At 55.7% G+C, this 66,887-nt stretch overlaps 5 protein-coding genes and 1 non-coding gene across 11 annotated transcripts in view; 2 read left to right on the top strand and 4 right to left on the bottom strand.

Annotated features, from left to right (window-relative positions):
• Positions 1–2,996: 2,996 nt before the first annotated feature.
• On the bottom strand, positions 2,997–16,579 carry SLC5A5 (solute carrier family 5 member 5). 3 transcript variants are annotated; one of them, XM_058727487.1, is made up of 15 exons: positions 15,806–16,579; positions 14,945–15,010; positions 14,505–14,556; positions 14,239–14,306; positions 13,555–13,670; positions 12,999–13,139; positions 12,788–12,917; positions 11,815–11,903; positions 11,132–11,244; positions 10,967–11,037; positions 10,448–10,534; positions 10,178–10,371; positions 5,998–6,122; positions 5,195–5,310; positions 2,997–4,075 (listed from the first exon to the last, which is right to left on the bottom strand). In XM_058727487.1, exons 1-15 carry the CDS (start codon positions 16,160–16,162, stop codon positions 3,911–3,913), a joined length of 1,890 nt encoding a protein of 629 aa, XP_058583470.1. In that variant the 5' UTR covers positions 16,163–16,579; the 3' UTR covers positions 2,997–3,910. The 3 variants fall into 3 exon arrangements, with proteins under 3 accessions (XP_058583470.1, XP_058583469.1, XP_058583471.1); XM_058727486.1 differs by having other exon boundaries at positions 13,555–13,709; XM_058727488.1 differs by lacking the exon at positions 14,945–15,010 and having other exon boundaries at positions 13,555–13,709.
• A 5,312-nt stretch (positions 16,580–21,891) lies between these two features.
• Positions 21,892–25,344, bottom strand: RPL18A (ribosomal protein L18a). Its single transcript, XM_058727493.1, has 5 exons — positions 25,212–25,344; positions 23,733–23,912; positions 22,972–23,101; positions 22,275–22,384; positions 21,892–22,049 (listed from the first exon to the last, which is right to left on the bottom strand). The coding sequence occupies exons 1-5, from the start codon at positions 25,227–25,229 to the stop codon at positions 21,957–21,959; spliced, it is 531 nt and encodes a 176-aa protein (XP_058583476.1). The 5' UTR covers positions 25,230–25,344; the 3' UTR covers positions 21,892–21,956.
• Positions 22,488–22,620, bottom strand: LOC131511236 (small nucleolar RNA SNORA68). Its single transcript, XR_009261431.1, has one exon. It is a non-coding gene; the product is annotated as a small nucleolar RNA SNORA68 (small nucleolar RNA).
• A 15,673-nt stretch (positions 25,345–41,017) lies between the features above and the next one.
• On the top strand, positions 41,018–54,575 carry JAK3 (Janus kinase 3). Of its 3 annotated transcripts, none has more exons than XR_009261025.1 (23): positions 41,018–41,256; positions 41,706–41,829; positions 42,572–42,683; positions 42,876–43,021; positions 43,381–43,675; positions 44,252–44,374; positions 44,475–44,632; positions 45,083–45,194; positions 45,447–45,633; positions 46,374–46,501; positions 46,676–46,807; positions 47,781–47,865; positions 48,283–48,410; positions 49,060–49,192; positions 49,268–49,419; positions 49,539–49,689; positions 50,258–50,397; positions 50,479–50,668; positions 50,943–51,067; positions 51,334–51,506; positions 52,141–52,258; positions 52,474–52,696; positions 53,592–53,719. XR_009261025.1 is itself a non-coding variant. In XM_058727478.1 (23 exons), the coding sequence occupies exons 1-23, from the start codon at positions 41,073–41,075 to the stop codon at positions 53,703–53,705; spliced, it is 3,321 nt and encodes a 1,106-aa protein (XP_058583461.1). In that variant the 5' UTR covers positions 41,019–41,072; the 3' UTR covers positions 53,706–54,575. The 3 variants fall into 3 exon arrangements, 1 of the variants encoding a protein (XP_058583461.1); XM_058727478.1 differs by having other exon boundaries at positions 41,019–41,256; positions 52,586–52,696; positions 53,592–54,575; XR_009261026.1 differs by lacking the exons at positions 52,141–52,258; positions 52,474–52,696; positions 53,592–53,719 and having other exon boundaries at positions 50,923–51,067; positions 51,334–51,471.
• A 3,461-nt stretch (positions 54,576–58,036) lies between these two features.
• Positions 58,037–59,321, top strand: INSL3 (insulin like 3). 2 transcript variants are annotated; one of them, XM_058727496.1, is made up of 3 exons: positions 58,037–58,253; positions 58,873–58,959; positions 59,090–59,321. In XM_058727496.1, exons 1-3 carry the CDS (start codon positions 58,061–58,063, stop codon positions 59,290–59,292), a joined length of 483 nt encoding a protein of 160 aa, XP_058583479.1. In that variant the 5' UTR covers positions 58,037–58,060; the 3' UTR covers positions 59,293–59,321. The 2 variants fall into 2 exon arrangements, with proteins under 2 accessions (XP_058583479.1, XP_058583480.1); XM_058727497.1 differs by lacking the exon at positions 58,873–58,959.
• A 4,766-nt stretch (positions 59,322–64,087) lies between these two features.
• B3GNT3 (UDP-GlcNAc:betaGal beta-1,3-N-acetylglucosaminyltransferase 3) overlaps positions 64,088–66,887 on the bottom strand; it is a 3,334-nt gene continuing 534 nt past the window's right edge. The window contains exons 2-3 of the mRNA XM_058723578.1: positions 66,364–66,887; positions 64,088–64,757 (exon numbers count right to left, since the gene is read on the bottom strand). The exon at positions 66,364–66,887 is cut by the window's right edge and continues 240 nt beyond it. Coding sequence (XP_058579561.1) covers positions 64,206–64,757; positions 66,364–66,887 — 1,076 coding nt within the window. The 3' untranslated portion in view covers positions 64,088–64,205. The remainder of the gene's footprint in view (positions 64,758–66,363) is intronic.

Raw genomic sequence — 66,887 nt, forward strand, 5'->3', positions numbered from 1 at the left:
TGAGCGGGGGAGGGGCGGAGAGAGAGGGAGACACAGAATTCGAAGCAGGCTCCGGGCTCTGAGCTGTCAGCAGAGCCCGACGGCGCAAGACTTGAACTCACGAACCGCGAGATTGTGAGCTGAGCCACAGTTGGACGCTTAACCTACTGAGCCACAGAGGCGTCCCTAAAACGTTAATTTTTTACGTTGTCTATATTTTACCACAAAAAAAAAGAAAGAAAGAAAGAAAAGAAAAGAGGGATGCCTGGGTGGCTCAGTCAGGTAAGCGTCCGACTTCAGCTCAGGTCATGATCTCACAGTCTGTGAGTTCAAGCCCCACGTCAGGCTCTGTGCTAACAGCTCAGAGCCTGGAGCCTGCTTGGGATCCTGTGTCTCCCTCTCTCTCTCTGCCCCTCCCCTGCTCGTATTCTGTTTCTCTCTCTCTCTTTCTCTCTCAAAAAAAAATTATAAGCATTAAAGGAATTTTTTTAATGTATAATTTTGATTGGGGTGCCTGGGTGGCTCAGTCGGTTGAGCGTCTGACTTTGGCTCGGGTCACATCTCGCGGTCCGTGAGTTCGAGCCCCACGCTGGGCTCTGTGCTGACAGCTCGGAGCCTGGAGCCTGCTTCCGATTCTGTGTCTCCCTCACTCCCCGCCCGTCCCCCACTCATGCTCTGTCTCTCTGTCAAAAATAAACGTTAAAAAAATGTTAATGTATAACTTTGATAAATCAAAACTACAAATTCTGCTCTGCCAAAGGTCATCTTTAGCGACTGAAGAGGCAAGACACAAGCTGGGAGAAAATGTTGGCAACCCACATGGCTAACAAAGGACTTGCATTCAAAACATAAAAGGAATCCTTACGATAATGAGAGAATAAACAACGCAGTTAAAAAATGGGCAAAAGGTTTGAATAGCCGCTTCGCCAAAAACACATGGATAAGCAACAAGCACATAAAAAGATGCCCAACAGAGGCGCCTGGGTGGCGCAGTCGGTTAAGTGTCCGACTTCAGCCAGGTCACGATCTCGCGGTCCGTGAGTTCGAGCCCCGCGTCAGGCTCTGGGCTGATGGCTCGGAGCCTGGAGCCTGTTTCCGATTCTGTGTCTCCCTCTCTCTCTGCTCCTCCCCGTTCATGCTCTGTCTCTCTCTGTCCCAAAAATAAATAAAAAACGTTGGAAAAAAAAAAAAAGATGCCCAACACCATTAGTCATTAGAGAAATCTAAATCAAGACCGTGGTTGTAGACCACCCGCGAGAATGACCAAAATTAGAAGGATGAACCATACTAAGTGCTGGTGAAGGCGTGGAACAATTGGAACTCTTTCCACGTTGCTGGCAGTTCGGCAGTTTCTTTCACACACGCTCACCGTAGACTCTGGCCATTTCACTCCCGGGTATTTAACCAAGAGCGATGAAAGCAGGGTCCACACGAAGGCATGTATGTGAATGTTCACAGCAACTTTATTTGTCACAGCCCCCAGATGGAAACAACCCAAGTGTTCCTTAACCGCATGTGAAACGGAAAGGGAAACTGCGTTTAAAACAGTTGGGAGGCCAGAAGAGGGCGCTCTGACGCCTTACCAACTCATTGTCAATGGCGGCCCTTCAAGGGGAAGAAGCCACCTTGCATTTTCCAGCAGGAAGGAGCTTACTCTACTACCCCTGCAGGAGGAACCGCCAGTGAGAAACAGACCATCACCACCCTGAACCCTCACTTTTCCCCAACCCCTCCCCACTTCTTTCTTTTTCTCTACAAAGTAATGTTCCGCTCCTTTGTCTTCTAGACTCGTCCACAGTCTTGCCACAGCTTGCGAGTCCCGAATTGCAATTCCTCTGCCGTTCCCAAATAAGCCCATTTTGCTGGTAAAATAACGGACTGCTTCGTTTTCAAGGCTGACACGGTGAATGGATGAACGAGCTGGGGCTTGAGCTTCAGCAAAATGAGAAGGAACGAACTCCTGATACATCCAGCCTGGCTGGATCTCGAAAACCTCAGACCAGCTTGTTCTGCCTTAGCCCCTCCTGCCTCTTTCACCCCCACGTTGGGCTGTGCTCTGAGCAAACACCCCCAACCGGTGGAAAGGCCGCTTCCCGTGCTGCTCAGTCATTGGTTTGAAATTGGTAATGGTCCCTTTTAAGTCCAAATCCAAAGGTCTCCGGAAAACAGCCTGTACAGAGGGCCAGGTCTCTGAGGGGTGGAGAGAGACCAGATCTGGAAGCATGTGTTAATTTCCTGTGGCTGTCATAGCTTAAAATAATAGACATTTATTCTCTCACGGTTCTGGGGGCCAGAAGTCCAAAATCAAGATGTTGGCAGCCTGTGCTCCTTCTGAAGACTCTAGGAGAGAATCCCTCTCTTACCTTTTCCCTGGCTTCCGGTGGTTCCAGCAATCCTTGGTGTCCCTTGCCTGGTAGATGTGTCCATTTCTGTGTCCATCTCTGCCTCGGTGTCCATGTGGCTTTCTCCCTATGTGCCTCTTCTCTTCTTATAAGGACGCAGACATTGGACTGAAGGCCCACCCTAATCCAGTACGACCTTATCTCAATCTAACTAGGTACACTTGCCAAGACTCTATTTTCAAATAAGCTCACGTTCTGAGGTTCTGGGTCTTCAATTTTGGGGACACCCTATGGAAATGAGCCAGGGATGCTCCCTTGGGGACCAAAGGAGCCGCAGCAGTTGTGTGGGCAGAGGTGAGTGCAGCCAGCTTTCAAGAGGCCACAGCAACCCCAAGGCGCAGGTGCAAGGACAGTGTGGAGACTGGCAGGGTCCAGGCACAAAGAGCGGTGAGGAAGGGGTGCTTTAAGAGCAAGTCAGAAGGGGAGAGAAGCTAGGGGTCAGGAAGGGCAGCACAACGCACCCCGATGTGGCAATTATTACCTTGCTCTGTTGCTTTAAATACTCGGGTTTATTCATTCACAGGCTTGGGTCAAGAGACCCTGAGACTCACACTCAGATCTGACGGAGGACAGCGGAGGCAACAGCCAGCATGATTTTTCAGAGAGCACAGAACATCAAGCGTCAAAGTCCGTTTATTTGATGTGCATGGAGTAAGTCTCTAACCAAAGTCAAGAGCATCCCCAGCACGTGGGTTTGCCCAACCTAAGTGACCCTGTTCACCGGTGACAAGTTGGCAATGGAGCGTCAGCTTCACGCAGCTCCCAGGCCTGTCCCTGCCCAGACCCAACTCGCTGTGTGACCTCAGGAAACCCCACTAAGCCTTAGTGTATTCCTCTGGGAAGGGGGCTCATGGTTCTTAGTAGATGCGATGGATAGTGTCCAAGCGCAAAGAAGAAGATTGAAAACGCTATTTCTCTTTTATCCTCACTTCTTGCTCCCAAGGTCAAGGGCCATATGATGTCTGACCCTTCAAAGGGAGGAAAACAGAGAGGTGAAGGAGGAAGAGCTGGTGCCCAACTCTCAATGAATCTCTAGTTTGCTCTGTGACCTTGGTCAAGTTGTCGTCCCTTTCCAGACCTCAGTTTCCCCATCTGTGAAATGGGGTGCAGGGGGTTGTGCCTGAGGACCTTCAAAATCCTTGCTAAGGTTCAGACATGTTCCAGAGGAGCCCCGGAGACTTTCTCAGACCCTCATCTTGGGCCTGGAGTTTTCCCATGTTGTCCAGAGGGGACTCCAACATCTTTCCATTGAACGTGGAGAAAAATCTGGCTTCGTTTTGGGGGAGCAGGCAAGGGTGCAGCACCTAAGACTAGGGACTGGCTGGAAGAAGGGGGCTGGATGAAATGACCTCCTAAAGGCAGGGCTTCACCTCTTTCCGTAGGGCGGGACATTCAGTCCCAAACTCATTTGCATAGGACACAGTCCAGCCAATCGGAGCCCGAGGCTATGCTCCTGTGGCCTGGGAGTGGCCCACCCTGAGGTTCCATCCCAGGAACCTGCGGGGTTCAGTGGTCAGTCGCCTGCTGGCTCAGAGGTGGGTCTCCCGAAGGTCCTGGCCATGGTCATGTCCACTGCTGGGGGTCTGGGAGCCGGCTCCCTCCACCTCCTTCTGCCCCAGGAAGAGCAGATGGTCCTCATCACTGGGCAAGAAGTCAGGAGGCCTCTTGGCTCCAGGGGGCAGCTCCTCAGCACCCTGGAGGGGAGAGAGAAGAAATCCCATTCAGAGACCCCATTCTGCTGGGTCAGCTCATCCCACAGATGGGATCACTGAGAGCCTAGAAGGAGACCTGGGGAGGGTCGCACAATTGTCCCCTTGGTCAGTGCATCAGCCAGTCCTGTCCCTTCTGCCTCCAAAGTCCCCATCCACTTCTCTCCCCCAATGCCCAGGCGACCTATAGTCCAGGCCGTTAAAGCTTGCATGGATCCATACCTCCCTCTCTCTCTGACTTTCTGCCTGCTCTCCTTTCAAGAAAATAAATATTTCCCTTCAGCAGCTGGAAGGAGCTTTCAAAACACTCCAGCCAAATCCCTTCCCTCTCCATACCTCCCCCTTTCAAGCTTCTGGCCTCAGCCTTTGCACCTGCTGTGCTCTCCATCAACAATGCCCTCCCCCCAGATCTTCTGCAGGCTGGCTCCTCCTCCCTGTGGGCTCTAGCTCTTACCTCTTCCAAGAAGCCACCCTCATCACAGGACCCTGTTTTATTGTCCTCGTGACCTGCTGAGATCCTACTCATTTCTCAGTTCAGCTTTCCCCTGCTCCTCCTAGACAGTGGACTCGAACCCCAGCCCAGAATAGGCCTGGGGACACAGCAAGTGTGTAAGAAATGAGAAAATGAAACAGGGATTCCAAAGCAGGGGCGGGTCTGGATCAGGGACAGCATGTTCCAAATTCAGGGCATTCACATAGTAACCACATGGCTTTGGCTGAAGTTGGTCTACTCCCTGTTGTGTTTCTTAGGTAAGATTTTCTCTAAGTTGACTCACTTCTGAATTAAGTAATTTTATTTACAGGAGGGACTTTGCATCAACACCCTAAAGGCAAACCAGTTTCACCTGCCATAGATTGAAACTAATTGTAAAAATGATACAAGGAAATGAACAGTATGAAATTCTGCTCAGTCTTTGCTAAGGGAATAATAAAAAGTGTTGAAGACACATCACCTCTCAGTGGAGGCTTTCCACTGGAGGTAACAAGAGGTTGAGAAAGATAGTGACTCACCATGTCCCTCCCCTGAATTATGGCCATGCCCAGAGCACCCGAAGTCATTTCACTGCCCTTCCCCCTGCTCTGGTAGCCAGCCCTGTGACTGACCTTCCCCAAGCTGTCATCCAAGGTAGCCGCTTCTTCCTTGGGGGCCACCGATGCTGTCTGTCGTGCAAGGTCCCACCACAGCAGCCCAGGACCCAAGGCACTGCGCTTGGTGGGGCCTGAGGGAAATGGGGGTATTTAGTGACAGGGAGGGGGAAGGGAGACACTGATGGGTCCCAATCTCGGGCTCAGTAATGACCCACTGGGTGCCCTGGCAAGCCTCTGCCCTTCTCTGGGCTTCAGTTTTCTCATCTGCACAGTGAGGGGATGTAATACATCAGTGGGTGGCTGGGCTATTTCCCCAGCATCTAGAGTGACGCCTGGCACAGAAAAGGGCTCAGTAAAGCCCAGATGAGTGTCACGTCTGAGACACAGGAAGCAAGAACAGGTACTGTGATCATATTGATTTCTCTGGATCTCTCTCCACTTCTCGGTGGCATTCAGAATTCCAGGAGGGACACGGAGTCGCCAAGGCCCTGACGAGAAGAGATTTCAGCACAATGGACAGCGTCTCAAGCTCCACCCCACGACCTCTAGCAAAGACTTCGTTTTGGAGGCAGAGGAGGGACTAGAGTCAGGCAGAAGGGGGGAGGGGGTGCCTCAGTTTCTGCCTTTGCAACATGGGACAAGCCCTGCGAAGTGCGGGGTTGTCCCGAAGACGACACAGCATAAAGGCTGCAGATGCATCCAGCACGCGGTGGCCATTTGGCTGACAGGAATGTCCTTCCTCTTCTCCCTGCCCGGTGGGTCCTGGAGGCAGACGGATGCGCAAGGTGATCTCGGAGAAGGGCATACACCTTGCTTACCTGTCAAGCAGCTGACGAGGGCTCCAAACAGCACAGTGCTCAGCGTTCCCAGGGCACCATAATAAAGATAGGAAATGGCGTAGAAGCTGTCAGCTAAGGCGGGTCGACCGGGGTCCATTTCAGGGCTGGGGGTGTGAGAGGCAGGCATGAGTCCAAATGCCACTCCCAATCTGTTCTAGCCCAGTCTTCCATTACTGCCCACTCAGATGTGTGCAGTGGTCACTTCTCTTTCCCTCCTGCTAACGCACTGCCTGCCACCCACAGGTGTTCTCTACACACAGCCAGAGGGAGCGTTACTAAAAGGTAACTCAGATCACCTCCCGCCACTGCTCCCCACCCTCTGTGGCTCCCTAGGACCCTCAGAATCTACCCAAATTAAACTCTTAGAAGAAAACATAGGTGTGTGCCTCTTTGTGACCCTGGATCAGGTCATCGTTTCTTAGCTCTGACACCCAAAGCACAAGCAACCCAGGAAAACGTAGATAAACGACTTCATCGAACCCCGAAACTTTTGTCCATCAAGAGGATGGAAAGACAGCCCACAGAGTGGAAGAAAATATTTGCAAATCATACATCTCATAAGGATCTAGTGTCCGGACTACGTACAGATTTAAAGAATATACAAATTACCACTCGACCATAAAAAAGAAATGACCCACTTAAAAAACAGGCAAAGGGTTTGAATAGGCATTTCTCAAAACAAGGTGTAAAAATGGCTAATAAGCGCATGAAAATATGGTCTATCATTAGTCATTAGGGAAATGCAAATCAAAATTACAATGATTAGGGGGTGGAGAGATGAGCGAAACAGGTGGAGGGGAGAGGGAGGTACAGGCTTCCAGTATATTAAAAACCACTGAGATGTACGCTTTTTGTTTTGTTTTGGTTTGGCTTTCGTTTTTGCTTTAGGAGGAGAGAGAGAGACAGAGAAAGCACATGAGTAGGGGAGAGGGGCACAGGGAGAAAGAGCAGAGAGAGAGAGAGAGAAAATCTCAAGCAGGCTCCACATCACGGGGTTCGATCCCATGACCCCGGGACCTGCAGCACCCAGGTGCCCCAAGTTGTACACTTTAAAAGGGTGAATTTTATGGCATTTGAATTATATGTCGATGTTTATACAACCCTATTTTAGTGAGTAATATTAGGAAAATAACTATTATGTTTTAGGTAAAAGAAAGTTTTGATTTATAATCTAAACTTCTATAGTTTATGTTTTTAATTTACTTTTTAGAGATTTTATTTTATTATTTAAAACAACGTTTTTAAAGCGTATTTATTTATTGTTTGAGAGAGAGAGAGAGAGAGAGAGAGAGAGAGAGAGAGAGAGAGACAGCACCAGGTGTGGAGGGGCAGAGAGAGAAGAGAGAAAATCCCAAGCAGGCTCTGTGCAGTCAGCACAGAGCCCAAAGTGGGGCTCAGTCTCATGAACCATGAGATCGTGACCTGAGCTGAGATCAAGAGTCGGACGCTTCGGGGCGCCTGGGTGGCTCGGTCGGTTAAGCGTCCGACTTCGGCTCAGGTCACGATCTCACGGTCTGGGAGTTCGAGCCCCGCGTCGGGCTCTGTGCTGACAGCTCAGAGGCTGGAGCCTGCTTCCGATTCTGTGTCTCCCTCTGACCCTCCCCCATTCATGCTCTGTCTCAAAAATAAATAAACGTTAAAAAAAAAAATTAAAAAAAAAAAAAAGAGTCGGACGCTTAACCAACTGAGCCACCCAGGCACCCCCAGATTTTATTTTTAAGTAATCTCTATGCCCAACATGGGGCTTGAACTCATGATCCCAAGGTCAAGAGTTGCTCACATCACCAATGTGGCGATGGGCGAGCCAGCCAGACACGCCCCTAAACTTCGGCAGTTTAAAAATATTCATTGGGGGGGTGCCTGGCTGGCTCAGCCAGTAAAACATGTGACTCTTGATCTCAAGGTTGTGAGTGCGAGCCCCATGTTGGGTGTAGAGATGACTTACAAATAAAATCTTAAAAAAAAAAAAACCTGTTAAAAAAATAAAAGTCGGGGCGCCTGGGTGGCGCAGTCGGTTAAGCGTCCGACTTCAGCCAGGTCACGATCTCGCGGTCCGTGAGTTCGAGCCCCGCGTCGGGCTCTGGGCTGATGGCTCGGAGCCTGGAGCCTGTTTCCGGTTCTGTGTCTCCCTCTCTCTCTGACCCTCCCCCATTCATGCTCTGTCTCTCTCTGTCCCAAAAAAATAAATTAAAAAAAAAAAATAAAATAAAAGTCATCGTTAAATGATACTGCATATCTGCTCTTCTCTGTTCTTTATGAAAGATGAAATAAAGGTTAAAAGACTGACCAAAAAAACCCTACAATGAGATGTCATTTCACACTCACCAGGATGGCTAGAATTTAATTAATTTATTATCTTTTATTTTATTTTATTCTATTTTTTATTTTAAAAAATTTTTTTAACGTTTTTATTTATTTTTGAAACAGAGAGAGATAGAGCATGAACGGGGGAGAGTCAGAGAGAGAGGGAGACACAGAATCTGAAACAGGCTCCAGGCTCTGAGCTGTCAGCACAGAGCCCGACGCGGGGCTCGAACCCACGAACTGCGAGATCGTGACCTGAGTTGAAGTCTGACGCTTAGCCGACTGAGCCACCCAGGCGCCCCTATTTATTATTTTTTTTTAATGTTTATTTATTTTTGAGTGAAAGAGAGCGTGAGTGGGGGAGGCACGGGGGCGGGGACAGAGGATCCGAGGCTGGCTCTACACTGACAGCGGAGAGCCCGATGCGGGGCTCGAACTCACCAACCGTGAGATCACGCCCCGAGCTGAAGGCGGGTGCCCAACTGACTGAGCCACCCAATCACCCCAGGATTTTAAAGAATGGAAAACAACACGTCTTCTCCAGGATGCAGAGGAATTGGAACCCTCATGCAGCCGCTGTGGGAAACAGTCTGGTGGTTCCTTGAAAAGTCAAACGTAGAATTACTATGTGGGGTTGGGTGAGGGCACCTGGCCGGCTCAGCCAGAAGAGCCTGCAACTCTTGATCTCAGGGTGGTGAGTTCGAGCCCCACCTTGGGCATAGAGATTACTTAAATAAACACTTAAAAAGTAAAACAAAAACAAAAACAAAAGAATTACTATATGATCCAGCAGTTTCACTACTAGGTATAAACCAAGAGAAATGAAAACACATGTCCACACCAAGACTTGCACACAAACGTTCACAGCAGCACTGTTCGCAGTAGCCAAAAAGTGTGAACAACCCAGATGTCCAAGGGATAGGTGGTTAAACAAAATGTGGTCCGTCCGTACAGGGAATATTATTCAGCCCTAAAAAGGAATCAAGCCCTGATATGTGCTACAATGTGGACAAACCTTGAAAACATAAAAACAAACAAAAACAAAAAAACAACACCTTGAAAACACCGTGCTGAGTCAAAGTAGCCGGACGAAACAGGCCCTATGTTGGATAATTCCATGTACGAGAAATATCCAAAAAAGGCAGGTCCGTAGCAAAAAGGAGCAGATTAGGGGTGGCCAGGGGCTGGAGGGAGGGAGAAATGGGGAGTGACTGCTAATGGGTACGGGGCTTCCGTTTGAGGTGATGAAGATGTTCTTGACTTAATAGTGACGGTCGTATAACCTTGTGAATATACTAAAAACCACTTTTAAGTGGTTGATTTTAATTACACCTCAATAATATTTATGATAATAAAGAATCAGACCAAATTCTTCTGGCTGGACCTCATCTCCTAACCTTTCTCCTCCCACTAAATACCCCCCAACCTCACCAAACCTCACCATAGTTGGAAGGCACTACACTGAGGTGGCCTCAGGGCCTTTGCACTTTCCCTCTCTCCACTGGGAATGTCCTTCCCTCACCTCTTCCCAAGAAGATTCCTTCTTTTTTTTTTTTTTTTTATGTTTATTTATTTTTGAGAGAGAGAGAGTGTGAACAGGGGAGGAGCAGAGAGATAGGGAGACACAGAATCCGAAAGCAGGCTCCAGGCTCTGAGCTGTCAGCACAGAGCCCGAAGAGGGGCTGGAACCCACCAACTGTGAGATCATCACCTGAGCCGGAGTCAGACGCTCAAACGCCCCGAGCCACCCAGGCGCCCCAACACATTCCTCCTTCTCATTCGGTAACTCATTAAGAGCCCCGCCCCCAGGCACACCCTCTCAGGCCACGCCCACCCTCCAGACCAACCCGCTCACCTGGGGCTCTTGCTGGAGGTGTTGGTGGCCCGGAGCAGGCCCTGGAGGCCGGAGGTGTTGGCTGAGGGCACCGCACAGCCGGCGGCCGATGACGGCAGGACTCCCAAGGACTGAGCGCCGGGCGGGTACAGAGTGGCGCCCACCGCCACCCACAGCGAGAGCGCCAAGCCGGCGGCCAGCCCGGAGAGGACACCCTTGGGGACAGAGCCTACGTCAGGGGAGAGAAGCCTCTCCCCCTCCCAACCCTGTGCCCCGCCCGCCCCCACTCACCGGAGTGTTGCAGGCAGGGAGAAACATTCCCAGGATGAAGGCTCCAAGGAGGGGGCCGCTGATGACTCCCATTACGGTGAAGGAGCCCTGGGACAGTGGGTGGGGGCGGGGGAGCTGAGGGCAGCGCCACCCCACCTCTCCTGGCGTCAGTCACCCCGCTGGGAAAGCCAGACCTGAGGAATCCCACTGCGGGGCCTCGGGAGACCCCTCCCGGCTTCAGTTTCCCCAAAGGGGAGGGGACTCCCCGTTCCTGCCTCTGTCCCCTGCGTGGGAGGCAAAGACGGCTGATTCTCTGTCCTGACAAATTCCGGTCCCGCCTCCAAGCCACCGGCCGCCCACCTCCCACCTCAAGGTGCCACCAGCCAGGTGGCTGGCGGCAGAATGCATCAGGCCGGTGGCATCAGACAGAACCCAGTTCCGCCACAAAAAAAAGCTAGGGCCCTCTGCGGACTTCAGTTCAATGCGGGTGATGCCCCCCTCCTTGTGGGGATGGGGCTGGGCCCGGGAGGGGGGGCTCACCTGGAGGACGCCTCCCCCCAGCAGTGAGGACAGAGCCGCCACGGTGAGACAGGCCGAGCCGTAGATGAGTGCTGTAGCAGATGGGGATGTCACCCTCAGCAGGGAGATGCCCCCCTGCCCCGCCCCTGAGTCTCCCCCCTGCACACCCCCCACCCCGGAACTCACAGAGCCCCTTGGAGATCATTACGAGTCTCCGGGTTGTGATGCTCGGCAGCCGAGGCTTGATGAGGTCCTCTACGGTGACTGCGGCCATGGCATTGATGCTGGTGGATGCGGTGCTGGGGGCGGGGAGGGTGGCCATCAGGTCCCATCGAGGGACTGGCCACACACCCCCTGGGGGAGGCCCCGGCTGCTCAGGCCATCTGACTTCCCAGGACCCCACCCAGCCCAAGGACAGAGGCCTGGGTGACAGAATACCCCAAGAGCGGGGGAGGTGTCTACGGCCCCACCATCCCTGCCCCCAGACCTGAGACACCCCCAAGGGCGCAAGGATACCCTTGACCAAAGACACGAAGGACACGAGTTATCGTTACAGAGCCATCAATATTGGGGCACAGAGAACGGGTGCGTGGAGCAGGGGTGTGACAGAAGTCATGCAATATTTGAAAACACCAGAGGGCAGGAGCAGGGGACCACTTGGTCACAGCCGTGCCCTGGGATTTAGAACAGCAGTAGCATCAACATGTGTTTGGGGGAAGAAGGAAGGAAAGAAGGAAGGGAGAGGGGAGTCAGGTGGGGCCCTGAGCTGCCCACTGGGGACCAAGCAGGAGCTGTAAATGAAGGACACGCCCAGAACATTCTATCCCACAGGGGCTCAAATGTGGCCGGGGTTGCTCAGGACTGCTCACCTGAGGGTACCACTGTAGGCACAGGCCAGGAAGAGCCCGGGGACTCCTGGCAGGTCCTTGAAGATGTCCAGCACCAGCAGGGGCATGTACTGGGGGGAGGCAGGGGTCGACCTCCAGGACAGCAGCCCCCCAAGGACAGGGGATTCTGTCTGTCTTCACACTGCATGTCCCCGGGGCCTAGTGCAGCCCAGGCTCACAGCGGGCACTTGGTGTGTGTTTGTTGATTGACTGCATACACCCGAGGATAGTCACTGAGCCCCACCGCGCACAGAGCCCTGGGATCCCAGTGAGGCAGAGTCCCGTGTCATCTCCATTTTATTGACAAGGACAGTAAAGCTGACAGGTGCAGTCCTTGCCTGCGGTTGCACAGTCAGGCACAGTCCAGGATCTGACCCCAGGGGAGGACAGCAGGTGGGCTAGCCTTCCACCTTCTGCTAATTCTGAACGGACTCTGAACCAGGCATGGGTCCTGGCCCTGGTGCTGCCCCTGACGTGCCTGTGGACCTCGGGCAGTTGCTGCCCGCCTACTCCAGCCTCAGTTTCCCCATCTATAAAGTGGGGGCCGTGACAGCCTTGGCCTCATCGCATGTTGAAGGATTTTATGGGAGACCAACTGCTTGTGAAGGGAACAGCATGAGGCACAGAGTAGGTGCTTGGGACACGAGAGCTGGCGATCATTATTAATCTCAACACCGTCATTTCGTGCTGGACCACGGTCCTATCCCCTTGACATCCCTCAGGGAGTCTGACTCTAAATCTGAATGTGCCCCTCCCCTACTCACACCCTCCCCCCCGCCCCCTCCCCCCCAAACGCCACACTGCCTCATCTTCCCCACTCCTTCCAGATCCTCTTTCCTGCCCCTGGGCTTCTGTGCAGCCTCTTCTCTCTTCTACCCTCACCCCCCAGAGTGTAGAAATTCAGAGTGGGGGTGGGGAGGGTAGGAGTGGCCTAGGAGCCCGGGCCCCGACTTACCTGGTCTGGGGCAGAGATCCGCCCTGCAAGGAGAGGGTCGCAGTCTATATAGATCGTGAACATGATCACGCCACAGCCAGCAGCACTGAACACGATCAGGATCAGGCCCAGCTGGTTGATGAGCAGGGCCCTGTGGGGAGGGGCAGCCTCAGGCAGAGGAGGTGGGCAGCACGGCGCTGACGCCCCCACTCGGCCCCTCCGAAACACTCACAGCTTGGCCTGCTTCTCTGTGCGACAGGCCACATAGCGCTGCACCTGTGCTTGGTTGACGCCATACATCGAGAGCCACACCAGTGTGCCACCCACCACAAAAGTCCAGAATGTGTAGCGGCTCCGTGGGTCCGGGTTAAAGCTGGAGAAGGGCGGGGCAGGACAGCCATAAGGGAATGCCGTACTGACTTCACCCTCTCAAGGGCCCCAGATCGACACTCCGGACCTTATGGGCCTTAAGGGGATTTGCGGGATGGGTTTTGAAGCGTGAGTAGGAGTTTGCCAGATTGAAAATGTATTCGTTGGTTTATTAAGTCGACCACGTACGCATTCAAAAACCATTCTTCCTGTGCCCAGCTGGGACCTCTGAGAGCCTTGAGTCTCCAGTCTGGGCTGGGGGACGTGGTGGGACAGATGGAGGGATGGGGGCTGGGGGAGTATAGAGAGGGGGAAACAAAGGTTTTGCCTGTGGGGAGTCTGGGGAGGGGAGCAGGAGGCATTGGTTGGCGTCCCCCAGGGCACAGGGACGTCACCTCCACTGCTGACGTTTTACTCACTCCATCAGGTTGATCCGGGAGTGGTTCTGGGCGATGTCAAGCACGTGCCTGGGCCCACCCACCAGCAAGGTGCCGCGGGCCAGGACAACCCAGAAGCCAGCGAGCATCACCACGACCTGAAACACATCGGTCCAGACCACAGCCTTCATGCCGCCCTGCAAGATGTGACCGAGAGGGAGACAGGGGGTCAGACAGGCATCTGCCTGAAGCCAAACCCAGTTTGGCCACCAGCAGGGGCTGGGACCGATGCCCCCTCTCTGCCTGTTTCCTCATCTGTTAAATGGTGGTGTTAGGAGGATTTAATTAGTTAACCTGAGGAAAATATTTGGAATAACACCTGGCGCACACAAGCGTTCCGTGCGTGAACGAGTGATGGCTGCCATTATTATTATGACAACTCCTAGCTGATGCGACCCCAAGAGATGGGAGAGGGACCCAGGGGATCCTGTTGTAGCCCCTGGATCCAGCCCGTCCCGAAGCTGGCCTATCCCTGAACTCTCCGCAATAAGCCTTTCAAATTACTTTTCACTATTAAGATGAGGAAACTGAGGCCCAGCTGGGATGCAGGCTTCCTTGGCAGGAAGGAAAAGGAGGGAGGGGACGATGGCCTCGGGGTGTCCCCCACCCAGCGGGCATGGAGCCCCTACGCGGGGTGGGGATGGCGGCGGGGAGGGGGGCACTCACCACAGTCGTGTAGAAGGTACAGATGGCTCCAGTGGACAGGAGCGATGCCCAGATGTCCAACCCAGTCACTGTGCAAGGAACGCCCCCCCCCCCACATTAGGCCTCCGGGCAGGGGGGCGGACTTGGCCCCAGGGCCTAGGCCCCTCCTCTCTCCAGGATTCTTTCCTTCCGAGTCTCTCCTGGGCTGCTCCTCCCCTCTCCTTTGGTCTAGTCTTGAAGCCCTTGCGCCCTCCCCGTCACCCTCCCCTAACCTCCGAGAATCAAACCTTGATTCAGGATGAGCGCGGGGGCGTAGATCACGATGCCAGTGTACATCATCTGCAAGTAGAGAGCGGGGCCGGGTGAGGCCGGCGGAGAGGAGGGGGAAGGAGCAGGAGAGGAGGAGAGCGGTGCTGGAACCGGCGGCGTCGGGACAGCAGGGGATCAGCAGGTGGGGAGGGGGAGGAGTGCGGGCGGGGGGGCGGGGCCGGGTGGGGGCGGGGCCGGGCGTGAAGGGGCGGGGCCCTTTGCGGGAGTTAGCGGCCGGGCCCGGGCGGGGCCTTCCAGGATCAGGGTGGGACCCGCGCGACCCGGTAGTGATGGATGGGGGGGTGGGGTGGGGGGTGGGGCGGGGGGGCGTGCTGTGGGCGGGGCCGACGAAGACCGGGACCCCCCAGCGGGACCTGAGCGGGACCCCGCGGGCGAGGGCAGGACCGAGGCCACTCACTGTGGCCACCAGGTACTGCAGGGTCCCGCAGAGCCGCACAGCGCGGCTGAAGCGCAGCTCCAGATACTGCAAGGAGGAGCCGAGGCTCGTGGTCACCTGGGCAGGTCCTACCCAGGAGATCGAGGCCTCCGGGGTGCTTCGCCCGCCCTCCCGGCTTCTGCCCTCCCTCCGGAGGCCTTTCTGCTCTCCGCTCGGGCCGCCGCCAAGCGCACACATTCCGACCGGCCTGCAGGCACCTGTGCGCAAGGCGTGTGCCCGGGAAGCCCGATCCGTCCTCAGTGCTCACGTCCCTCCGCCCCCCCACTGGCGGCTCACTGGCCCCCGGGGCGGCGCCGCTCTGAACAAACACGCGAACTGCACAGCGCCTGTGGCCACCTCCCGTCGGTCGCCCACTGTGGACCGGTCACGATGTTAATCCCTTTACCTGCTGCCCGGGAGGGAGGTCCCCTAGTCAGCCCAGTCTGACACTTGGGAAACCCGGGCCGAGGGAGGAGGCAAGTCGGGTTTCGAACCCTGGGCCCGCTGTCCGGCGACGGCTCGGGCGTGCGCACGCCCAGGCATGTGGGGGGCAGGTATGAGCCTTCCCACACTCCGTGCACATCTGGCTCCGCCTTTCGCGGGCTTCCACCGAGGAGAACCGGGACGGCGGCTCCTCTTCCTCCTTCCTGACCCTCCCCCCACTGCCTGGGGCGACTTCCCAGAACCCTCTCGTAGGGCTGCCTGCCCCCTTCCTCTCCCCATTAAAGCACCCGAGAGCCCGCCTGCGGCCCCCTGGGCAGCGCTTCAAAGTCCCAGGGCCTCCCCGCCGCATCCCTGCGTTCTCAGCCGGGCGGGTCCTGCCTCCGGGCCTCCGCCCGGTACCTGGTAGGTGCTGGTGAGGCCCAGGCGGTAGAAGACCGGCAGGAAGAGCACCGCGGTGAGCAGGGAGTTGAGCAACTGGCCCAGGCACATCCAGATGAACTTGAGGCCGTAGCGGTAGGCCTCGGCCGGCACGCCCAGCACCTGCACCGCCGACATGAAGCTGGCGGCCAGCGAGAGGCCGACGGGCAGGGCCGCCAGGCGCCGGCCGCCGGTGAAGAAGTCCTCGGCGCTGCGCTGCCCGCCCCGCGCCAGCCCGACCCACAGCCCGATGCCTGTGGACACTAGCAGCATGAGGGCGAAGACCCCGTAGTCCCAGGGTCCAAACGCGGCCCGCGCCTCGCCCTGGACGGCGGCCATGACGCGCAGGTGCGGGGGGCCAAGCGCGTCCTCGGCCCTTCTAGCCACCCCGCGTGCCCCGGGGAAGGGAAACCGGCAGCGGCCGAGGAGGCAGGGCCGCGTGGAGGCGGGATGATGCTCGGCCCCCGCAGCGAGGCCGCACGCCTGTCTCGGTCGCTCCCTGGAGGGAGGCAGCGACGGGGACTCGGGCAGGGGCTCCCTGGGCAAGGAATCTGTGGATCCTCGCGGCGGTCGCCTGCCTCCCCGTCCCTCCTCGGCGTCTACGCGTCTGCCGTCTGTCTGTCCGTCCACCTCGCCTCCCCCTCTCGGCCCGGGGCTGCCCAGTGCAGCGGCGTGTCCCCCGCCCGGCCGTCGGTCCCTCTCCCTGGGGGCTGGGCTCAGCGCTGACCACCGGTGGCCTCCGTGGGGCTTAAAGGGGCAGCTCGCGGCGACCGGCTGCGAATTTATTGGCCTCCCCGGGTGCGCGAAACTCCGCCCCTGGACTCGGGGGCGGGCAGGACCCGCACCCTTTCCGCGCAGGACTGGGTCAGACAGGCCCATGACCGGCCACGTGGGTGGCTGCTGGGGGAGGCTCCCAAACGCCCCTCTTACTTTGTGTGACGGTTTCCTCTCACCACGAGCTGTTAATGTCTCGCGTCGACAGGTGGAGAAACTGAGGCTCCGAGATGGCATATGTCACTCACCTGAGGCCGGCCACACAGCTGGGAGCAGTGGCCTCCGCATTCAGATCGATCGCCGCTGTGCTTTCTGTGCCTTAGGCTGAGGGGAGCTCACTCTCCCACGGGACAGGGGTTCACTTTCTGGGTTGTCCTGCCGCTTGAACCCCTCCCCCAACTGGCATCTGGACCCACTCCCTTTCTCCGGAGCCCAGTGGGAGGGCATCACCAAGCCTCAACCTCGGGCTAAGCTGAGTGGGAAACATTGGGGTTCAGGTCTTAAATGCACACGCTTGAGGGAATCTTTGTCATTGGGCCTCAGTTTCGCCATCTGTAAATGGGCATATAACAGCCCCTGCCTCGGAGAAACAAATTGAACTTGCATAATACAAGCCCGGCACAGAGTAAGCACCTCATTCACTCTTTATTCATTTGTTGTTTCCAGCACGGCACCGGCAAGGAGCGACGGTCCTGTGCCAGGCATTAAGTGTATGTAGAATGGAGGTCATGGGGGAGGGGCTGTCCGTGGCCATGAGCCAGAATAAATGGAGGGCCACGACTACTTGGGAGGTAGTATCTGACACGTCCCTGGGGCACAGATGAGCCGACCCAGTTTGGGGAGGCGAAGCCCGTGGCCTGGGGTCGTGCCATCAAAGAACGCAGACGCTGTCGTCTTGGGGCCCTTCGCTGGTGGACCAGAGGGACTTTGGCCACTGGAGGCTCGGACCTCTGTGCTTGAGTCCTGACTTGGTCTCCCCAAACTGGGTTCCCTCCTTGCAAAAGCGGGAGGGATCAAAACCGCGGGGTTGTAGGCGAGGGTACGGAGTCCTCCCCAAGCCTCTGCCGCCCCCTGGTGGTCTCCTCTGGTCGACACACGCCACTCTCGCTTGGTCCAGCATCTCCCCCCTTCATCCCTTCGCGTCCGGCGGCGGGGGGGGAGGGGGGGGGGAGCGGGGGCGGGGCTGCCTTCTCGCTCCCTCGGCGAGCGGTGCGGAGCGGGCCTGCACCCCACCCCACGGGACTCCCATTCTGCGGCTGCCACACGGGCATCTGTTGCCCGCTGTCCTGCACTCCTCAACGCGGGCCAGGAGGGTGGGGAGGACACCGAGTTCCTTTCCTTCCTCCGCGTTCATGTTTTCCAGGCCCGGCCTCGCTGCACCCTCCTGGAAAATCTGGTGGGAAAGAGGAAATCCGGGTGGGGATCCCCGTCCCCAAAAGCCGTGCAAACGGATGCAAATATATGCAAACCTTTGCAGAGCAGGCCAACTAGTCCTCATCGCCAGGGGGGTCCCGGGAGCGGTTACCGGCCCCTGCCGGCCTTTCTCTACTGTGAGGTGGGAGGCTGCAGACTGACGCTCAGGCTGAGGCGCATTCATTGAGGGGCAGAACCATGCCCCGGCTGCTGGGGGCGCAGCAGGATCCAGGCGGACCCCTACCGCTCACCGGCACAGGGCACTGACCCAGCCAGCAGACGACCGACCGCACACTTCAGAAGCTGACGGGTGACAAGAGTGAAGTCAAGTCGGAGACGGAGCTGGCCTGGGGGGCGACTTTATGTGGGGCTTCGGGGAGGGGAGCTCTCTGAGGAGGTGATTGCAGACCTGAAGGCGGGGAACGAGCCAAGCTTGGGGGCGGGGGGGGGGGGGGGGGAGGGCACTTGGAGCAGGGGGAACAGCCAGTGCGAAGGCCCTGAGGTGGAACAAGTGGAATGAGCAGAGTGAGGACAGGGAAAGCCACGAGGGACCTTGAGCCTTGGTGAAGCATGTGGAATTTACTCTGAGGGCGCTGGCGGGGAGGAGGGGAGGGACCATGGGCACTGGAGAGTTTGGAGCCAGAGGGACCTAATGAGATTTGTAGATTCTGAAAAGCCCACCGCCACGTCCAACCAAGGCAGCGGCTGTGTGGCAGGGAGAGATGGGTGGATGGGAACGTGTTCTGGGAACCCTGAGAGGTGTGTAGGACCATCTTCTCGGGGGTTGGGGGGGTACAGGGAGCAGGGTGGTGAGATTTACCTTCCCTGACTGCCCAGTTCCCATCACAAAACAGGGAGGGGGCAAGCAGGACGCAGCCCCGTGAAGGAGGAGGGGCAGGGAGACTCTGAAGGCTTGGCAGCTGCAGTCTGAGCGCACAAGGGGCTGTCGCACGGGTATCTGTTGTCCCCAACCCTGCCTGCTGCCCAGGCACCCCCAGTGCTCCCACAGCTCCCTAGTTATGAGCTACTGTGGCTCCAGCATGACCTTCTGGCTGGCTGTCTTTGAACTTCTACCTTGCGCTCAGTAAAAGCAAACTTTTTTACTAACGGTGAGGCGTGCTCTGTGAGATTCCACGATTCCTACATCCTGAGGACCCCAACTGGGTTCTAGGATTCCACAATTCTCAGTCTCTCTTGGTTTCAGGATCTGGGTCAGGTCTTCTGGGACCCCCACTTGTCCCACTTTTGCCTTGGTGCCCACCCTTGTCCCTGATGGCCCCCGACTCAGGAGTGAGGGGCAGCTCGTGAGGTCTCTCCCCCAGGGCTCCCAGCCCAGGAATGACACTTGGCACCTGGACAAACCCAGGGACAGGACCTGGAAGTCTCAGCACCGGAAGCAGGAGAGGCCCACCAGGGCCTTGCGGGTTCCACATTCTTGTCCACCTGAGTTGGCTGGGTGATCCCAAAAGAACCTTCCCCTCCCTGGACCCCAGCCAGCCAGAGGGTTAAAAGTCCAAGAGGCCAGCCCTATCTCATGGGCCTCACAATGAAGGGCCCATCGCCACCTACTCTGGGCTTTCGCTCTGCGTGGTTCCAGCACCTCACCTACCTCTGGAGACTGAGGGCCCAGTTCAGCGGTCTCCACCTCCTGCCAGCGTCCTGCCAGCTGCTCTGTGCAGGGTCTGTGGGGTGGGGACACAGTAGAGGAGTCTGCAGGCAAGAATGGGTAGATGGCCGGGGCAGGGGGTGGTGAACGAAGACATGGAAGCTAGGGAATTGGGGTGCACTCGTCATCTGTTCAAAGGTCCCTCAATAGTGGGACTGACCCCACCGTTTGGCTGGTTCGGGCAGAGCCCTCCCAGCCAGCCCCCAGGCTGTAACATGGATAGTTTGTCGAGGCCCTGGCCTTCCACTCTCCCAGTGATGCATCCAGTCTCTAGCTCACCTGAACTATCCCCACCCCCACTTCACACAGAACAAAAGCGGAGTGCGTAGTGACTAGCCCCAGGCACAACCATTAGGGCCACCTCAAGACCAAGTCAAGATTGACTCAAGGGCTCCAGATTCCAGTCCAAACAGGACTGGGGCTCCTTCTCCATGTTCTAATCTTGCAGACACAGGGTCAGGTGTCCAAGGCCCTTCCACTTTGTTGCTCAAGTGTGGCTTCTCGATGGCCAAAGAGGGCTGCTGGCGCCCCGGCCATCCTGCCTCTATTCCAGCCAGATGGGGACATCCCGGAAATGGCAGACATCACCACTGCTAGTAACACATGATTACTCCTAGATGAGAAGGCTGGGAAATGGATTTTTTTCTTTGTGGGGGGGCATCTAGATACAGAGATCCAAATACTGAGGAAGGAGGAGGGGTTTCTGCCCCAAGTCCCAAAAGATTAATGAAATCAACAAGGCAAAAAGTTCAAAAACTCTAGCCTGGCTCCCAAAACATACCCTAAGAAACATGAAGTGCCCTAGAAAAGTATTTGTACCATCTACGGGGAAAAACATGTATTTGTCACATCTTTCGCCTACATACATAAAGACCTTTACAAAACAGTAACTTAAAAAATGACCCGCAGCCCCGTAATGAGCCGAGACCACACAAGTATTTTTACTTAAAGAAAAGTGCCCACCTCCTCAGAAAAAAGCAAATTCAAATCCTAAGAAGTGATTTTTCTTTAGCCATCAAAGCGCAAAGGCCTGGAGATGGGAAAGAACCACTCGAGAACAGCAGGCAGGGCAGCCGCGAAGGTCTCGGAAGCCTGGCACCCCATCCTCAGGGGTCTTTCCTGTGACAATGGCTGGCTGTGCACAAACCCTGGCTTGGGTGCCGCTCCAAGCATAGGCGGAGTTTGAAATGACCTGCTTTTCCAGAAACCACTCAGACTGATCCTGCCAACTAGCCCCCTCCCCCCAAGTGGGAGAGGGGAGGCTGTACCCTTGCCTGGGACACCCCAGCGCAGACTGCTCCCCACACCCCACTCCACACGGACTTGCCCTGCCTTCTTCTCATTCCCAGGCTCCCCGCAATAGAAGGCGATCCTGACTGACCTTTGCCCCCAGTGCCCGTAGTTGCGACTTTCCCCAGTACTGTCAACCGAGTAAATTAAATCTGCTCCGTGCCCTCATCTTCTGAGAACATCGAGGCTCAAAGGGCCGGGGCTGCTCAAGGTTACACACCAAGGACAGATGCCTCCCAAGATCCTTGCTCCTTCCTAGCTGTGTTGGCCTCCTGACGGGCTCAGCCAGGGTGGGATTAGCCTCGTGCCTAGAATTCCCCAGGCTATAAGCGGTTGCCTGGAGACAGATACCCAGTGAGTCCTTTACCTCCTCGGGCAGGATTAGGGTCTCCTTTGAGGGGCCCCCAAGCCAGTGAAGGACAAACTACCACAGCTCACAGCCCTCTCAGGTGCCCCCTCACGTCTGCTCTGAGGATCCCGGAACCAGAGACTAGGGTTCTAAGCCTGGAAGGGAAAACTCGTGTAGGTGGAATGAACCAACCCTAACATCCCGATTCCTTCCAGGCATCGAAGTGCCACAGCTTACCACAGCCGTGGGGAGAGTTGAGGCCTGTGCCTCACAAGGCAGGTGGAACAGATTTAGGGGCCAAACCTTTTGGCCTGCAACACGCTACAAAGCTCGCAGCAGAGGGCCAGTCGATGGGGCTGAAAAATGGGCCCTCTGGCTCTAGGACCCGGCCCATGACAGCCCCTTGCTGGATGAAGCCCCAGGGGGTGTGGCCTTCTCATTTCTAGAGCTCCCCTTCTGGAGAAATCAAGTGTCTGGGTCCCATTTCAAGAGAGAAAGACCCCTCCCAGAGCAGAGAACTCACAGCTTGGCTGCGCCCTTTTGAGCTCTGCAGGGTGTACAAAGAATACAAGCGTGTCTGAGCACCCGGGTTTTCCCAAGGAGTTTATTTGGGCGGACCTGGGGCCAGGGAGGCTCTGCATCTAAAAGAAGGTGTTGGGCCTCTTGGTGGTGAAGCGTGGCTTGTGCTGGCGACGCAGGACCCGGTGGGGCAGCGGGAACTTGATCTTGGAGTCCTGTGGTAAGGAGAGATGGGTGAGGGGGACGAAGCCTCTTAACCTTTCTTCCAGGGGCCACTGAGGTGTGGCCACCCCCCACCGGGCTCCTGCGTCAAACCCGGTGCCTCCCTGCAGCTCCCAGGGCTGGGGGACAGGGGAGCAGCTAGGCCAGCTCCGTGTTCCAGGGGAGACCCCCCCCCCAGCCCAGCCCAGCCCACCCAGCAGGGCCCCCAGGGCACTCACGTGGAACTGCTTGACTGCCGGGCGGCGGCACTTGCTGGCTGCGATCTCCTCCACCTTCATGATCTGGATCGAGTGGGCCCGGGCACGGTGCCGGGCACCCATGTCTCGGTCTGCAGGAGGGTGAAGGTGAACGTGTGCCGGGGGTGCACGCACTCCTTAAACCCCCCCGTCAAGTACTGACCCGGAAGGACCCCAACAGGCGTGGGCTACCAGGGCTGTAGAACCTCTCAATTCACTTTGAGGAGCACGGCCACAGCCCCCCAAAGGCGACGAGATCAACTTGCTGTTAGCACCTCTGTTTAAACCGCTATTACGAGAAACAGCAGTTCTTGGGTTGAGGCGCTTCGGTTTTGGCCCCAGCAGGCAACCTGCCCTGGGAGCACTAGGGGCCACTGGCCCCACATCCCGACAGGGCCCCGGCTGGATTCTGGGTGGGAATTATCGCCACACGAGTGATCAACTCCAAAGGTCCCCCTGCTGCCAGGCTCCAGAAAAAGATGCACCCGGAACATCCTTTCCACTCCTGTCCCCTTAGCAAACACAAACACTGCCTCTGCATCCCAACCACCGTGCCTGGGACCACCCAGTCCCCGTCCTGCCTCAGTGTGAAGGAGTGGGCGGACACAGGCGGATGAGCTGCAGACGCCTGCGAGGTGAGTCTAAAGGAGAAACCGCGTTGTGGCCACCGGAAGCTTACAGCACTGGGTGACGGCGCCCGCGGTCGTCAGGTCCCGGTACTCCCGGTACATGTTGTGGGTGCCGCTGCGGGAGTCGTAGCGCAGCCAGATGCCGAAGTTCTTCACCCGCAAGGGGGATTTCTCGAACACCTGCCAAAGAAACCGGCTGAGGCAAGCGTAGTGAGCGGGCTCGAGCCTAACTTCTACCACCCTGGCTGATCATCTGCCCCTGCTGCTCCAAGGGCAGCCCAGCCCCAGGCCTCTCCTGCGCCTATTTCCCAGTCTTTGAATATTTAAGTACACGAGGAAAACCTGCTGTCCTAGGACAAATTCCCACCGTTTAACAGCCGGGGGTACACGGCAGTCCAGGCCTGGATGTTCCCCCCATGTGGACCACCAGCTCCAGGCTCCTCCCCAACGCCACTCACCCAGGTCTATCTAGACCAAAAACCAGCTGCCACCCTGTGCGGCCATATGACGCAGAGTCCAGTGCCCAACACAGCAAACGTGCCTAAGTGACGGCACCTTCGTAGATGAGGTCCAGCAAAGGTGCGGGCCTCAGCCAAGGTGTCCCGGCATGCCAGCCACACCCTTCTGGGCCTTGGGCTCTTTCGTTAGGAAAAGGGCACCGAGGGATCCGTCCCATCCTGACCTAGGGCCTAAACAGCACATACGAACAGCCCAGGGGTTATGAAGTCTGGGAACTCCGTGCAGTGAGCAAGGCCCCCACAGGAACGTGTAAACCCGCTCCAGACCTCACCCTGTCTCAGACGCCCCGTACCTGCCCACAGTAGACAATTTCCCCTGAAGATTTCTTCATCTTCTTCAGCTGAGACACAAAATACCAGAAGCGGGACTTGGCGACAACATGATTAGGTGCAAAGATTCGCATGCGATACAGCGGAGGAGTGCGGCACTTGGGGGTGGGCAGACAGCGCCCCACCACCTTGTACTCTCGCAGCTGAAAGAGAAACAGGGGCGAGATGACGCCTGACCCAGAGCTCTGAGGCAACCGTGAAGATTGACCCTGCTCCCTTTCCCAATATGGAGCAGGAGAGCGAGAAGACTGTCCCCTCCCAGGGCATCCGTGTGGAATCCTGATGAAGGAGCCACGCCACTGTCCCAGCCTTTCCACAACAGGGGTTGAGGGCAGGGAGGATTCACTAAGGTGCCTGCGTACCCTTTGCCTCGGCTCCAGAAAGCTGGGCAGGGCTATCAATCTCACTGCCCTTCCTCCTTCCGTTTACGTTCCTGGGAAAAGCTGAAGCCTAGGCCTGCAGCCTCCTAACTCCGTTGCATCTTTGCGGCTGACTACGTCTTCCCAAAGTTCTCTTCCACTCGGGGGCCCAAAGACAGTCACCAGCCTGGGATCCCACAGCACGCTCCAGGCAGAACCAGGAAAAGAAAAAAAAAAAATCCAGCGCCCTCCCCAGCCCTGGACTCTCAGCACTGCTGCCACGGGAGCTGCAGCTACCTCAGTTTTCCCAGCAGCAGTCCAAGGGGTTTGGACTTCCCAGTGGAAACTCCCTGTTTACACGGATGCACAGACAAGTATGTCGACCAAGGCCAAACTCTGCGATATAGTACAAAGGAACGTATCTCTAACGGACTTGCTGTTTTACTTATATGATAGCCCCAAGTATCGCCAACTCGGCTCATACTCCCACCTCTCAATCTGACTCATCAGCCCCGCGGACCACCCGTTCAGGAAGGGACCGATGCGGCCGGCCTGAGGCTGGAGAGGTGTACATGACCCCCTTGGTCCCGGGGACTTGCTCTTCCATCTCTGCGCCACAGCGCCCTCTGATTTCACCTAGCACTTGTCACAGATAAGGCTCGCACTCCCGGTGTCAGCTCGGGTTTATAGTTTTCTTCTACTTCTCACAGCCACGCCAAGAGGAGTAGTATTATTGCACCCTCCCACTGGGTCCTCTTCGCCAATGGGAAAACTGAGGCTCGGAGGCTCAACAAGGTCCCGTCGGTCGAGCGTCCAAGTCGCGCCACTTGTCCCTTCCCCCGGAAAGGAGGCCCGGCCTCTTCGGGCCCCGTGATTCCCAAGCGGGCCGGGAGCATGGCATTAGCCTCCCCACGCGGCGCCCGCGATGGCCGCCATGTTGGCTGCACCTGAAGGCAGTGGCGCGCGTGGCGAGGGACGAAGCCGGGCGCACGCTCCCTCTACCCGGCCCACGCCACCTGCCGGGGCCCCGGATTCGTTCCGCACCGCACTCCCCGGCCCCCTGCCCCACCGCGCTTGCCTTACCGTGCCCGAGGCCTTCATGGCGCACCCTCCGCTCTCGCCGCCACCCAAGAAAGGAAGTGGCCGCCCTCGCGCAGCCGCTCACCAGGACTTCGTTGACGGAAGTCCCGCCTCCCGCGAGCCGCACGCCCATTGGTTTGTCGGCCCGGCGCTCAACCAGATCTGCTTTTTCATTGCCTCCGGATCGACCAACCTCACACAGCCCCGCCTTCGTTTGCAGCTAGACTGCAACTCACAGGAGGTAGGTCTCGTAGCCCCTCCCCTTCCACCTTGACCAGTAAGGGAGCCTGGGAGCGCCAGGCACGCTGGGAGTTGTAGGCAGCCTAGGGGTGTCTGGGTGGCAGTCCGAGCGTTCCACTTACCGTGATGCTCTTGTGTGGAATGTGTTTGTTTGTTTGTTTGTTTGTTTGTTTGTTTGTTTGTTTGTTTGTTTGTTTGTTTGTTTGTTTGTTTGTTTGTTTGTTTGTTTCTTTCTTTCTTTCTTTCTTTCTTCGTTTGTTTTTAGAATTTATGTCTTTACTGCTTTATATTGCATGAAGTGACTTTTCTAGTGTAACATTTTAATTCTTTTAATTGTTTTTTTTACTATATAATATTTTTTATTATTTTTTAAGATTTTATTTTTTAAGTGATCTCTATACTCAAGGTGGGGCTCTAACTCGCAAGCAGGCACAGTGAACGTACTCTATATATTTTTGTTTTGTTTTTATTTTCCTTTTAACTTTTTTTTATTATTTTTTTAACGTTTTATTTATTTTTGAGACAGAGAGAGACAGAGCATGAACGGGGGAGGGGCAGAGAGAGAGGGAGACACAGAATCGGAAGCAGGCTCCAGGCTCTGAGCCATCAGCCCAGAGCCCGATGCGGGGCTCGAACTCACGGATGGCGAGATCGTGACCTGAGCTGAAGTCGGACGCCCAACCGACTGAGTCACCCAAGCGCCCCTAACTTTTTTTTTTTTTAAGTTTACGTGTTTATTTAGAGAGAGAGCACGAGCTAGCGGGGGTGGAGGGTGGGCAGAGAGAGAGAGGGAGAGAGAGAATCCCAAGCAGACTCCACACCAGCAGTGCAGAGTCTGAGGTGGGGCTCAAACTCACTAACCACGCATGACCTGAGCTGAAACCAGGAGTCAGACACTTAACCAACTGAGACACCCAGGCGCCCCAAGCCTACTGTATATGTGTGTGTGTGTGTATGTATATATGTGTATATATATTTATTTATATATTTATATAGATTTATTTTTGAGACAGAGAGAGCATGAGTAGGGGAGGGGGGCAGAGAAAGAGGGGGAAGCAGAATCCAAATCTGAAAGCAGGTTCCAAGCTCTGAGCTGTCAGCACAGAGCCCGACGCGGGGCTCAAACCCACAAACCGTGAGATCATGACCTGAGCCGAAGCTGGACGCTTAACGGACTGAGCTACCCAGGCACCCTCAAGCCTACTGTATTTTTTAAGTTATTTCCTTCGTGGATGCTCTAGGGCTTCACACATCCATCGTTGTTTTATGTGCTTGTTTTTTTTGTTTTTTAGTTGATTTATTTATTTTGAGTGAGAGTAGGGGAGGGGTGGAGAGAGAGGGAGAGAGCAAGAGAACCCCAAGCAGGCCCCACACTGTCAGCACAGAGCCTGACATGGGGCTCAGACTCATGAACCTCAAGATCTTGACCCGAATTGAAACCAAGAGTAGGATGCTTAACCAACTGAGCCACCCAGGCGCCCCTAACACATACATCTGAATTTACAATCTATTTACGATTTATGCTGCCTTCATTTTAATGAGATGCCATTACTCCTATAGTAGCTCCTATAGAACTCATTTCCTCTTCCCCCTTTTGTCCCAAATTATTGTTATTATTGTGCTATTACTGCTATACATATTACATCTCTTATGTGTTACAAACCTAACAACGCATGGCTATAATTGTTACTTACAATCGTATGTCTGTTAAAGAATCATGAGAAGTTAAAGGAGGACAAGTATGTATTTATAAAGTTTGTTATATTAATTTTCTCCATTTGCATTTCTGGTTCCCTCCACTTGTGTTTGTGGATTAGCATTACTACCTGGTGTCATTTCCTCATTCCTATACGACTTTACTCACCTCTGTTTGTATTATCGTCAAATATATTACATGTCTACATGCTATAGACCTAATGATGGAATTAATATAATTTTTATACAATTGCTTTTTTTTAAGTTTCACTTATGTATTTTGAGAGAGAATCTAAGTGGGAGAGGGGCGGAGAGAGAGAGAGGGAAAGAGAGAATCTGAAGCAGGCTCCATACTGCCGTGACGGAGCCCGATTCAGGGCACGAACTCCTCAACCGGGAGATCATGACTTAAGCCAAATTTGGTATTTTTTTTTTTTCAACATTTTTTATTTTTTTTTATTATTTTTGGGACAGAGAGAGACAGAGCATGAACGGGGGAGGGGCAGAGAGAGAGAGGGAGACACAGAATCGGAAACAGGCTCCAGGCTCCGAGCCACCAGCTCAGAGCCCGACGCGAGGCTCGAACTCACGGACCGCGAGATCGTGACCTGGCTGAAGTCGGACGCTTAACCGACTGCGCCACCCAGGCGCCCCTAAATTTGGTATTTTAACCGACTGAGCCACCCAGGCGCCCCTACAATTGCTTTCCAAATCAGTTAAGAGATCAAAAAAGTGCATTTGTGCTGTTTTTTATAATTACAGCATTGTCTTTGTGGTCTTTCATTTTTCACGTGTGTTAGAATTGACATCCAGGGTCTTTCTGCACTTAAAGAAGTCGTGAGCAGGAAATGGGTTAGGCAGTGCCTTTTTCATGGATCCGCAGGTGTTGAAAATTCGGAAAATTGGCGGGAAAGGAGCATGAAGGGTGGAGTGTGGTCAAGGGACCAGGCCTGCCTCCTCCTGGCTCTGGCCCTTTTCTCTGGAAGAGACGACCCCATCCAAACGGCACTGCCTAGACTGTCCACCAGGTGGCAGCAGACCTTTTGCTTTGTCTCCACCGGGCTGAGTCCAAGAGCCTGGACGTTGGTGTGGGTGGGGCAGGAACAGGTTCAAATCCCACTAATAGTTCCTTGGAACATCATCTCTCTGGGCCTCAGTTCCCCCATCCGTAAGATGAGGCTAATAATAGTCCCCGGCTCCTGGGGTTATGAGCTTTAAATGGCGTAGAATGTTTGGACTGGGGAGGCAGAAGCCCCAGCCCTGGAGCTGTGCGCCTTGGGCACGGGTGAACTCCGTGCGCTGGGCCTCAGTTTTCCCAGGCTGGGGGCAGGAAATGGGAAGGTAGAAAGGAGTCCTGGAAAATGAGTGCTGGGAGAGCAAGAGAGGGGCCAGAGGAGGGGGGAGCAGGGAGGACAGGTGAGAAGGGAGGGGGGAGTATGAATGGGAAGGAAAGGCCCCAGGCTCAGCAGAGCTTTGGAGCCAGGTAGGTCAGGGTGACCGCTTCAGCTGGAGCAGAAGGAGGAACGCGTTGGGCGGGGGAGGGGGGCGAGGGGGGGCAGGGGGTGTGTCCTAACGTTTGTTAAGCTTCCCTGCCCCCCTTTTGGCTCTATTGTGGAATGCTGCCCTGGCCCCTCCTCTGAGCCCCTGCTCCTCCCTCCTGCCCTTCCACCCCCCCTCCATCTTGTGGCTCCTGTTCCTGGCAGCCCCCGCCCAGGGAAGCCCAGCTGGGTCAACTGGTCCTGGCTAGGCATCCCTTCCTCTCTGTTACCACCATTCAATTAGGCCTGGCTGACTTCCTGGTTGGCAGGGCCACCCCTGGGCTGCCCCCTCCCTGACTGTCCTTCTTCCTCCTTGAGACCTTGAAGGCTTTAATCCTGGCTCCTGGGCCACACTCTGGCCACACCCCAGTTTGGATCATCACCCTTCCTCAGCTGTCCTGGCAGTCACCACCTCAGCTGCTCCCATCCAGTTCACCCCCTTCTCCATCTGGGCCACCAGCACCTCCATCTTTCCAGTGCTCCATGCAGTGGCCCAAGATTCTGCTCCTGTCACTTTATCCTGCAAATGACCCAAGCCACTCACTCCCATGGAACCCAGATGCCACAAGGTTCAGGCCCCGGCCTCCTGCGCCTTGTCTCCTGCCCCTCATTGTTCCTGCTCCCAACCCTCCTAAGGCTCTTTCTTCGAATTCATGAATGGATGGATGGATGGATGGATGAAGGAAGGAAGGAATGGATGAATGAATGAATGGATGAATGAAGGAAGGAAGGAATGGATGAATGGATGAATGAAGGAAGGAAGGAATGGATGGATGAATGAAGGAATGAATGGATGGATGAGGGAAGGAAGGAAGGAAGGAATGGATGGATGAATGAATGGATGAAGGAAGGAAGGAAGGAATGGATGAATGGGTGGATGAATGAAGGAATGAATGAATGGATGAGGGAAGGAAGGAAGGAAGGAATGGATGGATGAATGAAGGAATGAATGAATGGATGAGGGAAGGAAGGAATGGATGGATGAATGAATGGATGAAGGAAGGAAGGAAGGAATGGATGAATAGGTGGATGAATGAAGGAATGAATGAATGGATGAGGGAAGGAAGGAAGGAAGGAATGGATGGATGAATGAAGGAATGAATGAATGGATGAGGGAAGGAAGGAAGGAAGGAATGGATGGATGAATGAAGGAATGAATGAATGGATGAGGGAAGGAAGGAATGGATGGATGAATGGATGAGGGAAGGAAGGAAGGAATGGATGAATGGGTGGATGAATGAAGGAATGAATGAATGGATGAGGGAAGGAAGGAAGGAAGGAATGGATGGATGAGGGAAGGAAGGAAGGAAGGAATGGATGGATGAATGAAGGAATGAATGAATGGATGAGGGAAGGAAGGAATGGATGGATGAATGAATGGATGAGGGAAGGAAGGGAGGAATGGATGAATGAATGGATGGATGAATGAATTCCAGTACCTATTGTGGGCCAGGCACTGGGGACACAGCAGTGATCAAGACAACCAACTCCAGCCCTTTGAGAGCTGATATACCAATGGGAGAAATGGACAAGCACAAGATAAATAAGAAAAATAGGCACCACAACACAGTGCGATGTGTGCTGGGGAGAAAAATAAACAGGAAGGGGGTCTCTGTAGGCTCCGTGCAAGTATCGCCGCCCCCCCCCCATCCCCAGCCAGAGGCTAGATCCCATTTCTGTTTTCTCAGCCTCATTGGAGGATGATCCTAGGGTCTTGTGAGCGGGGGGGGGGGGGGGGGGGGGGGGGGGAGGTAAGCAAACAAAGCCAGATTGCACTGCTGAGCGCTGGATGTGTTTGCTCTTCTCATGATCAATATGATTGCGTTGGTTCACGGTCAACCTCTGAACAGCAGCTCTCGTTACTATTTCCTCTCCCATCCCAAGTGCTTAAATGTTTCCTTTCTTTTTTTTTAAGGATATGCATTTTTTTTAAACTTTATTTTTTATTGTTCAAAATTTACATCCAAATTAGTTAGCATCTAGTGCAACAATGATTTCAGCAGTAGATTCCTTAGTGCCCCTGACCCATTTAGCCCATCCCCCCTCCCACATCCCCTCCAGTAACCCTCAGTTTGTTCTCCATATTTATGAGTCTCGTCTGTTTTGTCTCCCTCCGTGTTTTTATATTCTTTTTGTTTCCCTTCCCTTATGTTCATCTGTTTTGTCTCTTAAAGTCCTCATATGAGTGAAGTCATAGGATTTTTGTCTTTCTCTGACTGGCTAATTTCACTCAGCATAATACCCTCCAGTTCCATCCACGTCATTGCAAATGGCAAGATTTCATTCTTCTTGATTGCCAAGTAATACTCCATTGTATATATATACCACATCTTCTTTATCCATTCATCCATTGATAGACATTTGGGTTCTTTCCATACTTTGGCTATTGTCGATAGTGCTGCTATAAACATGGGGGTGCATGTGCCCCTTTGAAACAGCACACCTGTATCCCTTGGATAAATGCCTAGTAGTGCAATTGCTGGGTCGTAGGGTAGTTCTATTTTTAGTTTTTTGAGGAACCTCCATACTGTTTTCCAGAGTGGCTGCACCAGCTTGCATTCCCACCAACAATGCAAAAGAGATCCTCTTTCTCCGCAAGGGATATGCATTTTTTTAATTAAAATTTTTTTTAATGTTTTTATTTTTGAGAGGGAGGGAGAGAGAGAGAGAGAGAGAGAGAGCAAGCAGGGGAGGGGCAGAGAGAGAGGGAGACACTGAATCCAAAGCAGGCTCCAGGCTCTGACCTGTCAGCACAGAGCCCGACACAGGATTCAAACTCACAAACTATGAGATCATGACCGGAGCTGAAGTGGACACTTAACCAACTGAGCCACCCAGGCACCCCTATACGTTTCCTTTTTTGATCAAACACTTACCTTTAAACACTATTAACAAATACAAAATTCAACAGGCATGGAAAGGTAAATGACAGAAACTCTCTCCCTCCTTTGTCTACCATGGCTCCCCAGTGGCCACCACAGGAACAAGTTATTTATTGTTTATGTTTCCCTGCAAAGGGTCTACCCATCCTCATCATCTCTCGTCTTTCTACACAAACCAAAGCTTCCTCCCCAGGCAGGTTTGCACCTTGCTCTTGCCTTTGCGAAATATCTCGGAGGTCTTCCCATATTGTCAGCATTGTGCTGCCTTGTCCTTGTGCGTTCTTTTGCACAGGTGTGTAATATTCATTGCTGAGGCCAGCCATAGTTTATACAGCAAATCCCCTGTGCCTGGGCATTTAGGTCGTTGCCAGCTCGTTCCTGTTACAAATTGTGCCATGATGAATCCTTAGCTCTGTATAGGTATCACTCATGGAAGGCCGATTTGCTAGAAGGATCCTTGCTGGGTTCTAGGGCATTTTCTTCAGCTTCTGCCTGATTCCCTCCACAGGGCTGGGCCATTTCCACTCGTGACGGCAACAATGAGAATTTGGGCAGATCCTTGAGCATACGCTGAAGTCTTATACTTTTCTTTCTTTCTTTTTTTAAATTTTATTTAAAAAAATTTTTAATGTTTATTTATTTTTGAGAGAGACACAGAGCATGAGTGGGGGAGGAGCAGAGAGAGAGGGAGACACAGAATCCGAAGCAGGCTCCAGGCTCCCAGCCGTCAGCACGGAGCCCAACATGGGGCTTGAACCCACAGACCGTGAGATCATGACCTGAGCCGAAGTCGGACGCTTCACCGACTGAGCCACCCAGGCGCCCCTTTAAATTTTATTTTAGAGAGAAAGTGAACAGGTGGAGTGGGGGGGGGGGGCGGAGAGAAAATTCCAAGCAGGCTCCACACTCAGTTCGGGGCCCATTGCAGGGCTGGATCCCATGACCCTGGCTGGGGATCATGACCTGAGCAGAAATCGGGAGTGGGACGGACACTCAACTGACTGAGCCACCCAGGCGCCCCTGAAGTCTTACACTTTTCATTTATGCCAGTCTAACAGGTGGAAAACAGCCCCTTGTTATGCCTTCGCCTCCCCCACAACTTTTCAACTTTATTAAGTGTTAATTGGAGTCCACTAAATTGCATATTTTAAATGCACACTTTGCACAGTTCTGACAAGTGTGTAAATCTATGAAACCGTGACTACAGTCAAGATGATGAACCTATTGGGGCGCCCGGTGGCTCAGTCGGCTGAGCGTCTGACTTCGGCTCAGGTCACGATCTCACGGTTTGCGGGTTCGAGCCCCACGTTGGGCTCGGTGCTGACAGCTCAGAGCCTGGATGGAGCCCGCTTCGGATTCTGTGTCTCCCTCTCTCTCCGCTCCTCCCCAGCTCACACTCTGTCTCCTCTCTCTCTCTTTTTTTTTTTTTTTTTTTTTCAACATTTTTTATTTATTTTTGGGACAGAGAGAGACAGAGCATGAATGGGGGAGGGGCAGAGAGAGAGGGAGACACAGAACTGGAAACAGGCTCCAGGCTCCGAGCCATCAGCCCAGAGCCTGACGCGGGGCTCGAACTCACGGACCGCGAGATCGTGACCTGGCTGAAGTCGGACGCTTAACCGACTACGCCACCCAGGCACCCCTCTCTTTTTTTTTTTTAACGTTTATTTATTTTTGAGACAGAGAGAGACAGAGCATGAATGGGGGAGGGTCAGAGAGAGAGGGAGACACAGAATCGGAAGCAGGCTCCAGGCTCTGAGCTGTGAGCACAGAGCCCGACGCGGGGCTTGAACTCACGGACCGCGAGATCATGACCTGAGCCGAAGTCGGACGCTTAACCGACTGAGCCACCCAGGCGTCCCTCCTTCCCTCTCTCAAAAATGAATGTTTAAAAATCACCCCCAGCGGGGTCCTGCACCCCTTCACGATGCCTTCCTCTCGGCGCCTTCATTGGCAGCAACCTGATCGGCTTTCTGCCGTTAAGAATAGTTTGCACGTTCCAGAATTTTGCGTGTAAGCCTTGTGCCTGGCTCCTTTCACTCCCTGATCATCACTGGTGATTCGGAGATTGTCCCATATTGTTGCGTCTTTCACTAGTTTATTACTTTATTTTCTTTTTTAACCAAGTTGTATTCGTCTGCATGGCTGGACCACTGGTTGTGTATCTATTCACGTGAGTGATCATCTGGGCTGTTTTCAATTTAGAACCATTACGGATGAAGCTGTCGAGCGCATGTGTTTATTTTTTTTTTTAATTTTTTTTTTTCCCAACGTTTTTTATTTATTTTTGGGACAGAGAGAGACAGAGCATGAACGGGGGAGGGGCAGAGAGAGAGGGAGACACAGAATCGGAAACAGGCTCCAGGCTCCGAGCCATCGGCCCAGAGCCCGACGCGGGGCTCGAACTCACGGACCGCGAGATCGTGACCTGGCTGAAGTCGGACGCTCAACCGACTGCGCCACCCAGGCGCCCCGAGCGCATGTGTTTATAAGCCCTTATATAGACTTATGCTCTCATTTCTCTCAACACGTAGGAGGAAAATGGCTGGCTCATATGGTTTCAGAAACCGCTAAGCCGTTCACCACAGGGTCTGCACCTTTTTTTTGCATTCCCCCCGCCAGTCCCTCATCGTCAACACTTGTTCTCGTCTGTCTTTCTAATTTTGCCCATCCTGCCGACTGTATGGTGCTATCTCACCTTGGTTTAGGTTTGCATTTACCTTATGGCTAATGATTTTGTGCATATTTTCATGTGCTTGTCGGCTTTGGTGAAACATCTATTCATATCTGTTGTCCATATTATTATTATTATTTTTTTTTTAATATTTATTTATTTTTGAGAGACAGGGAGAGACAACATGATCAGGGGAGGGGCAGAGAGAGAGGGAGACACAGAATCCGAAGCAGGCTCCAGGCTCCGAGCTGTCAGCACAGAGCCCGACGCGGGGCTCGAACCCACGAACCGTGAGATCGTGACCTGGGCCGAAGTCGGGCGCTTAACCGACTGAGCCACCCAGGCGCCCTCCATATTATTTTTTTAATTGATTAATTTATTTTGAGAGAGAGAGAGAGAGAGAACCAGCAGGGGAGGGGCAGAAGGGGGGGGGTATGGAGGATCTGAAGCGGGCTCTGCACTGATGGCAGAGAGCTCGATGCGGGGCTTGAACTGACAAACCATGAGAATGTGACCTGAGTTGAAATCAGATGTTTAACCGACTGAGCCACCCAGGGGCCCCAATTTTAATTTTTTTCTAATGTTTATTTCTGACAAAGAGAGAGAAAGACAGAGCATGAACGGGGGAGGGTCAGAGAGAGAGGGAGACACAGAATCTGAAACAGGCTCCAAGCTCTGAGCCGTCAGCACAGAGCCCGACGCGGGGCTCGAACTCACGGGCCGTGAGATCGTGACCTGAGCCGAAGTTGGACGCTTAACCGACTGAGCCACCCAGGGGCCCCAATTTTAATTTTTTTCTAATGTTTATTTCTGACAAAGAGAGAGAGAGACAGAGCATGAATGGGGAAGGGGCAAAGAGAGAGGGAGACACAGAATCGGAAGCAGGCTCTAGGCTCTGAGCCATCAGTCAGAGCCCGACGCAGGGCTCGAACTCACGGACCGTGAGATCATGACCTGAGCCGAAGTCGGCCACTCAACCGACTGAGCCACCCGGGTGCCCCATACATTGGAATTACGTTGACTCATGAATCAGTCTGGGGAGAACTGACATCTTAACAACACCGAGTCTGCCAATCTATGAACATGGTATATTTTTCCATTTCTTTAAGTCTTCATGAATTTTGCTCGGTAATACCTATAGTTTTTAGTGCTGAGGACTTAGACTTCCTTTGTTTGGTTTATCTCTAGATACTTAATTTTTTTTTTTTTGGTGCTGCTGCAAATGGGATTTTTTAAAAATTTCATTTTCCAATTGTGTGGTCTAAGAATACATGGTATATAAGAATTCGGTTGACTTTTGTACGTTACCTTTTTAACCCGTGAACTTGCTAATTCCAGTAGTTGTCAGAGATTCCCTTGGATTTTTTACATTGTAAATAACCATACCTTCTGCAAATAGGAAGAGTTTTACTTCCTCCTTTCCAATCTTTATGCCTTGTGTTTGTTTTTCTACCCTCATTGTAATGACTTTGACCTCCGGAGGAACATCAAATAGAAGTGATCAAAATGGAGTCCTTGTCTTTGTTCCAGTCTCAGGAGGAAACAATTCGGTCTTTCACGTTAAGTAAAATATTACCCATAGATTTTTTTTTGTAGACGTTCCTTATCAGGTGGAGGACATTCTCATCTACACCTACTTCGGTAGACGTTTTTATGAAGAGGTGTTGAGTGTTGGCCAATCTCTCCCGCATCCATTGAAATGATCATCTGGTTTCACTGTGCGTTAAACTTGCACGTCCTGGAGTCCTGGGTGGCTCTGTTGGTTAAGTGTCCGCCTTGGGCTCCGGTCGTGATCTCGCGGTTCATGAGTTTGAGCCCCGCGTCAGGCTCTGCACTGACAGCTCAGAGCCTGGAGCCCTGCTTTGGATTCTGTGTCCCCCTCTCTCTTCACCACACCCCTGTTTGCAGCCTATCTCTCTCCGTCTTTCAAAAATGAATAAACCTTAAAAAAATTTTTTAAATTTGCGCATTTCCTATTATGAGTGAAGCTGAGCATCTTTTCCCGGGTTTAAGAGCCATTTATAAAAAAAAAAAAAAAAAAAAGAGCCATTTGTGCCTCATTTTCTGTGACTTCTGGGTTCATATCCTGCTAAGCTTTGGTGTTTTCTTATTGTTTCGCAGGAAGTGCTTGTATAATGAAGAGATTTTATCCACAATATGAATTCACATTTGTTTCCAGTCTTATTTATTCTTTGACTGTATTTATGAGCTTTTTGGCAGCAGAAAAATTGAGATATTTGCCTCACTAAAGTTTCCAATTTATTCTTTTTTTTATTATTATTTTTAACGTTTATTTATTTTTGAGACAGAGAGAGACAGAGCATGAACGGGGGAGGGTCAGAGAGAAGGAGACACAGAATCCGAAACAGGCTCCAGGCTCCGAGCCATCAGCACAGAGCCCGACGCGGGGCTCGAACTCACGGACCGCGAGATCATGACCCGAGCCGAAGTCGGCCGGTTAACCGACTAAGCCACCCAGTCGCCCTCCAATTTATTCTTGAATAAGGTCTGGGCTCTGCCTCCTTGAAACTTCCTCCCCCTTCACACAGCCTTCTCTGGGGCTGAGGATGTCACCTTTGCCCCACCCCTGTTCCCTTCCTGCTCACTCTCAAAATACCACAGTGACCGTCACACTGAAGTTTTCAGGGCCCTGGAAACTCACTGTCCTTCCTGGAGGACTGGAGCCTCTGTCTCAGGGCCAGGGATGGGAGTATGCTTACATTCGTTTCTGCCAAAGCCACCCAGGAAGTAAATGAAAAATACCACAGCTAAGTCCCCCCACCCCCAGCAGCACTTCCTGCCACTAGCCTGCTGGGGCTCCTGCCACTGAGGCCACCCTCCTACCCCTCCCTCCACTCGCAAGGCCCCACTGATGCTTCCTAGCAAGTCTCAGAGCCCTCTGCCCTTGACATCCTGCTCTTCTCAGAAACGCTGTGACCCGGCCTCTGCCTGGGCTGTTCCCTCTGCAGGAACTCCCCACACTTCCAGATCACTCTTTGGCCAATCCCACTTGCCCTTGGATTTCAGTATCAAAGTCATTTCTTCCAGGAAGCCCTGCAGACTCAGGGTGTCTCCTACCAGCCCAGCCCCAAGGGCAACTGAAACAATTATTGTGTAACAGTTTAATATCATGTACCCCCCCCTCCCCACCCCGCCAATGGTCGCCTCCACCAGGCAGAGACTGGGTCCGTTCTGTCCCCCGATGTGTCCCCAGTGCCCTACACACAGGAGGCGCCTGGTAAGTGTCCGTGGGTGATTGAACTAAAGTCAACAAAATACATACATACCAAAGCCTTTTTTTGTGCCAGGATATGTGATGGAATTATAGAAAGAGTCCTCTAAAGTCTATCCCCAAAACTCTATTTTCTGGGGTCTCCCCAAGGATGCTGCCCTAGCCTCCTGCCTCCTCCACTCATGACAGCTTCCAGGGTGTTAAAAAAAAAAAAAAAAAAAAAAAAGATAAGTCAGATCTGACCCCTGGTCACCATTGTGCCTCCCCCTCCTTTCTTACCTCTTCCTGCCATTCCTGCCTCCTCCCTGGTCCTCGGACTGCTCACCTCATTCCACCTCAGGGCCTTTGTACCTACAGTGCCCCCACCAGGAGTGCCCTTTCTCTGTCCTGCTTCACATCACAGCTCAATTAATCGTGGCCTCTGCGCAAAAGGCACCTCCCTGCCCCCAGCTCCACCCTGTGCCTGTCTCATCACCCTGGTTTTCTTTTTTCTTTCTTTTATTCTTTTTTAAGTTTATTTATTTACTTTGAGAGAGAGAGAGACAGAGAGAGCAGAGCCAGGGAGGGGCAGAGAGAGAGGGAGAGAGAATTCTAAGCAGGCTTCACACGGTCAACACAGAGCCCAACATGGGGGCCTGAACTCACAAACCGAGAGTTCACGACTTGAGCTGAGACCTTGGTTTCCAACTGAGACCTTGGTTTCCAACGGAGGAACTTAGGAACTTAACCGGAACCACGGAGCCACTCAGGCGCCCCACCCTGGTTTTCTTTGTGATCTGTAATTAGTAATTGTCTTCTTGACCAGAGGGTGAGGTGAGCCTGAAGGCAGGCCTGGTCTGCCTGGTTAGAGCTGTTTCTAGGGTTGTGCACAGAGCAAACAACGTTGTGCAGAAAGTGTGGTGCACGGAAGGGGCCCATTATTCCTCCTAGGGTCTCATGGGGAAAGTACCCTGAAGAAGAACTTGACATTTATCTGGGGCAACTTCCCTGTTTCCTTCCTGGGTGCAGAATTAGTCCTGTTGCATACCCCACCCCGTTGTGCTACGGATGGGTAAACTGAGGCCCAAGGAGCTAGGGCATTTCCAGGGCCCCACGGTGAGTGAGTCCGGAGCCAGCTGAGAGCCTCTCTGTGACCGGGGCCCTTCTCTGTCCTGTCGCTCCTTCCTTTAGGTCTAGGGTCTCCAGCAGCCTGCCTGAGGAGGGCCACCGGGCTGTGGAGGCTTCTGGAACTGTCTGCCCCTCCCTGGCCAAGCCCTCTTGCCTCCCTGTCCCCATCCCCCACATGGTCATGACTTTCAGTAAGTGACAGCAGCTCAGGAAGCCGAGGGGCCCACACAGGAAGGAGCCCGGTGGGACTTTCCTCCTGCTGCCTCTCGGCTCTGCCCTCCGGTCCTTGGCCCAGGGTCCCCCCCGCTGCCAGGTAAGATGGCTCTGGGGTGGGGGCTGGGGGGAGTGTGTGAATGGCTGTGGCTGGGGACAAAGGAAAGGCCTCTGAGGAAAGCTGCCAGACAGACAGCTGGGAGGGCTGGCTCTGTGGCTTGTGACAAACGCTCTCCTCTCTGGGCCTCAGCTTTGTTCGGCATAACATGAGACCCCAAATTCCAAGCTCTCTGGACCTGAATGTATCACTGTGCCTTGAGCCTAGAGTGCATTGTCGCTGGAGGGACAGTTCCCAGCCTCCACCCTCCCAGGCCCCAGGCCAGAGCGTTGGGTAACCAACCCACTGTGGGGACTATGGGACTTTTGGAGTTAAAACAAGGGCATTTTTCCGGGTCTCAAGCACCCCCTCTGGCTTTTTCTTTTTTTACCTTCAATATTTAAAATGTGGCTGTATCTTTAAGATTTATTTTAAACAAAAGATACACTGCCTGATTCTGTTTACATGAAAGACCACGAAGACCACAATTAAGTCGCTTTTAGGAAGTGATCAAAAAAGAAAGGGGGTGGGGGCTGCCTGGGTGGCTCAGTCGGTTGAGCTTCCGACTTAGGCTCAGGTCATGATCTCACCGGTTCGTGGGTTCGGGTCCCGCCTCAGGAGCTGCGCTGACAGCTCAGGGCCTGAGGCCTGCTTCAGATTCTGTCTCCCTTGCTCTCTGCCCCTCCCCCACTCGCACCTTGTCTCGCTCAAATAAGTAAATAAATAAATAAACAAACGTTTCAAGGAAAAAAAAAAAGAAATAGGAAGTGATCCCCTCTGGGGAGAGTGACCGGGGCTCCAGGGCTCCAGGGCTCCTGGGCCTGGGAAAGTCCTGATTCCAGGTCTGGAAGCTAGTGACACTGGGGTGTCCCTACGGGAAAGATCTCTTTCCCCTCATGCCCTCCTTCCCCCACAGGAACCGCTAAACCGCCCTGCCACAGGACCTTCCTGTCTGGTTTAGCCGACTTTTGTTAACTGCTCCCTCGGCTTGTTGCCAAGGATTGTGCCAGTTAGTGAGAATCAAAAATGTTGATACTTTGGGGCTCAGCTCAGCACACCAAGGCAGGCGGGGAGTCAGCCCATTTTATAGCTAAGAAAGTAGAGTCCTAGCAATGGGAGCCCTGGCAGGGTCACAAAGCTTGGATATGGTGGGGGTGGGATTTGAACCCAGAGCTTAGGGTCTTCACCTATTCCAGATCTAGGCTTATATGCTGGGTGTGTTAAAAGCTCATTAATGCTGCCCCCTCCCCCCCACTATTATTCTGATACATAGTTTTGTGTTGTTGTTGTTTTTACCCAATATTCTCTTTGTGTCTCCTTTATTCGAGTCAATAATGTAAATGGATCTTGTCCATCTACTCCCCTTTTCTCGCAGGACCCAAAGCCCAGCCGTTCCCTCTGCCTAACCAGGGGTCCTGAGCTTTGGGAATAAGGGATGAGGGGCAGTTTCCTCCTGGGCCCATTCCGGGGAGGAATAGTGGGAGTGATAAAGGGGAGAGAGATGGGGGTGGGCAGACAAGACGGAGGTCCCTGTCGACTGAGTCAACATCAGTCTGGATCTGATGCATGCCATCAGGCATTGCATCATAGGCAAACACTTCCAGCCCCAGCCCCAGAAGTGCTTCAGTCTCCTAGATCCATAGGAAGTGATGGTCCATCACTGTCGCCTTAAATCCCCATAGACACAAGCCAGTATCCATCATCCCCGGTCAGCAAATCTGTGCATCTGTGATTGATTGCTCATGCCTGCCAGGGGCAGGGATTCTGCCCTAAGGTATATGTGGAGGGTATAGATTGATTGGAGATGTCTGCCCTGGCCACTGACAAGAATTCACACCGATTAAGTGTGTTAACTATACTAAAAAAAAAAAAAAAGAAGAAGAAAAAAGAAAAAAAAAAAAAAAGAATTCATAGAGTGTAGAGTATCTTCCAGCCCCCAGCATAGCCCTTGCCTGGGGATCTCTGACTCCTCACCTTCCTTGTACACTCAGCTCCCCACCTCTCTTTCTCCATCTCTGTCTTTCTCTTTCTGTCTCTCTGTTCCTCTCTCCCTCTTTCACCAGCTTCAACCCTACCTCACCCAGCAGCATCTCCGTCTCCCCCACACCCCAAGAAGCTTTGTAGTCTTTTTCCCTCTGGCCAGACCTGAGTGGCTGCCTCTCTCTGTGTCCAGACAGGCTACACCCATGGCGCCTCCAAGTGAGGAGACACCCCTGATCCCTCAGCGTTCCTGCAGCCTCTCATCTTCAGAGGCTGGTGCCCTGCACGTGCTGCTGCCCCCTCGGGGACCCGGACCCCCACAACGCCTGTCCTTCTCCTTTGGGGACCATTCAGCTGAAGAGCTATGTGTTTGGGCTGCTAAGGCCAGTGGTGAGTCGGTCCTTAGATGGCTGGGCCAAAGAGCAGGGTGGGGCTGTGTCGGGCCCAGACTGGAAGCTGGAATAGCTACCAAGTGGAGTCAGCATTGGAGCTGGGGCTTTGAGGGATGAGGAAGGGTCTGGAAATGGAAGAAGGTGCACAGGGAAAGGCTGTGCAAAGACCCAGAGGCACATGAGTGGAAACAGTTGGTCATCCCTTGAGGTAAAATGTACAGCGGGAGGAGGCTCTCTGGGGAGAGGGGCGGGCAGTAGGTTGTGTGTGGATTCTCTCCTAAGGGCGATAGGGAGCTCTGGAGTGTGTGTGGGCAGGGGTGGGACACAGTGTCAGAGCTGAAGGTGGGAAAGAGCCCTGTAGGGGTGCACGGGGTTAGGTAACCATGCCAGCCCTGCAGGGGATAGAGGGGGAAGCTTAGGAGGGTGCTGATGGGGGCATCCCCTCAGGCATCCTGCCTGTGTACCACTCCCTCTTTGCTCTGGCCACGGAGGACCTGTCCTACTGGTACCCCCCGAGCCACATCTTCTCCGTGGAGGATGCAAGCACCCAAGTCCTGCTCTACAGGCTCCGGTAGGAAACACATCACCCCGACCCCCGCAGGGGTGGGTTAAATTACCAGGAGGGGGTGACTTTGGTCGAGGGCACAGGGAGTTGCTTTTGTTTTTGTTTTCTTTTTTATGTTTATTTATTTATTTTGAGAGAGAGAGAGAGAGAGAGAATCAGCAGGGAAGGGGCCAAGAGAGAGGGAGAGAGAGAGAATCTCAAGCATGCTCTGTGCTGTCAGATCATGACCTGAGTCGAAATCAGAGCCACCCAGGTGCCCCAAGGGTATGAGGAGTTGAAAACAACAGTGATCAGAGGTACCTGGGTGGCTCAGTCTGTTAAGGGTCCGACTTCAGCTCAGGTCATGGTCTCATGACTCACGAGTTCCAGCCCCGCGTCGGGCTCTGTGCTAACAATTCAGAGCCTGGAACCCGCTTCGGATTCTGTGTCTCCTTCTTTCGCTGCCCCCTCCCCCGCTCATGCTCTGACTCTCTTTCAAAAATAAGTAAACGTGAAAGAACTTTCAAAACTCAAATCAAGCGACAGCGATCCTACAACCTTCTCATCTCCCTGCGCCGGGAGGGTGGGTGCCCCAGGGAGGATGTGATCACTGCTCATCTCGCAGATGAGGACATCAGGCCAGAGAGTGTAGGTTCCTCGTCCAAGGGCACGTAGCAAGTCAGTGGCACCACCTGGGCTCTGTGAGGTCTTGGCACCGTCCTCCAGCCCTCTATGCTCCTACTCCAGGCTTCTTCCCCTTCCCCAACAGCTTTTACTTCCCCAACTGGTTTGGGTTGGAGAAATGCCACCGCTTCGGGCTACGGAAGGACTTGGCCAGTGCCGTCCTTGACCTGCCAGTCCTGGAGCATCTCTTCGCCCAGGTAGGGGTCCGCATGGGGCTCAGCCCGGAGTAGGGGGGGGGGGTGGGGGGATCCACAGGACAACATCAAGGGTCCCGGTTGGGTGGCTTTGGCTGACCCTCTCTGAAGCAGCCCCGGGGTGGGAGTCGGCCCAAGGGTGGGGGTCTGTAGGGCAACATCAGGGCTCACAGTCGGGCTGTGACCGGCCCCCAGCACCGAAATGACCTGGTGAGCGGCCGCCTCGCCGTGGGCCTCAGTCTCAAGGAGCAGGGTGAATGTCTCAGCCTGGCAGTGCTGGACCTGGCTCGGATGGCCCGTGAGCAGGCTCGGCAGCCTGAGGAGCTGCTGAAGACCGTCAGGTGAGGGCTTCCAGGCTGTGATACCCAGCCTCTACCTGGGAGTCAGAAAACGTAGTTCCACCAGGGCATTGCCGGAGCCCGGGCTCCCGAGGCCTCCCGAGGCCTCCCGAGGCCTCCCACCTACAAGTCTGCAAGTGTGTTCATGTGACTCAGGACCCCACCAACCCAGCCCCAGCCCCAGCCTACAGCCCTCCCCACCCTGATGTCCTCCCCCCACCCCCACCCCCCCGTGTGTGCCTCGTGCCCTCCAACTGAGGCCACACGCCAGCCCCTCAACTAAAATTGGGTTTGTGCGTGTCCCTGTCCATACCTGTGGAGATCCCTCCCCCCAGTGACGACCTGCTACCCCCCACTCGTAGCTACAAGGCCTGCCTGCCCCCCGATCTGCGCGACCTGATCCAGGGCCTGAGCTTCGTGACGCGGAAGCGTATCCGGAGGACTGTGCGCCGGGCCCTGAGCCGCGTGACCGCCTGCCAGGCTGACAGGCACTCGCTCATGGCCAAGTACATCATGGACCTGGAGAGGCTGGACCCGGCCAGGGCCGCCGAGACCTTCCTCGTGAGCCTCCCCGGGGCTGCTGGTGGCCAGGATGCTCCGGGGCTGCTCCGAGTGGCTGGTGACAGCGGCATCCACTGGAGTCCGGGAGGACACGAGGTGTGGGAGGCCGCAGGGCGGCACCGACGGCAGGGGAGGAGCCTAGGAAGGAGGGGCGGGAGAGTGGGCGGGGTGAAGGCGTGGAAGGACTGGGAGCTCCGAGAGGGGCCCGTGGCGAGGGGTGGGGCTGAGTGAGTGGGCGGGAATAAAAAAAAACGGGCGGGGCTTAGAGGAAGGGGACTGGTTGGGTGGGCAGAGATAGGGGCGGGGCTAATTGGAGGGAGGGGGGAGGGGTCAGGACTGCGAGGGGGCGGGGCTCCCGGTGTTCCAAGAGAGACTGGGAGTTGGAGTGTGGAGCTGAGAGGGGGCGCGGCTCAGGGAGGGGACCCACCGACAGAGGGAGGTGAGGTTTAGCAGAGGTGGGGTGGGAGACTTTGGGGATGGGGGGGTTGAAAGGGGTGTGATTGATAAAAGGGGCCTGGGCTTGACAGGCGCCAGGTGGGAAGGGGCTGCGGCTGGGGGAGGCTGAGAGGGTCGGGGCTTATGGTGTGGGTTTGTGGGGTCCAGGCTTCCAAGAAGGATCGGGGGCTCCGAGGGGACAGGACCCCCAGCTTCAGCCCTCCCCCTCGTTCCCAGGCCCTCCAGCCCTTCTGCGACTTTCCAGAAATTGTGGACATCAGCATCAAGCAGGCGCCTCGTGTTGGCCCCGCCGGGGAGCACCGCCTGGTCACCGTCACCAGGACGGACAACCAGATCCTGGTGGGTGCTGGACCCTCTCCCCTCCCGCCTTACCCCGACCGCGGGGACGCGGGACCGTCGCGTCCGGGCCGCGGGGGGGCGCTGACGCGGATCCCCACAGGAGGCCGAGTTCCCGGGGCTGCCCGCGGCCCTGTCCTTCGTGGCGCTCGTGGACGGCTACTTCCGGCTGACTTCCGACTCCAGGCACTTCTTCTGCAAGGAGGTTGCGCCGCCGCGGCTGCTGGAGGAGGTGGCCGAGCAGTGCCACGGTCCCATCACGTAAGGGGCCGCCCCGCATGCCCGCCCTCCGCAGCTAGAACTCGGTTCGAGTCTCGGCCACTCCCCTTCTCGGTGCCTCGGTGCCCTTTCCTCCCGGGAGCGTTGGACAAGGCTGGAACAGCGCCCGGGGCATGGTTGGCGCTCAGGGAGGTTGGGGTCCCCCTTCTGCTGTCCGGGGCAGCGGCGTCCCTCTCTCTGATTCCTCAGGGCCCCAGCGCCCATTCCTGGGGATGCATGGCACCAGGCTCCACCTGCAGCCTCCCCTTTAATCCCCTAGTAGAAGCCCCAACTGTTGGCACATTTTATAAATAGGAAGGAGACAGGGGATGTTAGCTGGTGAGGGTCCCAGGGCTTCCGAGGGACCAGGGTTAGAACCGAAGTCCGGCTTTGGTTTCTTTGCCTCCATCTCTCTGTCTCCCGCCGTCTTTTCCTCCCACCTTTTCTCCACAGCCTGGATTTTGCCATCAACAAGCTCAAGACCGGGGGCTCCCTTCCCGGCTCCTATGTTCTCCGCCGCAGCCCCCAGGATTTCGACAGCTTCCTCCTCACTGTCTGCGTCCAGGTCGGTCCGCCACCGGGAGCCAGGTGGGCAGGGAGGGCTTCCTGAAGGAAACGACATTTAAGCTGAGACCCAAAAGTAGAGTCAGTATTTGCTCCTCGAAGAAGAGGGGGGAGGGGGTGGAGGCATTCCCAGAAGGGAACAGCATATGCAAAGGCTTGGGGATTGGAAATGAGCCTGTGGTGCTCAAGGGAGAGGGGGTGAGGGGGAGGAAGGTGCTGCCCGCTTCCACTGAGGGACCACTCCTCCTTGCAGACCCCCCTGGGTCCTGATTACAAGGGCTGCCTCATCCGGTGTGACCCCACGGGAACCTTCTCCCTGGCTGGCCTCGGCCGGCCCCACAGCAGTCTTCGAGAGCTCTTGGCAGCCTGCTGGGATGCTGGGCTGCACGTGGATGGGGTTGCGCTGAACCTCACCTCCTGCTGCGCCCCCAGACCCAAAGGTGAGCCCGCCCCCTCCCCTGGGCCGCGCAGTTGATCGGGGGGCCCTGCCTCGTGTGTGGCAAGCGGCAGAGATTGCCCGTCAACATGGGTTAGGGAAGAAAAGGTGACTTCTTGGCCTGTGGAATGGATGTTCCCTTCAGGCACCACTAGGTCCAGACGCGGCGGGATCTGAGAGATGTCACTGGAACGGAGTCTCTCTCCGTCCATCTCTTCCTCTTCCTCTGGGTGACTTTCACTCTCAGACAAACCCCTTGGCGGGGACAACTGGAGGTGTGGGTTCTTCGGAGTCTTCCAGAATCTCTAGCAGGACTGAGACTAGGTGGTTCACAGGGTCACCCCCGCCCCCCGTCCCCCCATTGGGGCTTCCTGGAGTCTCCTTTCATTTTTTTCTTAAAGGTTTTTAAAATTTATTTTTGAGAGAGAGAGAGAGAGAGTGGTGGGCAGAGGGGTGGAGGGGCAGAGGATCCAAAGCAGGCTCCATGCTGATAGCAGTGAGCCAGATGGGAGTCTCGAACTCACGAACCGAGTGAGATCGTGACCTGAGCTGAAGTCAGACACTTAACCAACCGAGCCACCCAGGTGGCCCCTGGAGCCTCCTTTCAAAGAAATCATGTACTCAAGTCCGGACCTCAGGGTTGGCTTCTGGGGGAGACCCCAGACTAAGACAGGGTGTGAACCAACCTTAGGGGGTCTTTCACCTCTGGCCTTTGGTTGTTCTCCCACTACCTCCGCCCCGTAGAAAAGTCCAACCTGATCGTGGTGCGGAGAGGTTGCAGCGCTCCCACATCATCCCTTGTTTGGCCCCAATCCCAGTGCCAGCTGAGTCAGATGACGTTTCACAAGATCCCTGCTGACAGCCTGGAGTGGGTAAGTGGCCCCCGGAAGCGGAGGGGGGGGAGCCTCATTTGGGGTCCACATCCCATCCCGTCTACACCCTCTGCTGTGTGGCCTCAAGCATGTGACATGACCTCCTTGTGCCTCTGTTTCATTATCTGTAAAATGAGGCCAGGGTCCCACCAGGAACCCCCCTTATTCTTCCAGCATGAGAACCTGGGTCATGGGTCCTTCACCAAGATTTACCGAGGTTGTCGCCATGAGGCTGTGGACGGGGAAGCCCGGGAGACAGAGGTGCTACTCAAAGTGATGGATGCCAAGCACAGAAACTGCATGGAGGTGAGGGTGATGGGGACCATGAGTGTGGGGTCAGGACTGGCTGGAGAGAGCGTTGTAGATGCAGAGAAATTTAAACACACACAGGTCTTTTTTTTTTTTTTTTAATTTTTTTTTCAACGTTTTTTATTTATTTTTGGGACAGAGAGAGACAGAGCATGAACGGGGGAGGGGCAGAGAGAGAGGGAGACGCAGAATCGGAAACAGGCTCCAGGCTCCGAGCCGTCAGCCCAGAGCCCGACGCGGGGCTCGAACTCACGGACCGCGAGATCGTGACCTGGCTGAAGTTGGACGCTTAACCGACTGCGCCACCCAGGCGCCCCGAAACACACACAGGTCTTAAAACGACAGAAATGTAGCCACGGCATCTCCAAACCATGAAATACAGAAGGGGTCAGGGGATTTAGACGCAAACAGAAAGAGTACACCAAACAGAAGAAACGGCCAGTGCAAAGGTCCTGAGGCAGGGTCGTGCCCGGCATGTTTAAGGAACAGTGAGGAGGGGGCACCTGGCTGGCTCAGTTGGAAGAACATGTGACTCTCGATCTTGGGGTCATGAGTTTGAGCCCCACGTGGGGTGTAGAGATGACTTCAATAAATACAACCGGGAAAAAAAAGAAAAAAAGGAACCGTGAAGAGGCCAGTGGATAGAGAAGAGGGGAGTGAGGTAGATGGAAAGTATCAGCAGGGACTGGGCCACCCAGGGAAGGCTTGAGCCTGCTTTGAACCCCAAATGTCCCACTTCCGCGTGAGAGACCCAATGCAGATTGCAGTAGGGACTTCCAGCCCCCCCCCCCCCCCCCGCAGAAAACCTTGATAGAGTGCTGTGTACCCCAGTGACAGACTCCAAGGTCAAAGGAGGCTTGGGACGAGGTCTCTTCCTGAGGCCGATTTGCGAGCAGCGAGCATGGGGTCCTCGGTGTGACCCTGGAGCGGGAGGAACCCATGGGCCTTCTCTCCCTTCTCCTCTCCCCAGTCCTTCCTGGAAGCAGCGAGCCTGATGAGCCAAGTGTCGTATCAGCACCTCGTGTTGCTCCACGGCGTGTGCATGGCTGGAGACAGTGAGACACCACCCTCGTCCCCACCCCTGCCCTCGGGGCGCATAGCGGGGAACATGACAGGGGGATACGGGATCATGTGTGTTGGGGGCGGCGCCCTGTGGGTAGTCAGAGGCCGCTAGCCCGCCTTGGAGGTTAGACGGTGATTCTGGGTAAGTTCGAAGCAGAGAAGGCAAGGGTAAGTAGGGACGAGGGGAGAGGAGGCAGGGGCATGTTCCCGGCGGAACGCGCAAAGGGCCGGAAGTGAGCTCTGGAGAGAGCTCACCGCCTTCCAGGCATTTCGGGCATAGTTCTCTCATGGGAAGTAAGGAGGAGGACAGGCGCGTAGAGTAAGGATGGAGGGAACAGTCCGAACTGAGAGCCCGCGGGACCCCTGATGCAGTCCCGCCTCCCAGCCCCGCCCCGCCCTGCTGCCACCAGGTGTCATGGTGCAGGAATTCGTGTGCCTGGGAGCCCTGGATACCTATCTGCGCAAGTCTGGCCCCCTGGTACCAGCCAGCTGGAAGCTGCAGGTGATCAAACAGCTGGCCTATGCCCTCAACTATCTGGTGAGTGTTCCTCTGCCCGCTCTACCCTCCATGCATGGGATGGAGGGGGAATTGAGCGCGGGCGCTGTGGTATGCATAGGAGTTTGGCAAGGAGGCCAAGAGGGGCAGTTGAGACCGCGGGAACAGCCTACGTACAGGCTCAGAGGTGTAACGGCAGGAGGAGGGAAGAGCAGCTGGTCATTGGTGGGTCTCCGGGGCGTAGGGAGCAATGGGCCTGGGCAGGAGGCCAGAAGAGGGCCGGAGCCGGGCTTTGAAGGTTGCACAGTAGCTTAAGGGGAGGAAAGAAGGAGGGCATGTCAGGCCAAGGACACAGCCTGGGCCAAGGTCTGCAGATTAGAAGGTGTAGTGCGTGTCCTGGTGTGAATCAGGCAGTTCAGCTGGCAGGAGACCAGGGTAGGGGTGTGGAAGAATCTCGTAGGGATAGTGAGCAAGCATCTCAAAGCTTGAAAGCTAGGCTGAGAACCTCTGACCTTACCCTGAAGGCAACGGGGAGCCACAGGGTGGGTTTGAGAAAGGGAGGACCTACCAGTAGTCCAGGGAGTGGTCTCAGCAGTAACAGGCGGGCTTTGAAGGATGCGTGGTGGTTCTCCAGCCAGACTATTCATCCATCAAACCCTCCCTGGCATTTCTCTGTGTCCGGCCCCCTTAGGAAGACAAAGGCCTCCCCCATGGCAATGTCTCAGCCCGGAAGGTGCTCTTGGCTCGGGAGGGGGCTGACGGGAACCTGCCCTTCATCAAGTTGAGTGACCCTGGTGTCAGCCCCACTGTGCTGAGCCTGGAGAGTAAGTGTGGAAGGGTGGAGGGAGGGGCCTCGTGGGGTCGGGGAGCAGATCCCTGACCCCAGCCCCGCTCCCCAGTGCTCACTGACAGGATCCCCTGGGTGGCCCCTGAGTGTCTCCAGGAGGCCCGGACCCTTGGCTTGGAAGCTGACAAGTGGGGTTTCGGTGCCACAGTCTGGGAAGTGTTCAGCGGGATCCCGATGCCCATCAGTACCCTGGATCCTGCCAAGGTCAGAGCACCAGTGGTGGCCTCCAAAGCCCCCGTTTGGCAGCTTGGGGAGGATGGGCTGGTCTGGAGGGGCCTCCTGAGGGTGCGCTGGCAGTGACCAGCCACTCTACCCACCCTCAGAAGCTCCAGTTTTACGAGGAACGGCAACACCTTCCTGCCCCCAAGTGGATGGAGCTGGCCACACTGATCCAACAGTGCATGGCCTATGAGCCAGGCCAGAGGCCCTCCTTCCGCGCCATCATCCGTGACCTGAACAGCCTCATCACTTCAGGTGCCCGCTGGGCCGGGCAGGGTGGGCGGGGCTGGCAGGTCATATCGCGCCCAGAGCAGGGAAGAAGGGAGATTTGCCCGCAGAGCCTGCCCTATGTGCTTGGCAAGGTTGGAGTGGTTGGTGACTGTATCAGTCAGCATGAGCCTCAACAGCTGCTGTAACAAACAGACCCCTCCCCGCCTCTGCTCTAGGTTGAATGTGATGGATATTTACTTTTCATTCAATGAGGGTGTCCGGGTCAGCAGGCACCTCTCCCTCTGTGCGGCTCCACGCATCCCGTGCCGGATCCTTTGCAGACAAGAGGGAGACTGTGGAGGGTCCCCATGTTGGGTTTCCATGGGCTGCGCCCCGGAGCTATGGGTAGTTGCACAGCTTGCGTGGCACCTAAGGGGGCTGCCTTTGCCCAGCGGGCATCTTTTTCCAGCCCCCACAAAGTACCCTTAGGCTTGCGGTGGCCCTGCCATAATGCACAGAGAGGGTAAGCAGGCGGATCGAAGTCCCACAGCAAGTCAGCTTAGGAGCGGGGCCCAGGACTCAATGTGCTGGTCACTTTACCTGTGCCCCGCAGATTATGAGCTCCTCTCAGACCCCACACCTGGTGCCTTGGCGCCCCGTGATGGGCTGTGGAATGGCGCCCAGCTCTACGCCTGCCAGGACCCTACCATTTTTGAGGAGAGGCATCTCAAGTACATCTCACAGCTGGGCAAGGTGAGGTGGGCTGGGCTGGGCTGGGCTGGGCTGGGCGGGGAAGCACCCCTGCACGTGGACACCAGCCCCGCTGTCCCCCAGGGCAACTTTGGCAGCGTGGAGCTGTGCCGCTATGACCCGCTGGGCGACAACACGGGCGCCCTAGTGGCTGTGAAGCAGCTTCAGCACAGCGGGCCAGACCAGCAGAGGGACTTCCAGCGGGAGATCCAGATCCTCAAAGCCCTCCACAGCGACTTCATTGTCAAGTACCGCGGTGTCAGCTATGGCCCGGGTGAGCCACTTCCCAAACGTGGAAGCTTCCATTTCCACACCCGGAAAATGGGTCATTATGAGGTTTAAGGGAATCAGTGTATACTGTAGAAAGTACTCAAGAGCCATTGGCCATGAAAGGCGTCATTGTTGGGGTTCCCATTGTATAGAAAGCAATCCCGAGGCTGGGAGGGGCCCCGGGTCATACTCTGACCGGGGAGGAAGAATGGAGGGGGGGGGGTGGACAGAGTTGGGCCCTGTGGTGACTCCCCCCAGCCTCTCCCCGCTTCACCCAGGCCGCCAGAGCCTGCGGCTGGTGATGGAGTACCTGCCCAGCGGCTGCCTGCGCGACTTCCTGCAGCGACACCGCGCGCGCCTCGACGCCAGCCGCCTGCTCCTCTACGCCTCGCAGATCTGCAAGGTGCGGGGCCGTGCCTGGGGGGGGCCTGGGGCCTGAGGTGGCTAGGCCCGGGTGGGGGTGTGCGTGGAGTCGCGGGGAAGGCTGCAGGTGGAAGATTGGAGCCCGGGTCCGGTCGGAGAAGCGGTTGAGTTAGGGCTAGGGTCAGCGCTGGAGCGCAGGATGGGTCCAGGGTAGGGTCAGGCTTGGGGTCTGCGGGATTGGATCCCAGGTCAGGCTTGGGGCCCCTGCGGCTTGTGCTGGGGTCCGCACCTCGTGGTCGCCCGCAGGGCATGGAGTACCTGGGCTCCCGCCGCTGCGTGCACCGCGACCTGGCGGCCCGTAACATCCTGGTGGAGAGCGAGACGCACGTCAAGATCGCCGACTTTGGCCTCGCCAAGCTGCTGCCGCTCGACAAAGACTACTACGTGGTCCGCGAGCCCGGCCAGAGCCCCATCTTCTGGTGGGGATCCCGCCCCGGCCTACCTCTCCTCCCCACTGCTCCGGCCCCCACCTCGCTCCCGCCTTCGGGGGCCGGCCGCGGCCCCGCCCTTGCCGCCGTCCTGGCCCCGCCTCCTAGCGCACCGGCCCGCCCCCTCGGCATCGGCCCCGCCCCCCCTGGAGCCTGGGCCCCGTCCTGACCCTGCCCAGGCCTCCCGCTTCTCCCTCTCCCCTGACCCCTCCGGGGCTTTCACAGTCCTGGCCTCGCCCCTCCCACCGTTTTGGCTCCTCCCCCCTCCCACCGTTTTGGCTCCTCCCCCCCCCAGACCACGGCCTTCCTATCAGCATACCCTCCCTTCCGCACAACCTGGTCCCACCCCGCTCCGCCCCTCTGTCCTGGCCCCTCTCCCTGGAGCCACGGCTCTCCGCCCTGAGCCCGCCCAGACCCCCCTTTGGGTTGCTGAGTGAATACCCCATCCCACAGGCGGGGAAGACTGACCCCGGAGCCGGGAATGACCTCCTACATTGCAGGGGTGGGGGGGGAATGACCCCACCTACAACTGACCAGCTCCCCTAGCCCAAGGCTGTCCCCTCTCCCGTCCTCTGCCTCACTCTCGCATCCCAAGACCTCCTTGCCGCCCCCCCCCCCCCTCCAGGTACGCCCCAGAGTCCCTCTCTGACAACATCTTCTCGCGCCAGTCGGACGTCTGGAGCTTCGGGGTCGTCCTGTACGAGCTTTTCACCTACGGCAGCAAGAATTGCAGCCCCTCAGCCGTGAGTCAGCGGCCCTGGATCCCCAGTAACCCTCCTCTCCCTCATCCCTTCCTGGCCCGTCCCTGCCCCGTTTGTGCCCTATTTGCTCAGTCGCTGGTCCCAGCGTTATATAGGCCGTCTATACTGGGGAGGACGTCTCCACTATGGCTGACCCCCACTACCACTGGCAGCCCCCTCTCCCTCCATCACAGATGACCCTTCCTTCTCCCTTACAGAGGCCCTCTCTCTCCACCGCGGGTGATTCTCTCCCTGCCTTCACTATGGCTGCCCCTTGGCCCCAGTCTCGGGCGGCTCCTTCCCCACCACGGGTGCTCCCTTTGGCCCTAGGAGTTCCTCCGGATGATGGGATGTGAGCGAGACGTCCCCGCCCTCTGCCGCCTCCTGGAGCTGCTGGCTGAGGGCCAGAGACTGCCCGCGCCTCCCGCCTGCCCCAGTGAGGTGAGCGCTGGAGGGCCTGCCTCAGTTTCCCACTCTAGATTTTCCCGCACCAGCCAGCTGGCCCCTTTGGACTTCCCCACCCATGGCTGCCTTTTGATTGAGAGCGTACCCTGGGGCGTGAAGCTGAAAGGGACTCTGGCTGTTCTGTGGCTGTATGCCAAGTCACAAATACTCTCAGATCCTCAGTTTACCTATCTCCAAAACGGGAGTAACAATGCCTTACGGGGTGGGGGAAGGTCAAGCAAGTCAACACCTCGCCAGTACTCAGTTTAGAGTCCATAAACGTTAATGACTCTTACAGTTGATCATCACAACTTTTGCGGAAGTGTATGACGTGAGGTTGGTCATCCGTAAATTGATCTGCCCAGGCCCCAAATGTTTACTGAGTGCTGACTGTGTGCTGGGCTTTGTGCTGGGGTGCTGGGGACCCAGCAGAGGACAGAACAGATACTACCCTGTCCTCTTGGTAACCAGCAGAGGCTAACAAGAACATTCTGGTGGTTATCAGTGTCCGGAAAGAGAGGAACAGGGGGACATGAGGGTGGGTGATAGGTCCGGGAGGGCCTCTTAGAGGGGGCGATCCTGAAAGAGGAGGAGGAGGAGCCCACCCCTGGGGAAAGCCGGGAGAGGGCATTCTCGGTGGAGGACACAGCAGGCACAAAGGCCCTGAGGTGGGAATGAGTTTGGTGCATTTAAATAACGAGAGGGGGGCAGATGCGGCTGCAGGAAACAAGAGACCAGGTGATGGAGGGAGACAGGGGAGGGGATGAGATTTTGTTCGAAGTTCTGTAGGGAGACATGGGAGGCTTTGGAGCAGAGGAGGGATGGAGGTGAATTTTAAAATGGTGAATAGGAGTTGCACGTATGATCCTGTTGTCTCCTCCCACCCCCTCAGGTTCATGAGCTCATGAAGCTGTGCTGGGCCCCGAGCCCGCAAGACCGGCCAACATTCAGTGCCCTGGGCCCCCAGCTGGATACACTGTGGAGTGGAAGCCGGGGGGTAGCATAGAGCGTGAGACTCACGCCTGCCCTGCTTGTCCGCAGGGAGAGCCCCACGCACTTCCTTTTTCTCTCTCCTGCACGCTGCACGCACACCTCTGGGTTCTGGTCTTTGTGGATTGGCCGTGTGACCTTCGGCAGGAAGTTGCCACTCTCTGGGCTTCCTGCTTCACAGAGATCCCCACGGGGCAATGACATTGCCTTTGGGAGGGGTACCCACCCCTGTAGGGGGGCAACAACCGCCTGGTGGCCTCAGCAACTTGAAAAGGTTCCAGATGAATCCCTCGGTTGGGGGCGTGGCCGGCTGTGCCTTGCGATGGGAATTGAGGAACCAGACTGAAGCCCCTCCCATCTTCCTACCCTCTTGGATTTGGTCCTGGGCTTCCTGGCGCAGCGAGGACGTGGCATAGCTTTAAATATATGATCCCAGGCTTCTGTCCCCCCTCCCTCTTGTGCTGGAGCGAGCCACAGACAAGAGCAGCTGCCCTGGTTGGAAGTTTGCTTTTGGGGGCCAGGAGAAGCTGGGATCATAGTCCACCCTAAATGTACCAGAGCGTGTCAGGTTTCATGTTGGCCCACTTGCACACCGGGGCCCTTTCTGTCCTGACCGGAGGGTCACACAGTTGATGACCCTGGAGACTTGCAGCAGCTAAGGGAAGGAAAGGTATTCTGGGCAGAGGGAACAACATGGTGAGAGTGAGGAGGCTCAGAGGACAGAGGTTAAGAGCCCACGGTTCTGCCACTCACTTGCTGTGTGATGGCAGGCAAGTTGCCTCCCCTTTCTGGGTCTCCTGTATAATGGGCAGATTAATGGTGCTGGCCTCCTGCTGTACAGTTTCCAGAGCCTTGTGAGAAAGCATCTTGGGCAGGCTAAGTAACCCCCGCCCCCACCCCCACTTCTCCCCTGCCTGCAGTCTTTTCTGCCACTTTTGCGCCCTGGAAAACGTATTTATCTCTCAAAACCCCAGCTGTCCCCTCCCTGCAGCCTTCCCTGGCATGCCCCCACCACTTCTCACCGGCCGATCACTCTCCCTCTGATCCTAGGGCTGGGGTGTCTGTCCAGATCTGGGTCCTCTCACCCAGAGGCTCCCTGGGGGCTGGGCTGTGGGGGGGGGGGGCACAAAGGGGATTCTGGGAATGTTTGTTGAATGAATAAAGCTCAGCGAGAAGAATGGTTTAGTTGCTGGACTTGGGGTGATGGGGCGTTATGGGAGGCTGTAAGCTGGGGAGGAATGTGGTTAGGGCTGGGGGATGGAAAGCTCCAGCTGCTGGCCTTGGCTCTGTCCCGGAGAAGCTGATTACGGCCTCCTGGTGGGTGGAGAGAACAGTTTGCTCTGGGTGGGGGGGGGTCAGAGGGCAAGGTTGGGCTGGGAGGGCTAGGCTAAGAGGAGGGGGTCTAACATCAGTGGGGGCCAAGCAAGTCTCCGTCGGGACTGCTGGGAGATGTGAAGAGGCACAGAGAGAAGTAGAGAGGGAGAGACAGACTCAGAAAGGGCAGGAGAGACACAGTGTCTCTCTTCTGGCTCTCTCTCTCTGTCTCACCTGCTGTCTTAGCCCCGGGAAAGCCATCTGCTTGGGTGCAAGGTGGAAGGGGGCTGCTTTGGGCTCAAGCAAGATACGGTTCTCAGCCCGGGCCCTCTTTTGTCTTTGCTTCTTTGCCTTCCTTGGTAAAACGAGGTCCTAAGTCCTCCTGGGCACCAGGCTGCCACCAGGCAGATGCCGAGCAAACACAGTCAGCTTCATTCTGGGCCCACCAGTCCCTGCCCAGCCCAAAGGGAGAGACAGAGCCGGCCAACAGCCCCAGCCCCAGGCCCAGCCTCCTGTGACCATGGGCGAGTGTGGCGGTCCCCTCTCTGAGCCTCGGTGTCCTTATTTATACAGTAATAAGGGGGCGCCTGGGTGGCTCAGCTAGTTAAGCGTCCGACTTTGGCTCAGGTCATGATCTCAAAGTTCATGCGTTCGAGCCCCGTGTTGGGCTCTGGGCTGACAGCTCGGAGCCTGGAGCCTGCTTCAGATTCTGTGTCTCCGTCTCTCTCTGCCCCTGCCCCACTCACGCTCTCTCTCTCTCAAAAATAAACATTAAAAAACATTTTTTTTTTTAAATAAATAAGGGGCGCCTGGGTGGCTCGGTCGGTTAAGCGTCCGACTTCGGCTCAGGTCATGATCTCACGGTCCGTGAGTTCGAGCCCCGCGTCGGGCTCTGTGCTGACAGCCTGGAGCCTGTTTCAGATTCTGTGTCTCCCTCTCTCTCTGGTCCTCCCCTGTTCATGCTCTGTCTCTCTCTGTCTCAAAAATAAATAAACGTTAAAAATAATTTTTTTTTAAATAAATAAAATGGTGGTGGTGATGGTCGTGTTTAAAAAGACTGCTCCCCCATTGCTCCTCCTGGGGGAGCTACGCCCACGGCCCTGGCCCAGGGGGAGGGCCCCTCACTGTCTCATGCAGATCTCAGCTGATCGGTAACCAGTGTGGAGGTTACAACCACTCTTGTGGTTCTTCCTACGATTGCGAGATGCCCTTCGACAACACCCATGGTACACGGCCTCAGGCCACACAGGGAGGTCACCTGTAGGAACAGAGTGCAAACTCAGGCTTGGGGCTCTGCTATCATTGGGGTCCAGGGTGGGGGCCTAGGGTTTCCCCGGCTCACTCTTTCTGGGTGGATTTAAGACAGAGAGCGGGAGTTTAATGTTCGGAGCACAGGGCTTGCCTCCCCCCACATGGTGGCCTGAGTCCCTGTGCGTGGCCGCGTAGGTGTCCTGGTACAGACTCCTTCCTCCGGCCGTCTCGGCCCCCAGCTTGGCGCGTCCAGGCTGCTGTGGCACGATACCAGGCGGCTTCCCCGACAGACGCTTCCTTCCCGCAGCTCCGGAGGCTGGACGGTGGAGACCAGGGTGCATCAGGGTGCCAGGGGTCTGCCGAGGGCGGGCCCTCCGGCTTCCAGATGGCTGCCTTCTGGCTGTGTCCCCGCGTGGACGGGGAGGGGGCGTGGGGGCACATCCTCTCACGGCCCCTCCTTCGGCAGCACCAACCCCGGGATGGGACCCCACCCCCCTGGCCTCCGCGACCTAATGCTCTCCCGAAGCGCCCCCCCCTCCAGACACCATCACGGAGGGGAGTGGGGCTCACGCATAGGAAATGAGGGGGTGTCTCGCAGTAGTTAGGGCTCAGCTGATCGATGACTAGTGTCGTGGTTGGACTGGCCTTTGTGGTTCTGCTTACAAGACGCCCTTCCGCCGGACACCCATCGGGAAACTGAAAAAAAATAAAGGTTTCTCCCTTACCAGACCTGGAGATCACCCAGCGCCCCCAGGGCCACAGAGTGAGAGGGGTGAGGGGGGGACTGAGACAGAGCTGCTTGTTCACTGGCCGGGCCTCTGCTCTTATTGGGTCCAGGATGGGACCCCAGGGTTTCCAGGGCTCATTGTTTCTTGGTAAACTTAAAACATAGGAGTAGTGGGGGGCGCGGGGGCGGGGGTGGGGTGGCGCCTGGGTGGGTCAGTCGGTTAACTCTTGATTTCGGCCCAGGTCGTGATCTTGCAGTCTGTGAGTTCGAGCCCCGCATCGGGCTCTGTGCTAACGGCTCAGAGCCCGGAGCCTGCTTCGGATTCTGTGTCTCCCTCTCTCTCTGCCCCTCCCTGGCTTGCGCTCTCTGTCTCTCAAAAATAAATAAACGTTTAAAAAAGAAATTAAAAAACAAAACAAAACACACGAGTGGGAATTTAAAGCCCCAGGAGGGGAAGAAACGGGGTGGGGGAAGGCAGCCTGGTTCTTTCTCTAGTCGTGTGGCTGGCAAATCGGTTTATTCCAGATAGCCATCATTTTTTTTTTTTAAGTTTATTTTTGAGAGAGAGAGGGAGAGAGTGAGCACGTGCACAAGCTGGGGAGGGGCAGAGAGAGAGAGGGAGACACAGAATCCAAAGCAGGCTCCAGGCTCTGAGCTGTCAGCACAGAGCCTCACGCAGGGCTCGAACCCACCAATAGTGAGATCATAACCTGAGCTGAAGTCACTTAACCGACTGAGCCACCCAGGCGGCCCCAGATAGCCACCTTTGAAGATGGGCCATCAAAAGTTTAAGTCAGGTACTATACCAAAGCCTGGCTCAGGCGGTGGAGCACGTGACTCTTGATCTCTGGGTCTTGAGTTGGAGCCCCACTTGGGGCATAGAGATTACTGGGGTGGGGGGGGGGAGTGGAGGAGGGACACAACTGCTGGGGCTTACACTACACTTGCACTCACCCCACCCTTGACCTTCTCCCTGAGCCATGCCGCGGAACGTTCTGTCCCCCAACCAAGGTCCCCCAGCTGGGGCTGGCTGGCCGCCTATAAGAAGGGATCCCCGCTGGGGCCGGACTCCCGCCGCCATGGACCCCCGCCGCCCACTCACCTGGGCACTGGTGCTGCTGGGCACCGGTCTGGCGCTCGCGCTGGGCCCCGCGCCGGCTCCGGAAGCCCCAGAAAAGCTGTGCGGCCACCACTTGGTGCGCGCGCTGGTGCGGGTGTGCGGGGGCCCGCGCTGGTCCTCCGAAGACGGGCGGCGAGTGGCTGGCGGAGACCGTGAGTGGAGCCGCGCGACGATTGCGCTCCGGGGTTTCTAGCTGGGGCAGGTGCACGCGGGCGCTGGCGTCGGGGCGGGGGCAGGCGGGTGGTTTGCAACGCGCGTCCCGGGGGTCCACTTGCCCACGGCGCCGGTGTGTGCAAATTCGCGAAGGATGCGTCCCCTGCCGGGCAGGAATCAGTGCGAGGCGAGCGAGGCGGAGTCTTACAAGCGCACGGTCAGAGCCTGCCTTATTTACAATCCCAGCGTTTTGATCTTCGCGATTTGGGGCGCATTAAAAGAGGATTAATCTTCATTGTTGAGCGTTTAGGCTCCCGCTTGAATTGCGCACTGAGGCCAGCGCTCGCCCGTCTCATCCTACTGCGGGCCCTGGTGCGGAGGGTGGAAAACAGATTTGTGTGCCCATGTGCGTCACACGTGTGTGTCCTGATGTGTGCGTGCGTATTTGCGACCCAGATGCAGGCGGGCACCCGTAGGGGGAGACTGGGGAGGGGTACGAGGGTGTGTGGCCGTGTGTGCGTGTGTCCATGTGAGCCTGCACACAGGTGCACACGTATATGTCACATGTCACCTCTGCTGTCTTCGGCTTTGTGAAGCGTCTGCGCGTCTGTGTGGTAGGTGGCTCGTGGAAACGTGCACAACGGGGGACCCGTGAGCGCGGCTCGAGAGTGCGCACACCTGGACGGGGGATTATGTCCGTGCTCGGTATACAGTAGGCACTTAACAGTCGCTCCCTATTTGTGCACATCCTGAGTGTCTGGTGGGTCACGGCACAAGGTGAGCGTGCAGGTCCTCTAGGGTCCCCTGTCCATGCTGAATTCTGCTCCGTCCCCAGGTGAGCTGCTGCAGTGGCTGGAAGGACGACATCTCCACGGGCTGGCGGCCGATGGGGACCCCACGCTGGTTCTCGTGCCACAGCCCCTGCCCCAGGCCTCTCGCCGTCACCGCCCCCGCCGGGCAGCCGCCGCCAACCCTGCACATTTCTGCTGCCTCAGTGGCTGCACCCGGCAGCACCTGTTGACCCTGTGTCCTCACTGAACCCGCCTGGGTGTGGCCTCAGAGGATCCAGAGACCCCCCCCCCCCCCCCCAGGGGCCAGGTCTGGCGGGCTCCTGGAGTACCATAAAGCCCCATCTGGGAGGACGGGGCGGATCACCTCCCAGCACTCACCGCCTCCCCTGGGCCACCTTCCTCTGTGGGGCCAACTGCAAAAAAAAAAAAAAAAAAAAAAAAAAAAAAAAAAAATCACACCTCAACCCTGGCCTGGAGGGTCCTTGGTTTCACGGGGATGCCAGACTCTGAGGGCCAAATGTTCTCACCTCTGAGGAGCCCCAGGCGCCGCCCGCCCCATATCCGTGACACCGACCCTCGTTGCTGTCTCCCTAATAGTAAATAAATGAAGTTCCTGCAGAATCCGAAGCAGCCTTTTGCATTTTTCTCAAGGAAAAAAGGGACAAGCCTGGGTCAGCCCTTGCGTGGATGGGTCCTACCCCGGCAGCCGGGGACCCACGGGGACATGCGATCCAGTTGTCGCATGTGTCTTACTTCCCTACATCTGCCATAACAAATTAGCAGAAACCGGGAGTCTTAAAATAGTAGAAATTTCTTCCTTCATAGTTCTAGGAGCCAGAGACAGAAGTCAAGGTGTGGCCGGGTGGTTTCTGTTCGAAAGGCTCTGAGGAAGAACCCGGTTCATGTCTCACTCCTGGTTTTTGGTGGCTACTGGCAATCCCTGACCTTCCTTGGCTTCTAGATGCATGACTCCAAGCTCTGTCTCTCTCTCTTTTTAATTTTTTAATGTTTATTTAGTTTTGAGAGAGAGGGAGAGAACGAGCGGAGGAGGGGCAGAGAGAGAAAAGGAGACACAGAATCCGAAGCAGGCTCCGGGCTCTGAGCCATCAGCACAGAGCCCAGTGCGAGGCTGGAACCCATGAACCTTGAGACCATGACCTGAGCTGAAGTGGGACACTTAATGGAGTCACCCAGGTGCCCCTGTCTTTTTAAAAAACGATGTTTATTTTTATTTGAGAGAGGGAGAGAGAGAGAGAAGGGGAGGGGCAGAGAGAAAGGGAGAGAGAATCCCAAGCAGGCTCTGCACTGCCAGCCCAGAGCCCGATGTGGGGCTTGAACTCATGAGATCACGACCTGAGCTGAGATCAAGAGTCGGACGGTTAACTGAGCCCCCTGGGAGCCCCTCTGTCTCTGTCTTCACGTGGCCTTCTTTTCCTTGTCTGTGTTCATTTCTCTTACAAAAACACCTTCATTGGATTTAAGACCCACCCCATTCCTAATCCAGGATCCTTACCTTAATTATATCTGCAAAGACCCTATTTCCAAAAAAGGCCATATTCTAAGGTTCCGGGGGGGCTGTATCCTGCTCAATCCGGGGCAGCAGGGGAGCAGGACTCTCTCCCGGAGGCAATGGGGAGCCACAGGTGTGTGAGCAGGGGCAGGATGAGGTCTGACTTACATGTTAGAAATCCCTGCAGCCCCTGTGTCATCCGGGCCTGCCTTCCCTTGCCTGGATGGTACCGTCACCCCCCTTCCCCCCAGTCCCTATGGCAGCCATAGGGCTTCTTAAAACTTAAAAAACAATCATGTCCTTTCATTGCTCAAAGGTACCATCACTCTCAAAACAACACCCTCTCCCCTCACCCCAGCCCACGAGTCCCCATGTGGCCAGCCCCTGTGACTTCACGTCCCTCCTTACTCCGTATCGTCCTTACTCACCTACCTCTAGCCACGGCCTTTTCGCTGCAACTTGAACATTTCCGGATTGTCCCACCGCAGGGCCTTTGCACATGCTGTGCCCTCTGCCTAGAACACCCTTCTCCCGGTTCCTCCCAGGGCCATGTCCTCCTTCCGCAGGTCCCAGCTCCAGTCTCCTGATCTCTCAGCTAATACTCTTTCCCATCCCTGTGTGTCCACCTGCTTGACTTCTCCAAGTTCCTACCACTTCCGGTAACTTCCTATTTGTACACAGGTTTGTTTTCTCACCACAGGGTGGGTATCTGCCAACACAGCACCAGCACCAGGAATATAAGGCAAGGTGTGCAGCATACAGGAGGCACACAAATCCTTAAAGAAGGGAGAGCAGGAAGTGGGACAGAGGACAGCGGAGCCACGATCCTAGTGGGAAGGGCGTCTGGGGAGAAGAGGGGCTGGGTGGTGTTTGGAAAGAGCCTTGCCAGAAGCAGGAGGCCCGCAGCCAGGAGCAGTCTCACCCCTGTGCCTCCCCCCCCCCCCCCCGAGCGTGCTGTCCAGCTGGCGGTGAGACCCAGTCTGGGTGGGGGCACATGAGCTGAGGGTGATAGGGAACCATCAAGGGTACGTGAGCAGGGGCAGGATGACATCAGACCTGTTGACAGGAGCTCCTGTTCATCCAAGTCATTTTTGCTGGTGTGTTTTCTACTGCAAACGTGACTTGTACAGATCGTAGACTGGTCTCAGTTAAAACTTGCAAACCGCTTTAGGGGCGCCTGGGTGGCGCAGTCAGTTAAGCCTCCGACTTCAGCCAGGTCACGATCTCGCGGTCCGTGAGTTCGAGCCCCGCGTCAGGCTCTGGGCTGATGGCTCGGAGCCTGGAGCCTGTTTCCGATTCTGTGTCTCCCTCTCTCTCTGCCCCTCCCCCGTTCATGCTCTGTCTCTCTCTGTCCCAAAAATAAATAAAAAACGTTGGAAAAAAAAAAATTAAAAAAAAAAAAAACTTGCAAACCGCTTTAAAAACAACAAAACCGGGGCGCCTGGGTGGCTCAGTCAGTTAAGTGTCTGTCTTCAGCTCAGGTCACGATCTCGCGGTCCGTGAGTTCGAGCCCCGCGTTAGGCTCTGGGCTGATGGCTCAGAGCCTGGAGCCTGCTTCGGATTCTGTGTCTCCCTCTCTCTCTGCCCCTCCCCCGTTCACACTCTGTCTCTCTCTGCCTTTAAAAAATGAATAAATGTTTTAAAAAATTGTAAAAATGTAAAAAATGTAAAAAAAAATGTAAAAAAACAAAACAAAACACTGACAGAATAATCTGGAGAAATTGAGGATTCCACCATCTCCAAGGGAGATTAACCCTTTAATGACTGACCAAAAGTTAGGAAGGAAGGAGATTTGAATTTATTGGGTAGAGTCAGGGAATAAATGTTCTTCAAAAAAGTCACTAAAACTGATCATATTCAAGGCCATGATGCAAGTCTTAACAAATTTTAAAGGATTTACTTCAGGTAGACCATCTTCCGTAAGCATACTGCAGTTAAGCTAGAAAAATTTTTTTAACAATTTAAAGTTCCACATTCAAGGGGCACCTCCTAGCTCAGTCCATGGAGCTTGCAACTCTTGAGTTCCAGGTTGTGAATTCGAGCCCCATGCTGGATGGAGAGATTACTGGAATTAGAGGTGATGGTTACACAACATGGTGAATGTACTAAGGGTCACTAACTGTCCGCTTTAAAAATGGTTTATTTCGGGGTGCCTGGGTGGCGCAGTCGGTTAAGCGTCCGACTTCAGCCAGGTCACGATCTCGCGGTCCGTGAGTTCGAGCCCCGCGTCAGGCTCTGGGCTGATGGCTCGGAGCCTGGAGCCTGTTTCCGATTCTGTGTCTCCCTCTCTCTCTGCCCCTCCCCTGTTCATGCTCTGTCTCTCTCTGTCCCAAAAATAAATAAAAAACGTTGAAAAAAATAAAAAATAAAAAAAAAAATAAAAAAAAAATGGTTTATTTCGGGGCGCCTGGGTGGCTCAGTCGGTTGGACGTCCGACTTCGGCTCAGGTCATGATCTCTTGGTCCATGAGTTCAAGCCCCACGTCGGGCTCTGGGCTGACAGCTCAGAGCCTGGAGCCTGGTTTAGACTCTGTGTCTCCCTCTCTCTCTGACCCTCCCCCCATTCATGCTCTGTCTCTGTCTCAAAAATAAATAAACATTAAAAAAAATCAAAATTAAAACAAAACAAAACAAAAAACAACACAACAAAACCCCCAAAACTCAGGTCCTCACAAAACATTTTATTCCCGGAGGGCCCACTCCCCAGTCCTCACTCTGCCGAGGTACCCCCTTCCTCCCTCCCAAGCACAGCTCCAAAGCCTACAAAGTCCAAGCCCCCCAACATCTGCCCAGAGCCAGCAGGGCTGGGGGGTATCCCTCTTCTGCTTGGATCTCCCCAATCCAACATACTGGGGTGGGGGCCGGTCTTGGGTCCCCAGAGCTCAGAGACATCCAAGGGCTTGAATCGCCCGTTCTCTGGGCACCGGGGTAAGTGCGTGTGTTGATCTCATTCCCGGAATTTGGGGGGAGCACAAATATGGGAGCTGGGCTCTCTCGGGGACTCCAGAAAGTCTGAGCTCTCATAGCCTGAGTCAGACAGCCGTCTGCCTCCTCAGCCCGACATTTCCACCATTAGAGCAGGGAGGGGGTGGTCCCACTCACGGGCTCTCCAGCCCCTTCTACCATCCGAGGTCAGAGGCGGGCAGAGACCCCAGGGCGGGGGGGAGGCAGAGGGAGGGAACAAAACCCCTTTCCCAGCCAGCCAAATACTTCTCACTTCAGCTGCATGTGGACCTAGGGTTCCCAACTGAACTTGAACCATGGCTGGAACTCCCCTACCATTAAACCACTGTGGCTTTACTACCAAGGAGGGCTTGGCCACCATTGAAGGTCCGTCCCATGATCAAGGTCGGAGCTGGGAAATGGGACCCTGACTCAGAAGTGCTCCTGCAGTTGGCCTGCCCTGGGAAGACATTGTCCCCCTTCAGCTGAGGGGCTAGGGAGGATGACGGAACATGGGTTCGAGGACCGGGTGGGTTTTGCAGGACGTCTAGGAGTTTGCCAGCTAGACTAGTCGCTCATCAAACCCGCCCGGCCCACTTGGGAGAACAGAGCTTCCTGCTTTCCGGGAGGAAGATGCAGCCCCTTCCAGTGGGGGGGGGGGGGGGGGGTGGAGACCAGAGCCTAGAGGCTGCGGGCCCTGATACGCCCTCAGTAGACCTGCATCTGCTGGCCACAGGTGAGGTTGGGTCGGCTCAGGGCGTCCCACATGAGTAGCATCTCGTATGGCAGGAAGCGATGGACCAGGAGCAGCTCCCGGTAGAAGCAGGGGTCAAAGGAGGATATGCGGGCCGAGGGAGCCCCAATGCCAGCTGTGCGGATACCGCCGTGTGAGGCGGGCTTCAGACCTTCCTGCTTCAGGCACATGCCCAGGAAGACATCATCGATAGGGAAGAGGTCCAGTGTGGAGGCGGCCCGGCGCAGGGCAGTGGCCGTGAAGCGGGACAGCAGGAAGCCACCCCCCCCACAGTAGGGAGGGTACCGCTCCTCCTGTGTCACCACTGTTGGCACATAGTACTTGCTCCAGGGAACCCGGATGGGGCCCACACCGTGGATCAGTTGCCCCACAAAGAGGTGGCGGTCGGGATTATGGTCCTGCAGGTAGGAGACCATGTTGTCTGTGTGTGCGAAGACGTCATCGTCCCCATTGAGCACGAAGCTGGCATTGGCGCACCGAGTCTCCTGCCACTGTAGGAAGAGCACCTGAAGGCGAGGCGGACAGGGCACACGAGCTTGAGAGCTGGGGCAATCAGCTGTGGGTCCCGGCCGGCCGCCCAGCCCAAGGAGCCCAGACGAGGCTGCGTCCCCGGGCATGGGTTTGAGGCCCCACCCTGAGCTTCAGTCTCCAACCTTCCGGACAGACCTCATCAGAGGACCTGTCTCCGGGAGCGTTGGGGACCTGTGGAGATGATGCTCGGTAAAGCGCCAACAAGTGCTGGAAAATTGTCACATTTACATTTATTGTAGCTCCTTCTGACTCTGCCTGGCCAAGCACTGCTGGTAAATAGTTACTCGTCTGTCTATTATTTAACATCTACCTTCCCCACCAGACTCTAGGCTTCCCCTGGGGTAGGGGTGGACTGTGTCTCTCCTGTGTTATCTCCCGAGCACCCAGTGTGGGGTCATCGCTTCGTAGGCACTGGATTCAGATTTGTCAAATTGACATTTTTACATGCTTTTGTGTTTTGAATGAAGAACGCGGCAGGTTGAGAGGCTCTGGCCCTCTAACCGCCTCAGCTTCAGTTTCCTCCGTAATAACTTTTGCTGCAACGCCAGGCACCGCCCTGCCTGGAGTCTCTCCTGTAAGCAGGGGTGATCTTCAACCCCATCTACAGATGAGGAAATAGAGGCTCTGCAGATAAAGTGACTTGGACAAGGTCACACAACAGATACGTAGCAACTTAAGGTCTTGAGCCCAGACCCGTCTGTGCCAACTGTAAGCAGGGACCTACACTGGGTCCCCTTCAACTCCTGGGTAGGTCCTCAGAGCCTCTAATTCTAATCTCGTTCTAATTCTAGTCTAGAGAATGTCGGTGGTGGTTTGTATCAGAATGCTAGAAGCTCGGAGCTTCCTAGTGGGGCAAGTGAAAAGGGAAGCAGGAAGCATCCTCATAGCTCTCAACTGATAAAGAGGGAACTCTTTGGGTTTCTGGGCCATTTCTGAGGCAGGGACGTGAGGAAGACCAGGTCAAAAGGGGGGAGGATTCTGGGCACACCGAGCCTGGGAGGCTCACCTAAGGCTATTCCTTATCTGGGTCAAGGCAGGGTTCTTTCTACTTCTTGTGGGTTCTGGTCCACCAAAAAGGTCTTTATTGAGCACCCGTGGCACAGACCTGGGCCTCACGGGGAGACAGAACAAGTCAACAAGATGTTCTGTCCGGCGCCCCGAACCCCCGCTTGTCATTTGAACATCTGGCACTGCTCTAGAAGCTTTGTAAATATCATCTCCTGTAATTCTCCTAACAGCCCTGGGAGGGAGGTGGGCAGATCCAAGCAATCCCATTTCCTTGATAACTATGAGGAAACGGAAGCCCCGAGAGGTAAATGATTATCGAATAAGCAGCAGAGCATGAATTCAAACCTAGGGCATCAGGCTCCGAGAGCCAGCCGGGCTTGTACATCGGGTCACCCTGCCCTTTCTCCCCGCCTCCTCCCTTAGCGACTCCGATAGCCGATCGCTGTGAGGGCAGCGAAGAAAGCAGGGGGAGGGGGGGGATGGATGGGGACTTCTGGGCCCCTCAGAGGAGGCGGTGGTGAGGGGGCGGGGAGGAGGGGGTGGCCCTCATCAGGTGACTCCCCGCGGGCTCACCTGTTTGAGCGTGAGGTTGAAGAAGGAGTCATGGAAGTCCCACTGCAGGATGTCGCCGTGCGCCTGTGCCTCCAGCGCCAGCAGCCGGTTGACCTTGCGAGCCTCCAGGGGGTTAGGGGCCGTCCCCACCAGGAAGAGGCGGCGCAGCTGGACGCCCCGCACCTGGCGCTCGCGGCCCCAAGTGCGCCGCACCAGCTCCCGCCGCTCGTAATTCCTGGGCGAGGATTTGATCACCAGCAGCAGGAAGATGGGCGGCGCGCACTTGCCCAGGGGCACGTCCTGCAGCAGCGGGAAGTCACGGCAGTGCCTGTACAGCAGGAAGTCACGCACCTGCTGTGGCTGCCCCTCGAAGTTGGGCAGGGTGGCCATGGAGGCGTTGGCCCTGCAGGGGGCGGGCGGGGGGCGCGGGGCGGGCCGAGAGGGTAGAGAGGGCCAGGTCAGGGCCACGGGGTTGTCCTGGGGCTCCTTCAGGCTCTGGAAGGCGGGCGATGACATGTACAGACTGAAGAAGAAGAGGGTGACGA

This window comes from Neofelis nebulosa, chromosome 4 (genome assembly GCF_028018385.1).
Source record: "Neofelis nebulosa isolate mNeoNeb1 chromosome 4, mNeoNeb1.pri, whole genome shotgun sequence".
Classification (NCBI taxonomy): domain Eukaryota; kingdom Metazoa; phylum Chordata; class Mammalia; order Carnivora; family Felidae; genus Neofelis; species Neofelis nebulosa.

Bases quoted from the DNA above. Each gene is read 5' to 3' on its own strand.
- SLC5A5 (XM_058727486.1), bottom strand. From the start codon at position 16,162: ATGGCCGCCGTCCAGGGCGAGGCGCGGGCCGCGTTTGGACCCTGGGAC. The intron at 11,038-11,131 runs GTGAGTTCCGGG...CATCTGCTACAG, and splicing joins AATGATCTCCAAGGGGCTCT to CACTCATCTACGGCTCGGCC. The intron at 10,372-10,447 runs GTGAGTGGGGGC...TCTGTCCCCAAG, and splicing joins TCCCTGCCTGCAACACTCCG to GGTGTCCTCTCCGGGCTGGC.
- RPL18A (XM_058727493.1), bottom strand. The intron at 23,102-23,732 runs GTACGGGGCGTC...TTTCTTTGGCAG, and splicing joins AAATTGTCTACTGTGGGCAG to GTGTTCGAGAAATCCCCCTT. The intron at 22,385-22,971 runs GTAAGCTTCCGG...ACCCTCCTGCAG, and splicing joins GGGCGCCGTCACCCAGTGCT to ACCGAGACATGGGTGCCCGG.
- JAK3 (XM_058727478.1), top strand. From the start codon at position 41,073: ATGGCGCCTCCAAGTGAGGAGACACCCCTGATCCCTCAGCGTTCCTGC. The intron at 49,420-49,538 runs GTCAGAGCACCA...ACCCACCCTCAG, and splicing joins GTACCCTGGATCCTGCCAAG to AAGCTCCAGTTTTACGAGGA. The intron at 52,697-53,591 runs GTGAGCGCTGGA...CCACCCCCTCAG, and splicing joins CTCCCGCCTGCCCCAGTGAG to GTTCATGAGCTCATGAAGCT.
- INSL3 (XM_058727496.1), top strand. From the start codon at position 58,061: ATGGACCCCCGCCGCCCACTCACCTGGGCACTGGTGCTGCTGGGCACC. The intron at 58,254-58,872 runs GTGAGTGGAGCC...TCTGTGTGGTAG, and splicing joins GCGAGTGGCTGGCGGAGACC to GTGGCTCGTGGAAACGTGCA. The intron at 58,960-59,089 runs GTATACAGTAGG...CTCCGTCCCCAG, and splicing joins GGGGATTATGTCCGTGCTCG to GTGAGCTGCTGCAGTGGCTG.